At 43.3% G+C, this 72,089-nt stretch overlaps 1 protein-coding gene and 1 long non-coding RNA gene across 5 annotated transcripts; both read left to right on the plus strand.

Annotated features, from left to right (window-relative positions):
* Positions 1–18,857: 18,857 nt before the first annotated feature.
* Positions 18,858–23,044, plus strand: LOC139032638 (uncharacterized). Its single transcript, XR_011485222.1, has 3 exons — positions 18,858–19,106; positions 20,594–20,794; positions 22,196–23,044. It is a non-coding gene; the product is annotated as an uncharacterized lncRNA (long non-coding RNA).
* Positions 23,045–38,771: 15,727 nt separating this feature from the next.
* On the plus strand, positions 38,772–55,616 carry GOLGA7 (golgin A7). Of its 4 annotated transcripts, none has more exons than XM_020876274.2 (6): positions 38,772–38,841; positions 39,171–39,303; positions 44,233–44,385; positions 50,423–50,524; positions 51,749–51,811; positions 54,229–55,616. In XM_020876274.2, exons 2-5 carry the CDS (start codon positions 39,193–39,195, stop codon positions 51,794–51,796), a joined length of 414 nt encoding a protein of 137 aa, XP_020731933.1. In that variant the 5' UTR covers positions 38,772–38,841; positions 39,171–39,192; the 3' UTR covers positions 51,797–51,811; positions 54,229–55,616. The 4 variants fall into 4 exon arrangements, with proteins under 4 accessions (XP_020731933.1, XP_020731931.1, XP_070315825.1 ...); XM_020876272.2 differs by lacking the exon at positions 38,772–38,841 and adding an exon at positions 38,870–38,955; XM_070459723.1 differs by lacking the exon at positions 38,772–38,841 and having other exon boundaries at positions 39,036–39,303.
* The last annotated feature ends 16,473 nt before the right edge of the window (positions 55,617–72,089 follow it).

Raw genomic sequence — 72,089 nt, forward strand, 5'->3', positions numbered from 1 at the left:
GCCTAGTGGGTCTTGGCCAGGAGAGGGATTCTCTGTTTAATTCTGGAAAGTAGGAGGAAGCCTGAAAACACTCCCCTTCATTCTCCCATACTCAACTGCAATCCAAAACTACAGTTAGATTCTGTAAAAGGGGAAATTCTTAACAAATAATTTAGCATCCCTAACCTGAAGGAGTTCTCACTCTTAGAAACCAGACTTTCTCATCCTAAATCATCACCATAGAGGGTAGAAAAACCCCAGAGGTCCCATTCCCTTGTTTTGAAGATAAGAAACCTGAAGTCCAGAGAAGGGAAGAGACTTGCTAATGAACCCAAGTCCAACTTTCCTTATTCTAAAAAAACACACTTTTAATGTAAAACAAAAGAGACCCTAGCCCTGAATTGGTTGCCTCTATAGGGTGTACATATGTGTGTGTGTCTGTGTGTGTGTGTCTGTGTGTGTGTCTGTGTGTGTGTGTGTGTGTGCGTGCGCATGTGTGTGTCTTCGGCAGCACAGTGGAGTGCAACGTGATGATGTGTGGCCAAACTTCAAGCCATTTGTGTGTGGGGGGGTGTTTTTTTTTTACTCTAAGTCATGCGAGATTTTAGTTCCCTGACCAGGGATTGAACCCACGCCCCTTGCAGTGGAAGAGCAGAGGCCTAATCACCCGACCGCCAGGGAAGTCCCCTCCAGGCCACTTTGGATCAACACAGAGACATATTTTTGCAGCACTGGAAGGGGTGCAGAGCTGAGAGAGTGGTGAAATGCGGCCTGGAGCCAGGGACAGCCTACAGTTGAGTAAGAGTCTGCTGACCTGATCTTCCCAGAGCTTCATCTCATAAGTAATTGCAAAGGCACAATCGAGGCAGAAAACAGTCCTGTTCAAAGAGCACCGTGCTATCAGAGGCTGTCCAGAGGGATAAAACAATAAGTGAGAGTGCAATTTAATCCCTCCAAGAGGGCTACAAAAATTCTAGAATTCACACATGAGCCAAAGGCATGAAAAACTTACTGACGAGGGATGCAGAAGACAGGCTGAGACACTGGACTTGGTTCCAAAGGCCATGAGACCTGGCCAGAGAAGAGGTTGGGAGGGGAGACCCCAGCTAAGCTGTGGGGCCTCTCTGGCCTCTTCTCATCAGCTGCCCTCCCCCACCCAGCTCCCTGGCACACCCCCAGCTGTCATCTGCGCAGCCAGGTTCTTCTCCTTCATCTTCTGAACCTGCCCCTTCCAGCTGTCAATCAGGAAGAACTCACGTATGCATTTACACTAAGATGTTTATTAGACTGCTTACATTTCAAGTTTGCCATCTTAACAAAAAAAACCCCTGATCCTGACATGTAATAACAGAATTTCAGACCTAAGTGTTAGGCCTTCCCAAGCGCCCCTCAAATCATCACTTTGGAAGTCACTTTCTCTGTCCCAGGTGTGAATACACATCCCCAGCTCTAGAGCAGTTGTGATGTCTTGTGTTTTTGTAACCACCTCCCACCCTCCCTACATCATTCACGTAATTTGTGGCCTGAGTTTATGCCCTTAGTGTCTAAATTGGAACCATATTCCAAGATCTGGCTTGCTTTCTCCTCTTTTTTTTTTTAAAAAACAACAGCTTGGGGAGGGATAAATTAGGAATATGGGATTAACAGATACACACTACTATACATAAAATAGATAAGTAACAAAGATTTACTGTATAACAGGGAACAATATTCAATATTTTGTAATAGCCTATAATGGAAAAAAAAACTTAAAAAAGTTTTTAACTGAATCTTTTTGCTGTACCTGAAACTAATACAGCATTATAAATCAACTATACTTAATAAAAAAAGTTAAAATAATAGTTTTGTTGAGATGTAAATCACATACTATAAAGTTCACTTGTTTAAAGCACACAATTCAATAAATTTTAGTGTACTCACAGAGTTGTCCAACCATCACCACAATCAATTTTAGAACATTTTCATTACCCTGAAAAGAAATCCTATAACCATTAGCAGACCTTGCCCATTTCTCTCCAGCCTCCTCAGTTGTAGGCAACCCATGATCCGCTCACGATCCGCTCTCTGTCTCCATGAATTTGCCTATTCTGGACATTTCATATAATGAAATCATATGATACATGATCCTTTCTGACTGACATCTTGCACTTAGCCCAGTGTCGGCAAGGTTCATGCATGTTGTAATATTTGTCACTACTTCATTTCCTTATGGTCCAATAATGTTCCATTGTATCACTATGACATGATTCATTTGCTAACTCATCCATTAATGGGCATTTGGATTATTCCTACTTTTTGGCTATTATGAATAATTCTGCTATGAACATTCTCATACAAGGTTTTGTGTGGACATGTGTTTTCATTGGGCTTCCCAGGTAGCGCTGGTGGTAAGGAAGCTGCCTGCCAATGCAGGAAATTCTGCAAGAGATGCAGGTTCAATCCTTTGATTGGGAAGATCCCCTGGAGGAAGGCATGGCAACCCACTCCAGTGTTCTTGCCTGGAGAATCCCACTGACGGAGGAGCCTGATGGGCTCCAGTCCATGGAGTTGCAAAGAGTCAGACGTGACTGAAGCAACTTAGCACGGATGCACGTGTTTTCATTTCTCTTGGGTTTATACTTGGGAGTGGAATTGCTGGGTCTTGTGGTAACTCTATGTTTAACTTTTAAAGGAACTGCCAGATTGTTTTCCAAAGCAGCTGCAGGAGTTTATGCTCCTGCCAGCAGTGTATAAGAAGTCCAAGTTCACTACATCCCTTATCAGTCTTTTTGGTTCCCACCTGTGCTATTGGATGTGAGCTGGTATCTCACTGTGGATCTGATGGGCATTTCCCTGATGGCTAATGATGTTGAGCATCTTTCCATGTGCTTATTGGTCCTGTGTGTATCTCCTTGGATAAATGTCTTTTTAGATCTTTTGCATCTGTTTTTCTTTTTAAAGAACATTTAAAAGTAGCAGCAGATATGTTTCTGGCTTGAGTACATTTCACATGGCATAAGAATCAAGAGATTCCTCTGGAGATGGATAACACACTTACAGGCTTATTCAATTCCATTCCACAAACCCTGGTTGAACTCCCATAATGTATGGTCTTTTTGACCCTGTAAAGGAAAAGAAGAAACCATCACAGATTCTGCAAAGAAGCAGCCCAGACTTTTATAAGACAACCACCTGGTTTTCCTGGCTTGAATTTAAGTTGAACTACTTTGAATATCTACACAGCAGACTTTTTCACTTAGTTCAGATGCAACCACCTCTGAATTAATGCAGGTAGCAGGGTTTCTTTCTCCTGAATATTATATTAATTTCTTCAAAGCCCTTCTCTTTCCCCTACATTCAGTGTTGTCATTTTTCTTTCCTATATTATAATTTAGGTGGCTGATGACTCACGTAAAAAAATACATTTCTCATAAATACTTCTCTAATATGATAAAGACTATCCATTAATATATCAAGGCAAGACTGATGACATAACAGCAAAATGCTAGACGCATTCTAATTTAATTGGAATCAAACTGTGTCCTCTCCAGTATAGGTTGGACTTAGTGACTTGCTTCCCAATTAAAAGAGTGATGAGAAGGAATAAAAGTAACTCTGCAAGACAGAAATCCAGCAAACACGACCTTGGCCTGGGGCCATGTTTCTCTTTGCCAACGATGTCATGTTGATAACAAGTACTCATTGCTGACACGATGGAATGGGGAAGAAATGACCCCTCTGGAGTCTTCTTCCCTGAAACCAATCATCACAGTCTGATGTGAGGAACCATCAGACAAATCCAAACTGAGGAGGTTTTGAGACAGCATTCGACTAATACACCATCGGAAACAAGGAGAGATGAAGAAATTGTCACAGATCCGGTTGAGACTAATGAGACGGGACACCTAAATGGAACATGCTATTCTGAACAGCATGCTGAGATAGAAAAGGGAGCTAGTGGGAAAAGCAGTGCAATTCAAATAAAGTCTAGAACTTAGTTAATGTTCGTGTACCGATGTTGGTCTCTTGGTTTTAGTGGTTATGTGAGATGTTAACACCAGACAAAACTGGGTGTGTGATACACGGGCACACTATACTATCTTTGCAGCTTTTCTGTAAGTCCAACATGGTTCCACGCTAAAAAGTATTGTTTTTTTAAGAAAGTGCAGCTTTACGGAACAATCCAGTGTCTTTCATGTCCCCAACTAGGAAAAAAAGTAGAATCAAAACAAACATATCTATTTAAACATATTATTTCATATTTGTTCCAGAGCTTTAAACTTTGTAATAAAAAAAGGAAAAGAAATAATAAAACCATTGTTATTTTTGTGTAGAAGGTACACGGGTGTTTCTTATAACTTGTACTTTTCCATATAAAAATAATATCAATACAGCTATTGGAAAGAAAAATATAATTTCTACATATCATCTGATTTTATAAAACACAAGAGAACTAGCTAAAATTCTTATAATTACAAATAGAATTGAGTAATGTGGCTAATCATAAAATAAATACACAAAAAAGTAGTGGTTTACCCATTTGCCAAAGATAACTAGTTAGAAAATACAACAGGAAATAATAGCATTGTGAAATCTAATAAAAGACAAAATAAAGCCCCAAGGAATAAATTTAACAAAATTGTGAAAGCTCTATTTGAAAAGACTTATAAAATTTTACTGAGGTACATAAAATATAGTCACATAAATGGAAGGATGTGGTTTGTTCATGGATGGACAGATTAAAAAATAAACAGATGACAATCCTTCTATAAATTATTTTCTAAATTTAATGCAATTTTCATTTTTTAAATAGGAAAAAAGATGATCTAAAGTTCAGCAAGAAATAAAATGAGCAATTATCTGTACTAATAAAAAAAATTGAAAGTGACCTAAATGGCCTTCAATCAAGGACTAGCCAAACTAATTATATTCTATCCATGCAATGGATTGTCATAAAGCAGTTAAAATGAATGATTTAGAACTTTGTGCACTGGTATGGAAAGATGTTCAGATGTATTATTTATTTATTTTTAATTTATTTCTTTTTTAGTTGAAGCATAATTGCTTTACAGAATTTTGTTGGTTCCTGCCATACCAGATGTGTTTTTAAATGAAAAAACTAATCATAGAGAACTCTGCACAATGCGGTTCCAGGTATGTAAATATGGATACACAGGTGTAATTTTAATATGTGTGTTTTCTAAAGACACAGAAAGACAGAAAAAAAACCAGTTTTTGCCTTTTGGGGGCGGAACTGGAGAAAGGGAAAGAGGGGTTTTACTTTTCATTTATATAATTCATTATTGAAACTATTGGCCCCATGTATGTAGGACTTACTTTTTATTATGAAATATTTATATATTGGTTTTTGGAACAAAAACTATGTAAGATATACAATAATAATTAAGAAAAACTAAAACAATACTGGCATATTATTAAAATATATCTTGAAATTAAAATCATCAAAAGTTATAATAATTAGCACATTAATGTGATACACTATAAAAGGACAGACCACTGTTACAGATCAGAGAGACCCCAAACAAATCCAAACATATGTAAGTGTTGGTATAAGGTGAAGGTAGAATCTGGGAAAGTAATACTTGGCCAATAGTGCCAGGATGCATGCATAAAGCATGATGGGAAAAAAGTTAGACTTCTGCCCTATAACTTATCCAAAATTCCAACTTTATGAAAAAGTTAGGAACTTCCCTGGTGGTCCGGTTGCCATGATCTGTGCTCCCAATGCAGGGGGCCCAGGTTCTATCCCTGGTCAGGGAACTAGATCCCACGTGCAGCAACAAGAGTTCTCATGCCTCAACTAAAAACTCCTGCATGCCGAAATGGAGACCCGGAACAGCCAAAAAGTAACAGATAAGTGTTCTTAGAATTTTTAAAAGTCAAATGTAAAAGTGACTGAAAGAAAATAGATTTATATAATCTATTATAGGAAAATAGATTAATATTATAAAATAGATTTACATGAACTTTAGATAACAGGGGCTTTTCTATACTTAACACTAAAAGAAAAAGGCACAGAGAAGACCTGTAGATTTGACTAAGTAAAATGTTTACACTTCTGTTTCAAAAAACAAAAAGAAAATTGAAAAGTAAACAAATAAATGCAAATAAAATAATATCTGCAGTGTATTTAACAATAAAAAGCCCTTAGAAATCAACATCAAAATATTAACATTCCAGTACAAAAATGAGCAAAGGAGATAAGCTGTCAATTCACAAAACACTTTCAAGGGTCCACAAACATATGATTAAATTTTCAACTTCCTTAGTCACTAATAAAATACAAATTAGAACTACAGTAGAGTAGCATTTTATATCTATCCTATTATAGAAAAGAGTTTAAAGATAACAAACCCCCAGTGTTGGCAAGAGCATAAGAAAAGGGCGCTCATACATTTCAGGTGGTCAGTGTGAGAGTTTGTGTGAAAACCCTTTAAACGATGCTTAATCATTTACTTAGCAAGTAAATTCCTAGCAATTTATACTAAGAAAGAAAATAAGAATGTGCATAAATATTTATGTACGAACTATCACAGCATGATTCATAATAGTGAAATATGGAAGAAAATGTCCAAAAATGGAGATTAGCTTTATGAATCACGGGACAACATTATTCTATATTTTATACGAAAACAAAAGCACCTAGAATAGTCAAGACAATTTCAAAATAGAATAGTTGTAGTACCAGTATTTAGAACTTTTTCTCTTTTTAAAAGAGATTTCTAGAACAAATATAACAGAATATTAATATTTGGTAAATACTCATAGTAGGACATGGGTATCACATTATTTTCTGGATTTTTGTATGTTTGAAATATTCCACAGTTTTTGAATCTCTGAGCAAAATAGAATTGCTCTCAGTGTAACCAAAAATGGAACCATCAAGAGATGGACATCTAACCATGCAACTATCACCAGCTGGCTAATGCAGATGGAATAATGGGCCTGATAACCACCGAGGTCCCTTGCAATGCGAAAAGTCCTGGATTCCTAAGACTATAAAACTGGAATTCCTGAAACTGGAAAGAGATTTCAGGTAACAAATCTAAGGGACTCCCATCCAAGTCCTAACCAAGACCATCCCTGCTTAGCTCCCAAGGTCAGACAACATCAGGCATGTTCAGGGTGGTGTGACCATAGACAACAGTGAATCTGAGTTCATGCATCTTACAAATACTTCAAGTGATACCCAAGCTCCATCTCGATGGACAAGAAGGGTTGAGGAGGGGGAGAGCAAGGGGGAGAGCAGACCCAGAGAAACGTGAGCAAAGCTACCCTGGATCCTCAGGACTCAAACCAGATGGGGAAGAGAGGAGTGCTAACCAAGGAGAAGGAGTGGATCCCACTGTGAAGAGCAGCGTATTGTGAAGTATGCTGTTTCTCTCGTTGCTTTGCTTTGATCGAAATATTCTCAGCAACCAAAGTGGTACAGATCAATCAGCCTTGCTCAACTCAAGTGTTGTCCCCAAGACGATCTCACACGCTGCTGACGGGAAGTTACATCTGTTCAGTCCGTCCGGAAGGCGATATGTGTAGGAAATCTTTAAATTGTACACAGTCTTTGATCCCCCAGTCCCATCTATAAATTTTTTCCTAAAGAAGTGATCAAAAATATCTTCAGAAGTTTATGTATAAGGTTGTTTACTGCTGAGAACAATGACCATCAAGAACAATCAGTGAAAACAAATACCCAGTAACATAGGATCGACTGATTGGATTAGGATACATTCAAATAACAGTCACTTTAAAAAAAAAAGCTTCTTGAAGAATGTGTAAGAATGTGAATAAAATAGTGAGAGATTGTGTCACGTGAATATGACAGAATGTGAAATATTAGCACATCTACTCATACTCCATTTTATAAAAAAAGAAAGACAAGAAAAAGGAATTAAGAAAAGAAAGAAGGGAGGGAGAGGGGTTAAAAAAAGAATCCCCACTCACCCCACAACTCTGGACAAGTGGATTAGCTTCTCTGAATCTAAGCTACCTCATCTGTAAACAATGATTTAATCTTAAAGTTTATAAAACTTAAATGGAGACTATGTAGGTGAGGGTCTTTGCAAACTTCAGTGATGGGGTAAAGGTGGTGGCGGATGGCGAAGAAAGAAAAAGGTTACAATGAGGAGGCACAAGCCCTCCGCCTGGAGGAGTTTTCTTGGGAAAGGGTGAGCGTAAACATTTTGGAAGACTCGAGGCAATTACGTAAGGGCACGCTGAGTACCCCCACGTGGCCCCACCCCTTCCCGCTCCAACTGCTGCCTTCCACCTCCTGCATAGCATCCTCCCCACCTCCCCCTGCTCCTCAAATCCACGTGCCCCTCCCTTTTCCAGGCTTTGGCGCAGGTTCCTCCCTCCACCTGGAGCGTTCTCCCTTAGCAACTGTCTCCCCTGGGCAATTTCGACTTCCAGAACTCTGTTCAGATGTCAGTCCTTCAAGGATGCCCTCTTAGAGTGGGTTGATCTCTGTAAGAGGTAGCATCCTCACAGAAGTGATGTGAAGTCATGCAAGACAGGCAGGGTCAGCATCAGCTGGGAACTCCTTAGAAATGCAAAATTTCAGGCCCCCAGACCCCGAAGAATGGAATCTGCATTTTCATAGACTCCTCCCTTCACATCCCAAAATTCCACCCTGCCCCCGACTCCGTGATCCATATGCACATTTAAAGCTGAGAAGCTCCAGTCTCAAACTCACTGTGAACTGGAATCACTGAAGGGTTTGTGTGTCTGTTTGTTTAAGGAGATATAGATGATTTCCAATATTATATTAGTTTCAGGTGTACAACACAGTGGCACAAAATTTTTATAGATTATGCTCCTTGTTAAGTATTGTGAAATGTTGGCTATATTCCCTGTGCCTGCGCTTTCTTAATATGAATGAGTAAGCCCTGCCCCCAAGAGATTCTGGTTTCACTGATATGAGATGTGGCCTGGGCCATGAGATTTTTAAGTTCTAATGTGAACAAAAATGTGAAAATCTATGCATCAAGCATCTCCATTTCTGCTGAACACGCTGAGAATTAAATGACTCACCCGAGGCCTCAGAGTCAAGACTCAGACTGGGTGTGAGTTCACGGCGGCAAAAGAGCTTAGGTCCACTTGGAGACACAGGCATTAAATTGTGCAGTATTAATAAATAAATACATAAAAAATTTAAAAAAAATTGTGCAGTATTTTTTAGTGCCCCCCCCCCAACAAAAAATATGTCCGAGTCCTAACTACTGGTATGTGTAAGTGTGACCTTATTTGGAAATAAGGTCCTTTCAAATCCCAAAATGAAATGATCCTGGGTTGAATGGGGGCCCTAAATCCAGGGACAAGTGTCCTTATAAGATGAGAACACAGATGCAGGGAACAAACCTATGGACACCAAGGGGGATGTGGGGGACTGAAATGGAAGATTGGGATTAACATATACACACCACTGTAGCTCAGCTGGTAAAGAATCTGCCTGCAATGCAGGAGACCCCAGTTCGATTCCTGGGTCAGGAAGATCCCCTGGAGAAGGGATAGGCTACCCAACTCCAATGTTCTTGGGTTTCCTTTGTGGCTCAGCTGGCAAAGAATCCACCTACAATGTGGGAGACCTGGATTCAATCCCTGGGTTGGGAAGATCCCTTGGAGAAGGGAAAGGCTACCCACTCCAGCATTCTGGCCTGGAGAATCCCGTGTAGTCCATGGGATCACAAAGAATCAGACATGACTGAGCGACTTTCACTTTCACTCTCATGTTATATATAATACAGATAACTAATGGGGCTTCCCCGGTGGCTTAGCAGTAAAGAATCTGCCTGCAATGCAAGAGACCCAGCTTCTTTTCCAGGGTAGGGAAGATCCCCTGGAGAAGGGCATGGCAACCCACTCCAGTATTCTTGCCTGGAAAATCCCATGGACAGCGGAGCCTGGCGGGCTACAGTCAATAGGATGGAACAGAGTCTGACACGACTGAAGCGACTTAGCACAGCACATTACAATGAGAGCCTACTGTATAGCACAGGGAACTGTACTCATCGCTCTTTGGCGACCTAAATGGGGAGGAAATCCAAAAAAGAGGGGACATGTGTGTATGTATAGCCGATTCACTTTGCGGTAAAGCAGAACTGACGCAGCGTTGTAAAGCAGCTGCTGCTGCTGGGTTTAGTCGCTCAGTTTTGCCCAACTCTTTGCGACCTTAGGAACTGTAGCCCACCGGGCTCCTCTGTCCATGGGATTTCCCAGGCAAGAATGCTGGGGTGCGTTGCCATTTCCTTCTCCAGGGGATCTTCCCGACCCCGGGATCCAACCCAGGTCTCCTGCTTGGCAGGAGGATTCTTTACCACTGAGCCACCTGGGAAATCCTGTAAAGTGACTATACTCTGATAAAAATTAATTTGAAAAAACTTTTTTTAAAAAAAGCAGAAGAGGAGACAGAGAAGTAGGCCACGTGGGGATGGAGTCAGAGACTGAAGTAACAAGCCGAGGACCGCCCGGGGTCCCTGGCCCCCACCAGCAGCTGGGGGAGAGGCGTCGGAGGGTTTCTCCCCCAGCGCCTCTAGCAGCCCCAGCCCTGAGACACCTTGATTTCAGTCCCAGCCTCCTGAACCGTGAGAATGAAGTTCCATCATTTTAAAGCCCCTCCATTTGTGCTGTAGAGAAGGCAATGGCACCCCACTCCAGTACTCTTGCCTAGAAAATCCCATGGACGGAGGAGCCTGGTAGGCTGCAGTCCGTGGGGTCACGAAGAGTGGGACACGGCTGAGCGACTTCACTTTCACTTTGCACTTTCATGCATTGGAGGAGGAAATGGCAACCCACTCCAGTATTCTTGCCTGGAGAATCCCAGGGACGGCGGAGCCTGGTGGGCTGCCGTCTATGGGGTCACACAGAGTCAGACACGATTGAAGCGACTTAGCAGCAGCAGCAGCATTTGTGCTGACTTGTCTCAAGAGCCCCTTTTAAGCGTCCCAACTCATCTGACTCCAATCCGGGAGCTCCAAAAATTATGTCTGCCTCCAGCCCCAAACCAAACAGTTCTAGACAAGCATGGCATCCTGGGAACCCCCCTCCCCCCACTTCTGAAACATCCAAGGTACCCCCAGGCACGGCAAGGCTAATGAAGTCTCATCTTCTCTGCCCCCAGCAAGTTCGTTTTCATAATTTTGGATTTTTTTTCATCAATTAAGACCCCCCCTCAAAACAAATTATTTCATGTGCTTCAAAACACACAAAACTTGACTCTGCCTATGACTTTAGGGTAAGATGGAAAGCTCTTAGCTGGGTGGTCAAAGCGCTCTGTCCTCCCCACCCCACCCCCGCAACCTCAACCCCTCTCCCAAACTCATCTCCCACATGTCACCCACCACGCCCTCCGCTCCGCTCAGCCTCTGTGACGCTGGCCTTCCATCTGTCAGCCTGCAGTGTGGGCTCACCCTCTTGTCTGCTTCCCTAAATGTGTTTTTTCCACTAGACCTAGTGCAGCCTAGCTATGTTTCGCTAGTGTTTCCTGGGTCTCTAGCTGATAGAAACTGGCCTTGTCCTGCAAAACGCTCTGCTATGTATCTCTTACATATCATGTATCTTTTTCTTTTTCATCTCTCCCCAAATTGGCCAATTTGTTTCTCCAAGTGTCCACAGAAAAGGAAGGGCCAGAGAAACAGACCTCCTAGGCATGTCCCTCTCTGCACTTCCCTCCCTTTCCCTTTTCTGTCGCTCCCAGATCTGTGCAATTCCAAAGTTTCATGACAAACACCATCCACAGGGCCCCTCAGAAGTCAGGATGGTCACTTTCTTCTTGCCATCACTGCTCTTGGTGAACTTTGCCTTCTGGACAGCAGAGACATTTGTCCATCCATTTGCAAATCTCGGGATTACCTAGAACCTCCTCCAAACACGGGGTCTGGGCCTGCCCCTGCCTGCCGGGGTCTGGGAGTTTACCCAGAGTCTGTGTGTACCCCACCTATGAGGTTAGACATGGGGCTTCACCGGCGCCAGCTCTGTGACTCCAAATGGAGGGTGAAGGATGGGAGGATGAGGTTCAGCTGGAGGCTCTGCACCCTGAGATGGACACACCAGCTCTGCATACCTTCAAAAGGAAAGTCAGCCTGGAGAGCTTCCTTAAAGACACTTACTTCCTTAAGCAGCATGTTCGTTCTATAGGAACGTAAGAAGTTCTTGTTGACCTCATCATTTTATTTGGATAGCAAAGAAAAGAGGACCCAGGGATGATCTAGGCAGAGACTCGCCTGTGGTCACCTGGGAGCTAGACTAGAAAAGCAGAGAAGACAGGATGGAGGTGACTGGCTTACATCTTGGGTTTCTTGTGGTTCTTAATGATTTGGATTAGAATGCCTTCTTTAGCTGACATTTATCAAGATGGCAGCTTGCTCTTTCTCCCCATGTCCAACTCTTCACAGATACCCATGCAGGGTTTTTGTTTGTTATCATCTCTTGAAATGTTACAACTCTCCCTGGTGGGTACGTGTGAATGCTCCAGGAGGAATGAGTATAAGGAATGTTCATCCCTCATTTGTGCCCCAGACTGTAACAGCGGAAGGATGCCCTCTCTACTCTCAAGGCAGCCCAGAGGGGAAATCTCTCACTCTATTGTCACAAGTTTGTGTCCACACATTTGAGCACTGTACAAGACACGTACATCGTGAGTACAAAGCACAAGAGACAGCAGCCCACTTGTTCTCTGTGGATGAATCCACCACATCCTTTCCTAAACCAAACACTCCTAGAGGAAAGGGAAGTGGCAGAGATAGAAGAATTTCATGATTTAGAGACTGGAGTAGTAAACTTAGAGACTGACAGATGGAGTTACAGTTTATTTCAGAGTAGGACTTCAATGGTTCTAAGCTTGGTCTCAGTTAGCATAATGAATATTCTTGCTATCCAGGAGTGAGTGATTATATACTATCTACCTATATGTAAACAGAGGAATTTTAATTATCTAGAGGTCAGGGAGTAAGCACAGTATGACCCTGGGCTACATGGAGTTATTCGTATAGTAAAAATTCATACTCCATTCAGCAGAACTGTGCTCACATGAAGTCTAACCACTATGAGTTAAAATTTTAAAAAATAAAATAAAATTCCCTGCCTAAGATGTGATCTGAATTCTGAAACACAGCAATAGCAGACTCAAGCACTGGGAGAGAACACAGGCCAAAAAAGAGGATAATCTCTGTGTAATTCCTGCGTGTCGTCCAACCCCAAAGACAATGCTAATCATAAATACATACTACAAGGTCTACAAGTGATTGTGCTGGAGAGTGTGAGTTTTTGTGCAGAGTTAAAGGTTAAAATTCTTTGTTCAGTTTTGATGTTCACTAATAATTATCCAAAATTCTCTCTCATATTTCATACTATCTTTTGCTTTAATTTGGACAAAGTGTTTGAAGGGGAAACAAACAGATACTAGCCAAAGAGTGGCAAAAGGCTTGAAGGAGTTGGGGCTTGTGAAAATCTACCCTGAAGATCTAGCTCAACAAACATATATGACATGTGCACACACTCAGTCATTAAACTATCTGCAATGGCCAAAGACTCAAAAACTACAAACAACCATCAAGCAGAGACTGGTTAAATAAACTGTGCTACATCTACTCAATATAGTTCTATACAACCTTAAAGAAATGAAGGTCTCTAGTGAATGGATATGGAATTATTTCCAAGATCTTTATTAGGGGAAAGTCAAGAAAAACACAAATGGTGTACTTAGTACCTAAAGTATACTTTGATAATTTCTTTTTGAAAGAAAGAGGGAAAATATGCATTTTTGTAGTTATTGGTGCTTCAAAAAGAAACACAGGAAATATAAACCATACACAAATGAAAATGGCAGGTGGGTGCAGAATGGGAGGTAGATGGACCAAGGATTTTCCAAGTAGTATAATTTTTATATGATTCTGACCTTTAAACTTTATGAATATTTGTTGGCATTGTTCAGTTGCTCAGCTGTGTCCGACTCTTTGCGACCCCATGAACTGCAGCACACCAGGCTTCCCTGTCCTTCACCATCTCCCAGCGGTTGCTCAAACTCATGTCTATTGAGTCGATGATGCCATTGAAAGGTTGTTGCTGAACCATGATAGGCGCTGGGATTCTTGGCCTCTGGAGGAGAAGAATCAATCTGGGGCCAGAGCCGAGGCTTGATCACTCAGAGCTTTTGTTTAATAAAGTATTATTAAAGTATGAAAGAGATAGAGAAAGCTTTTGACATAGACATCAGAAGGGGGCAGAAAGAGTACCCGCTTGCTAGTGTTAGTAATGAAGTTTTATACCTTTTAATTAGTTACTACAATGAATCAAAAGAATGTCTCAAGTTGGTGAAAATTTTACCAAACCCACTCCCACAAATTACATTTTAGGATAACAAGATTAGAAGTTTAAAATAGAAAGATCCTCCAGACCCACTCCCATAACATACATTCTAAAATATCAGGATTAGTCAGAAGGTTTTTTTCAGGAAGGAGAAACACTCCTCAAGCAGGATACATTGTTGTTGTATAATCCCTAGTACAGAGTTTAAACTGAGTTGTGTAATTGACTAAGACTAAGGAATATAGAGGGAAAAAAAAGTTTGTCTTTTTCTCCTCCTTGAAAATTCCAGACTCCTCTCTCCTTGGGGACCCCTGGACTTCTTATCAACCTACCTAGGAATTGACTCTCTCACCATCCTACCATCTCATCTTCTGTCGTCCCCTTCTCTTCCTGCCTTCAATCTTTCTCAGCATCAGGATCTTTTCCAATGAGTCAGCTCTTTGCATCAGGTAGCCAAAGTATTGGAGCTTTAGCTTCAGCATATGTCCTTCCAATGCATATTCAGGGTTGATTTCCTTTAGGATTGACTGGTTTGATCTCCTTACAGCCCAAGTTACTCTCAAGAGTCTTCTCCAACACCACAGTTCAAAAGCATCAATTCTTCGGCACTCAGCCTTCTTTATGGTCCAGCTCTCACCATAAACTTTATAAATATTTAAAACCTAAAATTCAATCAAAAAGAGAAAAAAAACTTAAATAGATAGGAAACAAATAAATCAGCCTAACTGGATATCAAAATAACAACATATTTCAAGTAACTTTTGAATATCACACTCTCTGCATCACCATTGGTTTTGTTCTCTCTGTATGACTATATTCTAAGGACAAAAAAGTCCTGCAAAAAACAAAAATTAAACTTAATTTGGTAAGCTGTTAGTAGTGATATTGTGATGATAGACATGAAATTACATATATGACAAGGTAAAGAAAATAAGTTAAATAGGTTATTCTGTAAGTCAGGATTTTCAGAATGAGAGCAGATATTCCTGTACAAAAGAAGGGAGGAAAAAAGCCTAGAACATTAGATTACATTTGGAAATATTAACATAAACTCATTAAGTATTCTTTCCTTGTTCTGTCCACTGAAATGACATGGAAACTGACAGCAACAATGAACATGTCTTCCCAGCACCTGGATCTTGGTTGTTGCTTTTTTCTTTTAATTGTTGTAAAAGACACATAACATCCTAAACTTTTCAAGTGTACAGTCAGTATTGTTAAGTCAGATCTCAGTTTTTCATGGCCCTCCTGTGAAAGGAAATTAGGGTTTTCTGAGCAATGACTGATTTCAAGTCTGGGGACAGAGAACAAAAGGCAAGAATACATCAAGGGCCAGAAAGCCAGGACTTCACACGAAGGGCATTGGGCCAAACCAGAAGGACACAGGGGCCACTTGAAGGCACGAAGGCTGTCTAAGTTGCGGAAATTTAGCATCACAAGTACTGTACCCCTGGAGAAGGAAATGGCAACCCACGCCAGTATTCTTGCCTGGGAAATCCCATGGAAAGAAGAGCCTGGAGGGCCACAGTCCACGGGGTCGCAAAGAGCTGGACACGACTGAGCATACACACACACACACACACACACACACACACACACAAGTGACTCTAACTTACTGTAATACATTAAATATGTGAAATGCCTGAGTCCACAGTGATTCTCAAAGAAGGAAGGAGAAGGGGTTGCGGAGGCACAGAGGAAAATTCTTCTTTACAGAAGTTCAGGTAATATTAAAAAAAAAAAAGATACACTGAGAAAAACAGTTCTTTGCAACCCACAGAGGAGTCAGTGAGTCAGGTAATGATCATCCAAAGATGATAAAACCATTTGGTAAGATGTTATTGGGAGCAGGAGAGCCGGTGGGTGTCCAAGTGTCGCCCCTCTGCTGGCCAGGGTGCAAGTGTGCCTTACGGCGGACAGGTCCACCGGTCACCACTGTAACCAAGAGATGATGCACAGCATCGGCGTCTCCTGATGAGGGCCAAGACGAGGGCACAGCATCACCTGTCATTCACGCTTGCCAAAAAGTTTGACCTAAATCTAACCAAGCCTTGGTCCTGACTTTTATTTTCCAGGAAAGCGGGGGAGAGAGGAACAGGTCCAAAACACCATGAAAAGACTGACAAATCCAGAATGGAAGATATTCTGTAAAACACCTGATGTGGACCCTGAAAAGGTTAATGTTGTGGAAAAAAGAGTAAATGATGGGACTGTTCTAGGTGAACAGAGACTATAGGGACATTAAAAACCAAAAGCAAGGTGTCAGTCTCAACTCCTGGTTCAAAAATAATCAACAAAAGACTTTGTTGGCGAAAATAGGTGTTCGTATAAAATTTGTATTTATGTATGGTGTGTGTATCTATACACACATACACAGACATGAAAAAGAATAAAATAAACCAGAAAAACCATCTACTTCAACCCATCTCTCCAACTAATCTCAAGCCATGTAAGAGGTGATTAAGAGGTGACTACGGGACTTTCTGATATGTCAGGGAGTGATAAGTTTGTGTAGTCTGAGCTGAAATAATCAATTTTCTCGAATCTAGCCTCCCTACTAACAGGAATTTGGAGGAAGTCCCATCATTTCTCAGTTGCTCTTTTCATAAAATTGAAATTAGAATTGCCAGTCTCACATAGGGACTCTCTGGGGGTTTACTAGTTAACATCTGTAAACATTGTGAGGCTGAAAATCAGATGTGCAAATATCAACACATATGTAGAGAAACCAGATGGGTCTTCCACAAATCAGGGCGTGGGTAGTAAAGAGACTTGATAAAAGACAGCCACAGTGACTCTTGGGAGATTCTCTTCGGAACTTGCCCTTCCAAGGGTAAGACTGGGGAGTGAGACCCTTGCCAGGGGAATGACATCAGGAGCACCCCATCAGGGCATCAGCAGACCTGGATGTCCATGTATTCTGACTCTGCCATGTGTTTGGCCTGGAACCTTGGAACCAGTTAGTATCTGGTGTTGTAACCCATAGTCCTGGCTCAGCATTAACCAAAGCTGCACGGCTCAACTAGACATACATCAGAAAACGTTACAGCTACTCGGCTCATCTTTCCAGCTTTCCAAAGACCTCTGTTTGAACCCCGCCGCCCCTATCAGCACATCCTAATGATAGGAGCAGACACTAGTGAAAAGGATTCCTATTTTTCAAGGTAGTTTGATAACCATCATCTTAGTGGATCATCCCATGAGACAGGGAGAGCAGAAAACAAATGAATTTTGCAAGTAAGTAATGAAGCTCCGACTAAGTTGTCCAACTCCAGGTAACTAGAATGTTACAAAACTGGGAATGGAATTCAGTGCATCAATCTATGTGCCACCACGGCCCTGGGCCACCCGGAGTCTTCCTTCCAGCCTCATGCTTAGTCTCCGATCCCTTTAGCTAAACCCCAAACCAGCTCCAGGCTGTGCGCCATCAACAGCCTGCCACCAGGGAGCAGCCCACGTCCCATCAGCTGACCCAGGGTGTCTTGTGATGCCTCAGAACATCCCGAGAGGGGCAGGGGAATGTGCAGGCAATAAAACAGGGCCCTAATCAGTGTGTGTTGGAGACAAGACCCCACTGCCAATTTGCTTCCCGCTTCCAGCCCCTTTGTTGGAGGTCAGGAATCAAAGCCTTTTGCACAGAAGCACAGAACGCTGGCTCAGGCAGAAAGCTTACAAATGACCCAATCCAGCTGCTCCAAACCCTGCATTCCCACTGGAATCGGCTGGGACATTTGTTAAAAATAGAGATTTCTGTGCACCTCCTTGTGGGGGCGGAGACTGGGGGGTGGGAGTGGATCAGTAGATCTGCAGATGAGCCTGGGAATCTGTATTTTTACTGAGCTCCCTGGGGGCCCAGCTGGGGGCAGGGGGGCACTGAGCAGCAGTGTGAAGCTACCATCAGTGTCACAGGACCCCCAGGGCAGGAAGGAGGCTGATGAGCAGAATCAAAGGAGACTTAGCCCAGGTTGCACACCGCAGGGATTCCCACTGTCATCACACGGCAGCCTCTCAGCAGCCCCGAGGGCAAGTGAGGCGCCACCTTCCTGCTGTTTCTGGAAGAGAAACAAGGGCCTTTTGTGCCCTCCGAGAGCCCTCTCCCTGATAGTTTGCCAGGGCTGCCGTACCACGGACTGGGAGGCTTAGACAAAGAAGTCTATCATCCCATCCTGGAGGCTTGAAGTCTGAGACCAAGGTGTCGGCCCAGCTGTTTTCTCCTGAGTCCTCTCTCCCGGGCTTGCACATGGTCATCTCCTCCCCGTATCCTCACATGGTCCTTCCTCTATGTGTGACCGTGTCCTGTTCACTTCTTGTAAGAACACCAGTCACGTTGGATTAGGGCCCACTCATATGACCATTTTAACTCAATTACTTTTAAAGACACTGCAGACAGTCACATCTAAGATACTGAGGGTTGGGACTTCCAAGATAGGAATTTGGGATGGGACACAGTTCCACCCATGATGTAATCAGGAAGAACAAGTTTGACTCTGTATTCAACCTGTTTCTTTTACTTTAACCTTTGTGCCCTGTGGTCTGTGCTGAGTCACGCTGGCCATGCACCTTTTGTAAAAGCATGTTGCCTGTGGCCTGAAACACGCAGGAAGCCCATTCTCAGGGCTCTGACTTTTAAAGGTATAACACTTTTCCATTCATATCGAGATAAAAAGTTGTAGAACAAGGAGTAATATTTGTATTGTTGGAGGTTTACAGGAGCATGGTGACCAGGCCTGTGTGGACGGCTGCAAAAACCAAAGACTCCAACACCATGAAGTTTACAACAACGAGCTACACCCCCTTCCCTTTGAGAAGCCTAAATTCTGACTCGGGTAAGATGGTTCTTTGAGACAGTAGTCCACCATCTCCTCTGTCTCCTGAGTTTTCTCTGAATAAGTTGGCTATTCTTTGCCTTGACACCTCATCTCCCAATTTATTGACCTGTTGCAAAGTGAACAGAACAAGCTTGGACTTGGTAACAATAACACCCTCTCTGCTTCAAACTACTGAAATTGCCACTTGATTGAGAACAAAATGAAGATAATTGGGAAATAAAAATTAAGCTTTTAAGTTTAGCACTAATTAAACATTTTTTAATGCTTTTTAAAGTCCAAAATATCTTTTGGGTTTTTAATGTAGACAAGTTTCTAACAAATGCTACTTTAAGCCTATGGGCTTAAAATCTGTGTTCAGATTTATTATCAAGGAATGCTAAAATTCACAATTAATATTGCCTCTATAAAAGTCTGATGGGTTTTGATTTTAAAAAGGAAACCTCTGGAAATAGATATAAGAAGAGGAATAAAACATCACATTTTGGAGCAGCTGAGTTGGTGGAATAACAGCTATCCTAATGTTTCATTGCACAAAATAATCTTTGATCTTGCTTGTGTCTTGGGAAGGCAGGATTCTGTAGGTCAAAGGTTAATTGGTCTGGAAATGATAATATGTTTATCAGCAAAATAAACTGAGGGAAAATGTGTGAGTAAAGGTCAATCTGTTCTCACTCTCTCAAATTCCTAGGAAAACACAATGAAATTGATAATCCTTGTGGTTTTCTGCACCAGAAAAAAGGACATTCTTCCTTTTTTGTGGACTGATAGAGACTGTGCCAGTACAAACTTCTGCTTTTCATCTTCTGAGCAGCTCAGGGCAGCAGTGGTATCTCTGACCCAGGGACATTTTTTAGAAGTAGTGGATCCTCTTCACGTGAAATTAATTAGTGGTGCATTTTCAAATGCTTCCTAGTGGACCCCCTGGGTGATACAGCGCCACCAGCTGCTTACTAAATAAACTGGTTCTGCAGATCAGGGTGTAGTAAGAGGCTGAGGAGGGCACTTTCCACTAGAAGTCTGCAGAGTGGACTTCCGATCTCAGATGTACCTTTTCTCTGTGTTGGAGCTAGTGATTTCAAATAAATTCAACTCTCTGGGCTTCGGTTTTCTCATCTGTAAAATGACAGGGCTAGGTTCAATGACCTCTGAAGTTTTTGCAGTGATCTTTTTTTTTTAAAGTACAGTTGATTTACAATGTTTTATTAGCTTTAGGTGTACAGCGAAGTGATGTAGTTACACATTCTTTTTTATTTTATGTTATTACAAGATATTGAATACAGTTCCCTGTGCTATACAGTAGGTCCTTGTTCATCTGTTTTGTATTAATAGTATATATCTAGTAACCCAAATTCCTAATTTCTCCCTCTCCCCATCTTTTCCCCTTTGGTGACCATAATTTTGTACTCTATGTCTGTGAGTCTGTTTCTGTTTTGTAAGAAAGTTTATTTGTATCATGAATGATCTTTTCTGTTTGTTTTTTTAAGGAAAAGGTGTACTTGCGTGTATGCTAAGTCACTTGAGTCGTGTCCAACTCTGTGCAACCGTATGGACTGCAGCCCACCAGGCTCCTCTGTCCATGGGATTCTCCAGGCAAGAATACTGGAGTGGGTTGCTGTGCCCTCTTCCAGTGGATCTTCCCAAACCAGGGAGCGAACCTTCATCTCTTACATCTCCTGCATTGGCAGGTGGGTTCTTTACCACCAGCGGCAATTGGGAAGCCCCAGGAAAGGTGTGAGATCATGAAAAATATATATATTTGTTTTATCTGTCTGACAGAAGAAGGAAAAGGTGAAGGAGGAGGACAAGAGGAGACAGTCAACAGAAATGAATGAATTTTCCTCCACACAGTGGCTGGAACATTCTGCAAGGGGAACACTTGACCACAGGGACCCGGAAAACACACATTATTGGCAGGATCTAAGCTGATGGAAACCTAACTGAACTAGAGCTTGGGTCTTCCAACTCCAAGCACAGTGTTGTCACTCCCTAGCTGTGTGACCTTGGAAAACCAGTTTCTTCATCTACAAAACGAAGGAGTTACATGGTTTCTCTCTTCTCCAGGGTTGCACTAGTGAGACAGCTGGTATTGTTAATTGATAAGGAAGTAGTTCAAAGAGGATCCATCTGTTTTTAATTAAGTTCCTTTTGCGACATCTTTATAAATGCTCTGGGTCTAAGAGATAAGGTATTAGGAGATCCAGAAAGCAGACATATTGAAGCCACATGGCGATATACAAAGGACAGACTCAATTAAGTAGAATTAAACCAGTGACTGGTGAGAATGGAGAAGCTGGGCTTTGAGAGATTTGGGGAGCGAGTTAAAAGTTTATTGGGCATCAGAAAAGTAAGTTTTTTTCAATGTTAGCAGAAACATTAGTATAGGACATGACATTCCATGAACTCTGACAAAGTTAAAGGAAGGAAAGAAAACAGGAGCCAGAGGTGACATAGGAGAAATGGTTGGGAGTGTCATCCATGCGAAGGTGGAGTGGGAGAAAGAGGCACAAAAGCTGGAGTGATGACGATTCCTACCTGCAGCTCAAATTTACCCATGAGTTCTGGGTTTTGGTTTTTAAGTGCAATAAACTATTTTTTTTAGAGCAGTTTAGGGTCAGAGCAGCATTGAATGGAAAATACAGACTTCCATCTGCTTCTGCCCCCACACACATCCCCTCCCCACTACCACAGTCATGCATTTGTTTCTGTGGCTGAACCTACACTGACACATCACCCAGAGTCCATAGTTCCCGTTATAGCTCACTCTTGGTGTTGTACATTCTATGCATTTTCCACAAATGTATAGTGACATGTGCCCACCATTGTAGTGTCATACAGAATAGTTTCACTACCCTAAAAATCCTCTGTACTCTGCTCACCCCTCCCTGCGCCCTCCCCCCTGGCCACCAGTGGTCTTTTTATCATCACCTTATTTTTGTCTTTTCCAGAATGTTATATAGTCAGAATCATACAGTATAGAGCATTTACAGATTGGCTTCTTTCACTTAGCAACACACATTCCTTCCAAGTCTTTTCATGGCTCCATAGCTCATTTTTTTTAGTGCTAATATTCCATTGTTTCGTTGCAGCAGTTCATCATCCATTCATCTACTGAAGGACATCTTCGTTGCTTCCAAATTTTCACAAATCTGAATGAAGCTGCTATAAATACCTGTCGGCAGGCTTTTGTATGGACACAAGTTCTGAATTCTCTTGAATAAATATCAAGAAGTTGCTGGATCTTATGAGAAGAGTTATTCGGTTTTGTAAGAAACTTCCAAACTGTCTTCCAAAGTGGTTGATCCATTTTTGCATCCCCACCAGCAACAAATAAGGGGTTGTTGCTCCACAGCCTGGTATCAACATTTGGTGTTGTCAGTGTTCTGGGTTTTGTTCACTGTAAATCTTGTTGTTTTAATTTGCATGCCGCTGATGACACATGACATGCTTACTTTTAATATGCTTGCTTGCCATCTATATATCTCCTTTGGTGAAATGTCTGTTCACATCTTTTGCTCATTTCTAAATCAAGTTGTTCATTTTCTTATTATTGATTTTTAAGGGTGCTGACTATATTTTGGATGTCATTTCTTTATCAGATATGTCTTTTCACATATTTTCTCCCAGTCTGTAGCTTGCCTTCTCATTCTCCTTACCATGTTTTTAAAAATAGCCTTTAACTGGTTAAAATGACCAAGGTCAAGTTTGAAGGGAAAATGAAACCAGCATGCATAGCCCTGCAGGGAGCCTTATGGAGAGGTGGCCAGTAGGGGAGAAGGGGAGGGTGTGCCCTCACTAGAGCATTCGTTCCTTGAGGCAAGACCACCTGCTTTATTTCCAGCTCTATCCCAAGATCTAGCACAGGACCTGGGAATGATCAGCTCAGAAAATATGCACTGCATGAAAAAATGAAGTAAATCCTGGAAGATGAGACGGACTCTCATTGTATTATTTCGCTCAGTCTTCTCATCTTTTAAGGGGACCTGATAGTAGAACCGGGCCCATACTTCTACAAAGCAGGAGACGTTCATCTTCGTCTAGCTTCCGGTCCCAGGTCCTTCTCCCGCTTGCCCCTTAGAGATCATCACACAAGAGCCCACCGCGCTTCAGGCCTCTCTCTCCTAGCCTCCCTGGTCCAGGTTCACTCAGCCTTTGTCGTGTTCTCCACGGCTCCATCTGATGACTGACTTCTCTGACAGCTACTAAGGGGTACTGGGGAAGGGAAACTTCTCTGCAGAGAGGACACAGTATAGGGCTAGTGTCTTGTCCTGGACTAGCTCTTAAAACTGTGAGTGTCTGATGACATCGCAAGTTAGTACCCGCTACGACCTAGCCAGGCCTTTTCCCAGGCATCCTATGCCCTTAGGCAGCCCTTGGACCCGCAGGAAACCCTCTAGAAGCTCCCTTGGGCTACTCCATGTGCCCAAACTACGTCCACACTTCTCCAGGGAAAGAAAACGTCTTCACAGTCTTCAAGGCTCTTCAAGGCCTTTCAAGGCCCTAGGAAAAAAAGAAATCAGTCTAGGCTAACACATTCATGAATATCAACATGGCTCCAGTAGGAAATTGTCATTTTGGATAAAGAAGGTGTGGTATGTATATATGATGGAATATTGCTTAGCCATAGAAAAGAACAAAATAATGCCATTTGCAGCATCATGGATAAAACTAGAGATTAGCATACTAAGTAAAGGAGGCAGAAAGAGAAAGACCAGTACCATATGATGTCACGTACATGTGGAATCTAAAATATGACACAAATAAACCTACCTACAAAACAGAGAGAACAGACTGGTGGTTGCCAAGGGAGAGGGGTTTGAGGGAAAGACAGAGGGAGAGTTTGGGGTTAGCAGATGTAAGCTGTTATACATAGGATGGATAAACAACAAGGTCCTATGGTATAGCACAGGGAACTATATTCAACATCCTATGATAAGTCATAATAGAAAAGAGTATTTTAAAACAGAATATATATATATATACACATGCATAACTGAATCACTTTTCTGTGTAGCAGATATTAATATAACATTGTAAATCAACTATACTTCCATTTAAAAATATACTGAAAATTTGGCCAAAAAAAAAGGTGGGTGGGGGGGGATTGCTATTTTGTCAGTTGTGGTTTCCTGACTAAGAGGATGAGATGAGATCAGTAGAGATGAATTTTGGGTAGAAGGGCCTTGGACCATTTCTTTGATTACACAGTGATGTCTTTTTACCTCTGTTACTCAAAGGATCCTGCCTATCAGTGGCTAAAAGGACAAAGTAGAAACTCTGCTGGTTAAATGTAAGAGATTCACTACGTCAGGCAAGGCATGAATGAGACTGATTTTTCAAGGGCAAGATGGAGTTTAGTAGGGACATCATGCAAGTCTTATGCAAAAGAACTGAAAACAGCCAAACAATATGGAAACCACAGGGCTCAACATCACCCAGCAGGACAGGTGTGATGGGTTCACAGGTGCACGAACATGCTGTGTTTTATGCAGGACAAGGTTCAGTAACATATGTGAGCAGGTGGTTTAGAAAGTGGAGAGGATCCTAGAGCATGCTCAATCGATGGCCGGTAACGTAGCTGTCCCAAGGGCCAAAGCATCATCTCTTTCTCTTTGCGGGGTTGGGGTGGATTCCTCCTTCATTCATCCCTCTTGATTCATTTCTCGCCCTGAATCTCCCACTCCTCCCCTCTACAAAGGAGTCTCCATGGCCAAATGGGACATTGCAAACAGTCAGACACAACTGACAATTGAACAACAAATGGCCAAATGTCAAGGACAGAGTAATTTTACTCCCCAACCAAAGCAAAGATCTAAGTATGCATTCTTCTTCAGCAATGCTTGTTCTTGGGGGGGGGGTGGAAATCTTAAATTTTCTGATAGCCTCAATTCTCATTTGGCCAATGCCCTGGAATGTGTATACTGTATTACTATAAAGTAATTACTATGTGTATTACTATGAATGTGTATTGCTATGAAGATACTATAGGTACTAATCCTTCATGTCTGGCAAATATTTGTCCTTTATAAGAAAACCAAGCAGGGGACTTTCCTGGTGATCCAGTGGTTAAGACCTGGGTTGGGAAGATCCCCTGGATAAGGGAAGGGCAACCTCTGCTCCAGTATCCTGCCTGGAGAATCCCACAGACAGAGGAGCCTGGAGGGCTACAGTCCAGGGAGTCTCAGAGAGTCGGATACTTTCACTTTGATGTTCCACTACATGGATTTTTTTTTAACAAGAACTCCTTTGTATCTTGGCTCCTCCCTTTCCTCATGAGAATAATTGCTCATCGCTGAGAGGCTGTCTTCCAGGCTACAGTCCTTGTAAGTTCCTTGAGTAAAAGATAACTCACAACTCAGGTGATGCATTTTTCTTCAGTTGAGACATCTACCCAAGAAAGTGATGGTGTGATGCCATCACCATCACTGCCCTCTTATTCTTCTTGTCTTGAAAGTTGCTCAGTCGTGTCCGACTCTTTGCAACCCTGTGGACTATACAGTCCACGGAATTCTCCAGGCCAGAAAACTGGAGCAGGTAGCCTTTCCCTTCTCCAGGGGATCTTCCCAACCCAGGGATCAAACCCAGGTCTCCCACATTGCAGGCGGACTCTTTACCAGTTGAGCCACAAGGGAAGCCCTCCTTAGCCTTGAGTAGATGAAAATTTGGACCCCCATGTTCAAAAATGAAGAATTTCAAGATGCAGCAGCAGAACATTTAGGCAAGTGTGGGGTCCTTGTAAGCACCAAGCCATGTGCAACCACACAGGCTCCATGTCTACGAAGCCAGTCTTGCTTCCAGCTCTACAATTCTGTGTTGTGCTGGTGAAGAGCATCTGAAATCTCCAAACCTGCCACCACCAGCCACTTCAGATATGAGAGATCCGTGTGATAAACCCAAACAATAAAGGCAAAGCACTCCTGTTAATGACATTGTTGAATCAACTCTTCTCCTTCACAATGAAAGGCACAAAAGTGCAGTCGAGAACAGCTTTTTCATGACGACTGTTAGACATCTGTTCAGCCTGCTTTCTGAAACTGGGACACATGTGACTTCGGATGGTGGGGTTTAAATGGGAAGGAACAGACGCTGTCAACTCAGGGAGGTTAATAACACCATCTCAAAATCGAGTAAAGACAGGCAAGCTTCTGAAACAGGAGCTAGCTTGTATTCAAATGCATCAACACGAAGAGACAATGCTCCTTGGAATTCTGTTCATCTTATGAGTGCGCCCTGGAAACAAGAAACAAAAACTAACAAAGCTGGTCTAATCTTCCCTTCCAGCCTGCCTCAATGCTTTGGAGGAAAAAACCAAAAGCAGTGTTGGAGAAACCCGGGGCTTGGTTAGCAGCACGAGCTTGGCCGGGGAAGACAGTTTCAAATGTCTTTAGGATAAACACACCGTGCGGTTCAAATCTTGATGAAGGACCTTGGAGAAAGCAGTCGGGCATGAACAGAACAAAGCCCAGGAGGGATGGTAGCTAAAGAGGGAAATAAACTGCAGCACAGAAAGCTGTCTGTAAGCAGGGCTGAAAATGATCCCTAGGTCAAAAGTTGAACATGAGTCGGTGCTACAGAATAGGATCCCATATTGAAAAGCTTGCTTTGTTCTGATCAGGAAAAAAAAAAAATAGAGTTTATAAGAAAAGGACTAAAGGCCATTTTCTGATTATCTTCAGCACAGACAAATGCTCTTCCTGGAGTCCTATCTCTAGTTCTAAACGCCAGGAGGTTCTGAAAGTCATACAAAAAGGCTGAAGCTTTGGAAAAGAGATCCTACCATACAAGACAAAGGAGACTGGTTCACTTATTTTGAAGAAGAGCAGACAGTACAGGAGGGTGTAAAATGATGTACGGTTTTCACCACTATCTCTCCACTCTGTTAAAGATCTTTTATCCCTACTCCTACCTTGCCCTCACCTCCCTCACTAGGGAGATAGCAAGCTCTAGTTACTCCAGGTATATCAGTTATCAGAGCACTCCCAAAAAACAATATATACAGACATACATATATTGGGTTGGCCAAAGCATTCTTTCCAGTTTTTCCATAAGATTTTACAGAAAAACCCAAACAAACTTTTTGGCCAACCTAAAACATATGCATATATAGAGACAGAAAGACGAACAGAGAGACAGAGACAGAGAGAAACAGAAAGACAGACAGACCGAAACAGAAAGACGAGAGACAGACAGGCAGATTTATATATAAAGAGACTCTGACACATGAAGCGAAAATTCTGGAGGCTGAGTTCCACAGTCGGCTCTCTGCAAGCTCGAGACCCAGGAAAGCTTGTGATGCAGTTTGAAGACCCAAGAGCTGGGGAGCCGATGGTGCAGATTCCATTCTGGGTCTAAAGTCCTGAGAACCAGCCGTGTTGAGAGCAGGACAAGGTCAGTGCTGAAGCCCAATCAGTCAGGCGGTGAGTTTATTCAACCTCCCTCTGCCTTGTTCTATTCAGACCCTCAGTGGACTGAGTGATGCCCACCCACTGTGAGAAGGACCACCTGCTGGGTTCTGTTCACCAATTCATGCGCTGGTCTTTTCTGGAAACACCTTTGCACACACACCCAGCTATCTGGGCATCCCTTGGCTCAGGCAAGTTGACACGAAATTAGCCATCACACCACGCAAGCTCATCATTCCCCGACACAGGGCTAGAATATCTTATTAGCGCTCCATCTGTTGAACCCCGTCTCCTCCTTCAAGCCTATCTACCTGCTACCATCTCCCTTTTCCCACCCTCTGGTGCCCAGAAGCGTTGAGTTTTAATAGATCTTATTGCATGCTTTGTTCACCACTTCAGCTCTTGCGAGTAAGTGCTCAGTATATATTTGTTGGATGAATTCATTGTCAGATCATTCCTTGAGAATTTAGTATGGACAGAGTAGTAAGATAAACATGTAGGGGTCAAAGAAACTAGACATAGACAGTGTACTCAAGTTTCAGAAAGGAGAAACAAGTGAAGTTTCAAGACTAGAGACCAGTAGCTTGACTTTGGTCCCTTAAAATACTAAAGGTCTTTTGAAAAGATACAAAAGAATAAAGTAATCATTTAGAGCTAGCATAGGTCCATGGATCACAGATGGTATCTAATTCAGATGACAGTGGTCCCCTCTGATCTGTTGGGGAATACCTTCTAAGACCCCCAGTGGATGTCTAAAACCTCAGCTAGTACCAAACCCTATACATACTATATTTTTTTCCTGTATATACAAACCAGTGATAAAGCTTAATATATAAATTATGTGGGGTATAGTTCCGGTGAGGCAGAAAAGGAAAGATGACCTCAACAGAAGTAGGTTACCTTTATTCAGGCAAGGAGGGGCGACAGTCGGCCTGACGACCAGGCTGAGTGCTGAGAGGGATCAGGGAGGCTTCATACTTAGAGGGAGGTTTGTGGAAGCTATAAGGGACACGTTAATCAGGCGGGATATTTTGAATATTCTTTTGTTGAGATGACATTTGTAGCTGGGCAGGGGGTGATAAGTCTTCTGGGCAGGTGTAGGGGGTGGAAGGTTTCTGGACAGGGGTTGATAAGTCCCAGATAGATGCAACCAGCCTGGAGCATCAGGGTGGAACTAAAATTCTGTTTTGTTTTCTCCAAAGTTAGATGATTCAGCAAGGGGCCTTTGAGACTGTTGTTCTCTTTTCTAGACCCAAAAGACTCCTTCAAATTAGGTATAATAAGAGATTAAGTACAATAACTAAAAATAAAATAGTATGATTTTTGGTAAAGAAAGTCCTATGAATGTGGTCTCTCTTTCTCTCTCATCTCAAAATATGTTACTGGACAAATTTAGCACCTTTCCCATCTTAACTAAACAACACACACCATGGCCACTGTAGTTTGAAGTTCCACAGCAGAATTAGCATGACTTTGTTTTTCCTTTTCCACAATATCACAAGTAGATTTGTTTTTACTGTAGGTCTCAGCAACCTCAGCATATAACTTTTTTTCTTTCCTTACTAAGTGGAGAACTTTTGCCTTTTCACTTAAAAGAACTTTACAGCTTCTCTTTGGCAGATCTGAATTGCCAGCATCACTGCTGTTGGCCCCTTAATACTGGAGCCAATGTTAAGTACAATAAGGCTCACTTGAACACAAGCAGTTTGATACCAAGACAGTTGATTTGATAACTAAGAAGGTTACTAAGGGATTAATGGATGGCACACACCAAACAAATGTTGATTTATTTTAATGCATTTTATTTTAAAATAAATCAATAAAATAATATAACAACAACAAAAAAAAACCAAAAATGATCGTTTGTCATTTGCAGTGTTACCAAACTTTCACTCTTACCTTTGGGTGGTTCCAAGCCGTGCTCTGTGGCTCCTGGTAGGATGGTGCTGTAGATGTTCATCTTACTCCAGCCCGGCCCTCAGGAAGTGCACGGATCTACTGAAAACTTCACATTTAGATTCCAAGGCCCAGGCAATAACTGCAGCTGGGTCTTAAATTGCTTTACAGAATGAATTTTGAGTCGCTCTAAATTACCTGTGGCAGAGAACTGATGTCAGAAAAAATAGAGGAATAGGAGTTTTCTACCTTCTTTCTTACAAAAACCACTAATTTTGATAATTTCTCATGGAGAAGAGCGTTTTGGTGAAAGTTCAGGAGTTCAGCAGAGAAGTCCCCGCACACTGTGGGAGTAAGGAAAACCCAGTCCTGGGGACTTTCCTGGTAGTACAGTGGCTAAGAGTCTGCCTGCCAATTCAGGGGACACAGGTTGGATTCCTGCTCTGGGAAGATCCCACTTGGCGCTGAGCAACGAGGCCCGGGCATCACAACTACCCAGCCAAGAGCCCTGAGCCTGTGCCCCACCATAAGAGAGGCCACCGCAATGAGAAGCCTGTGCCGTGCGTTTGCTCGCCACGACTAGAGAAAGCCCATGCAGGCAATGAAAACCCAGCACAGCCAAAAATAAATAAGTGATTTTTAAAAATCCAATATTGTAATTGTATTTATATATATTTTTGTCTGGCTATTGATTGTGAAAACTGATAAACATCTTTTACCGTTGTGATTATGTAACCATTACTCACTTAATTCCATTGTATCATGATTGGCCAACAGAAAAATAATAGAACTCTATGTCACCAAAACTACGATTTAGTAGAAAAATCTGTAATCTTCTGTAAAATCCAGATGCATGTCAGAATTATTTTGGAATTTTTTGAAAAACACAAATGCCTAGCATTGTTTTTTTTAATGTCCAGAGCTCCAGATATGTTTCGAATGAGCAGCCATGTTTAAGAACAAGTGGACTTATTCCGTTTCATATTCAGTGCCCCCGTTTCATTTAGTTTATGTTTTCCAATTTCTCCATCTCTTTTGTTTGTTCTTTCTCTAACCTTTATCAAGCATAATAAAGCTTTTGTATACATATATAAACAATATGTGTAATAAATATATTTTAGAAAATTTATGAATTTTTGCTTTACTAAAAATTTATGACATTCTGATTCTGCTTGTTTGACCTACTATGACTAGAAGGCTAGATTTCTAATAAAAAAAATAATAACAGATATGCGACAAGCACCAAAGGTGTACTGTATAGCACAGGGAACTATAGTCAATATCTTACAATAATCTGCAATGGAAAATAATTTCAAAAATAATATATATATGTATAACTGAATCACTTTGCTGTGCCCCTGAAACATTGCAAGTCAACTATACGTCAATAAAATATACATATTGAGAAAAAAATCCTGTATGGGACATATTGAAGAGGATATGAGAACATCTTCCTTCATCCATGTTACCGTCCGCCCCCAAGGTGGCACAAAAAAGTGCCAGGAGAAAGCTCTTTGGCCTCTGATTTCTCCCACAGGGAAAACGTGAAGGTGAATGAGCACCTGGTTTCCCCAGCTGTGTGAAGCCCCACCCAGGAAACAGAAGCAGCCAGGGCCCTCGGAGGCCATCAGAGGGATGCGGACCCATTAGGAAGCTGGTTTATGAGCCGTGGGGAATGTCAGCCTGTGGGTTTCTGCAGCTGGGACCTGGGCATCCCTAGTCCTCCACACATGTCACCAACTCACGCCCCACCCACGGCGGGGACCCTGTGTGCACCTCCTAGGGCAGAGAGTGCAAGCCTTTGACTATGACCCCTGAGAATGCGCAGAAAGCCAGCTTGAATCGGAAGGGTTAGGTGTTAAAAGGTCACTGTGTGAAAGTTTGTGAACTCCTCCCTGAAGTCCTTAGAAGTTTACCATTGGTGTGTCTGCCACAAGGCAAGGGAATTGTTTAGATCATTTTCCTTCTTTTTTTTTTTTTTTTGCCATAGCATGCAGCCTGTGGATAGTGGTTTCGAAACCAGGAATTGAACCCAGGCCCACGGCTATGAAACAGCCGAGTCCTAATCACTAGACTGCCAAGGAAGTCTCTAGATAATTTTTCAAGGGCATTTCCGTGCCATGGTTATAGGTTTCTTTGATAGCTCAAACTGAATATGTATTAGCAGTGTTGCTGCTCTGCTCAGTCACTCAATCATGTCCGACTCTTTGCAACCCCTTGATCTGTGGCCTCGGAGGCTCCTCTGTGCATGAAATTCTCCAGGCAAAAATACTGGAGCAAGTTGCCATTCCCCACTCCAGGGATCCTCCCAACCCAGGCTACAGAATTCTAAAATATGCTGAACACAGAGACTAGGTTGGGTTCATTCTAAACCCCTCATTACCAACAGGGCTTTCCTGTGTGGCTCAGTAGTAAAGAATCTGCCTGCAGTGCAAGATATACGGTTTCGATCGCTGGGTCAGGAAGATCCCCTGGGGAAGGAAATGTCAACCCACTCCAGTATGCTTGCCTGAAGAATCCCACGGGCGAAGGTGCCTGGCAGGTTACAGTCTATGGGGTCGCAAGAGAGTCAGACACAGCTTAGCAACTAAACAACAACATTACCACCAGTAGTAAAACAACCAAAGAAGGAAGAAAGGGGGAGAAAAAAAGGAGGAGCAGAAGAAGGAGGAAGAATAGTAAAGAAGGAGGAAGAGAATGAAGACTGATAGAAATGGAAATTTTCCTCTGTACCACAGTCTTTGTCTGGGCATGTCTATGGAAGTGTTTCATCAGTGTGATTGTCACCCATCAGGTGCATCAAGGCAGAAAAACAGCTCAGGAGCCACTCGGTAAAAGTATATCAATTGAGCCTTAACCAGTCTCAGTGGGAGAAGAGCGATTCCATGGTCACACTTTTATCTGAGTAAATACAGTGGACCCTCCATATTCCCGGATTCTGCATCCTTGGATTCCACCAACCTGCGGTACCCGCAGACATGAAGGGCCAGCTGTACCACACCATTTTATGTAAGAGACTTGAGTATCCATGGATTTTGGTATCCAAGGGAGAGACAATTCCCTTGGAACAGCTGTATTTAGTTCCATAGAACTTCAACCCCAATGTTGTTGTTCAGTCACTAAGCTGTGTCCAACTCTTTGAGACCCCATGGACTGCAGCACACCAGGCTTCTCTGTCCTTCACCATCTCCCAGAGTTTGCTCAAACTCATGTCCATTGAGTCGGTGATGCCATCAAACCATCTCATCCTATGTTGTCCCCTTCTCCTCCTGCCTTCAATCTTTCCCAGCATCAGGGTCTTTTCCAATGAGTCAGTTCTTTGCATCAGGTGGCCAAAGTATTGGAGTTTCAGCTTCAACATCAGTCCTTCCAATGAATATTCAGGATTTATTTCCTTTAGGATGGACTGCTTTGATATCCTTGCAGTCCGAGGGATTCTCAAGAGTCTTCTCCAGCACCAAAATTGGAAAGCATCAATTTTTCAGTGCTCAGCCTTCTTTCATTGGTACCAAAACAAGGGGAGGAAAAAGCCCACCTCTCCAAGCTAACTCCTATTCACACGGACGATCAAATTTTACATCTTTGGGAATAACTTTACAGTGCTGGCTGTAAGAGGTGAAATTTAGAGCCTGTGATAGGTGGCTTAAAGAAATGAAAGTTTATTTTCTCTTTATTCTCTTTATTCCTACTTTGTAGCAAGAGCAGGGGGAAATCTTAAAGTTGTCTATTCATGAAAACTTCCCTTCCAAGTATGTTTTCCCACCTGGGTCGGGTTTTAAATGCAGTTAACTAGGAGTTCCTCCTTCTCCTGGAGGAAACCCAAGATCTAGAGGAGTTTGCATAATACTCCGCCTTGGGGGAAGGAGAGCTGGGTTCTTGCTCTGGCATCCTCTAGTTTGCCCTGCCCAGTTCCTGGGCATCTTGCACTGCTAATTGCTGAGATATGGCTGCTCACACACAATTCTTTGGAGCATCATGCTGGCGGGAATGTAGAAGACTGCCTGCCCAGCCAAAGGCCCTCATACTTTGCAGCCTCTTCATCCTCATCCCAGGCTTCTTCTGTGTGCCTGGATCTCTGGGCATTTACATAAAGGACTTTCCCCTGGTCACAGGCGCAGACCCAAAACAGGAGACTTGGAACACCAACTCTGGCCCACCAGCCTTGGTCATCTCTTATCCAGCGCTTGTAGCAGCTGTTTTGCTCTGGTGGCCAGTTCAATGCTGAGAGAGAAGACTTCCAGTCTAAACCTCGAGAAGCAGTGAGCAAGTTGCCCTGCCCTGCTATCCTGGACCTCTTCCCCACACCTCCTACCCTCCCCCAGCAGGCTCTTTCTGAAAGAATACAGATGCATGAGTGTGTGGACCGGGTAGACATTCAGTTTGACTTATTGTCCTTTAATCCCTCTCTAAACCAGATTCTTCTTTCCAAGCGTCAGGAGTTGAGTTGTGCCTTCCCTCAAGCAGGCTCACTGAGAAATAGTTCCAAAAATATTGCCCTTTTACATGATGTATGAAAACTGTTTTCTTTGCTTACTCGACTAAACTGAGGTTTGAAGGTGGAGACTGTTTTGCTGTTTTAGGGTGTTCCCAACTATAAATATTGAGTGTGTAGGAAAGCAACTCCCAAGAGATCTTACTGAGTCAGTAAGGAAGCATTAACTTCATAGACAAACACTGATAGCCAATTAATGTACGACAAGATCAGATGCTGGAAGAGAACACAAAATCTAGTACCAACGAGCACACACACAACTGATTTGGTTTTAACTGGAGGACAGTTGCTTTACAAAGCTGCATTGGCTTCTGCCATACAACCATGCAAACCAGCCATAAATATACACGTCTCTCCCTCTTGAACCGCTCCTCCACCCTCCACCCCATCCCACCCCTCTAGGTTGTCGAAGAGTACCAGGTTGGACTCCCTGTGTTATATGGAAACTTCCCACCAGCTATCTGCTTCACATGCGGCAGTGTGTATGTTTCAGCACTACTCTCAACTCATCCCACCCTCTCCTTCCCACGCTGTGTCCCCAGGTCTGTTCTCTACATCTGTGTCTCGATTCCTGCCCTGCATATAGGCTCATCGGTACCATTTTCTCATATATATGTTAATACACAATATTTGAAAAAACTGATTTTTAACACAAAGGCAATGCAGTGGAGGTAGGAGAGAAAGGAGAAAGAGTCTTTCCACAGACTGGTACTAGAACAATTAGATAACCATATGTAAGAAAAAAAAATGAACTTCATTCCATACCTGTGCTGGCAGAATAGTGCCCTCCTCAGGATGTCCACAGCCTAATCCCCCTAAACCCATGGATGTGTTAAGAGACTAGAAAGGCAAGCCACAGAATACAGGAAAAATGACTGCAAACTGTGTGTGTGATGTAAGAGTTTTCTCTAAAATATATAAATAACTCTCAAAACTCAATAATAGGAAAACAGCCACAAATAAAGAATGGCAAAAGATCTGAACGGATACATCATCAAAAAAGATGTATGGATGGCAAATAAATACATGAAAAGATGTTCAGAATCATTAGTCAGAGAAAAACTAAAGTTATAACCACAAGGAGATACCACAGCCCAAGTGTTGGCAAGGATGTGGAGAAACTGGAACCCTCATCCTCTGCTGGTAGGGATGTAAAATGATACAACCAACTTTGGATAACAGTTTGGCAGGTTCCTGAAAAGTTAAACATATACTTATCCACTATCCAGATGTTCTACTCCTAGGTATTTACCCAAGAGAAATGAAAACATACATCTATACAAAGACTTGCAGAAGAATGTCCAACAGCAGCTTCACATGTAATAGCCAAAAACAGGAAGTGACCCAAATGCCTATCAACAGAAGAATGAATAACAAGCTATCCATACAATGTATCCTTACAATGGAATGTGATCCAGCAACAAAGAGGAATTAATTCTTGCCAACACAACAGGTGAATTACAGAATAATTAGCGTAAGTACACACTGTAGGATTCATTTCCTATGAAATTCAAGAAAATGCAAACTCAGGCTTCAGCCCCCAACCTTTTTGGCACCAGGGGCCGGTTTCATGGAAGACAATTTTTCCATGGACTGGAGTGGGTGCAGATGATTCCGGCAGTAATGCCAGTGATGGGGAGCGGCAGATAAAGCTCACCTCCTGCTGTGCAGACTGGTTCTTAACAGGGGGTTGGGGACTCCTGAACTGAGGGACCAGATCACTGCCTGGGGAAAGAGACTGGGGAGGGACGGGAAGGAGGGATCACAAAGGAGCTCTGGGAACAGTTTGAAAGTGATGAATGTTCTCTATCTTGATTAAGGCAATGGTTTCACAGCTGTATACACAGTTGGTAAGTTAGAACTTTTCAATTTGTCTGCTTTAGATACCTCCAGTTTATTGTATGCTATTTATTCTTCCCTAACTTGGGAGAAAAGTTATGACCAACCTAGACAGCATATTAAAAAGCAGAGACATTACTTTGCCAACAAAGGTCTGTCTAGTCAAAGCTATGGTTTTTCCAGTAGTCATGTATGGATGTGAGAGTTGGACCGTAAAGAAAGCTGAGCACATAAGAATTGATGATTTTGAAGTGTGGTGTTGGAGAAGACTCTTGAGAGTCCCTTAGACTGCAAGGAGATCCAACCAGTCCATCCTAAAGGAAATCAGTCCTGAATATTCATTGGAAGGACTGATGCTGAAGCTGAAACTCCAATACTTTGGCCACCTGATGCAAAGAACTGACTCCTTGGAAAAGACCCTGATGCTGGGAAAGATTGAAGGCAAGGGGAGAAGGGAAGAAAGAGACGACAGAGGCTGAGATAGTTGACTGGCATCACCGACTGGATGGACATGAGTTTGAGTAAACTTTGGGAGTTGGTGATGGACAGGGAGGCCTGGCATGCTACAGTCCCTGGGATCTTAAAGAATCAGATACGACTGAGCTACTGAACTGAACTGAAAGCTGTTTTTAAAATACAATAGAAAAAAAAAAAGACAATGGAGAAATATTTAAATATATATTAGTGGTGCTAACAAGTTATACAGTGGCCCCCTTACCCAAGGGGATTCATTCCAAGACCCTCTGTGGATATTCGAAACTGAAGATAGTACCAGACCCCACATATACCGTTTTTTCCTACACACACATACCTATGATATAGTTTAGTTTTTAAATTAGGCTCAGTAAGAGATTAACAACAACATCTAATAATAATGAAAGTGAAAGTGTTCAATGCTTGGTCATGTTCGCATGTCTGGTCTCTGTGACCCCAGAGCCTGCTAGACTCCTCTGTCGGTGGGATTCTCCCGGCAAGAATACTGGAGTGGGTTGCCATTCCCTTCTCTAGGGGATCTTCCTGACCTAGGAATTGAACCTGGGTCTCCCGCACTACAGGCAGATTCTTTACCATCTGAGCCACCAAAGAAGCCCCAACTAATAATAATAGAATAATGATAGTATATTGTAATGAAAATTAAGTGAATGTGGTCTCTCAGAATATCTTATTGTACTGTATTCACCGTCCTCTTAAGATCATGCGAGATGATAAGGTGACTATGTGAGGAGAGGAAGTGAGATGAATGACGTAGGCATTGTGATATAGCCTTAGGCTGTATTAACTTCTGACACTAGGTCAGAGGATCGTCTGTTTCAGGTAAACCTGGATCATGATTGTGTGAGTGACTGGATGTCAGCGGTGAAGGTGGATGATTGGGAAATCCCAAAGAGAGCCAACAGCAAGAGATTTCATCACACTAAATCGGGAAAGGAGTACATCAAGGCTGTATATTGTCAGCCTGCTTATTTAACTTCTATGCAGTATATAAGGAGAAATGCCAGGCTGGACAAAGCACAAGCTGGAATCAAGACTGCCAGGAGAAATATCAATAGCCTCAGATATGCAGATGACACCACCCTTATGGCAGAAAGCAAAGAAGAACTAAAGAGCCTCTTGATGAAAGTGAAAGAGGAGAGTGAAAAAGTTGGCTTAAAACTCAACATTCAGAAAACTAGGATCACAGCATCTGGTCCCATCACTTCGTGGCAAATAGATGGAAACAATGGAAATAGTGACAGACCTTATTTTGGGGGGCTCCAAACTCACTGCAGATGGTGATTGCAGCCATGAAATTAAAAGACGCTTGCTCCTTGGAAGAAAAGTTAAGACCAACCTAGACAGCATATTAAAAAGCAGAGACATTACTTTGCTAACTAAGATCCGTCTAGTCAAAGCTATGGTTTTTCCAGTAGTCATGTACGGATGTGAGAGTTGGACTATAGAGAAAGCTGAGCACCAAAGAATTGATGCTTTTGAACTGTGGTGTTGGAGGGAGACTCTTGAAAGTCCCTTGGACTGCAAGGAGATCCAACCAGTCCATCCTAAAGGAAATCAGTCCTGAATATTCATTGGAAGGACTGAGGCTGAAGCTGAAACTCCAATACTTTGGCCACCTGATGTGAAGAACTGACTCACTGGAACAGACCCTGATGCTGGGAAAGATTGAGGGCAGGAGGAGAAGGGGATGACAGAGGATGAGATGGTTGGATGACATCTCCAACTTGATGGACATGAATGTGAACAACCTCTGAGAGCTGGTGATGGCCAGGGAAGCCAGGCATGCTACAGTCCATGGGGTCGCAAAGAGTCAGACAGGACTGATCGATTGAACTGAACTGACTCAGAATAGGCACACAATTTAAAACATGAATTGTTTATTTCTGGAAACTTCCATTTCATCTTTTCAGATTGAAGCTGACTGGAGGGAGAGGTGGTAACTGAAACCTGGGTAAGCAAAACAGAGGATAAGGTGGAATAGTGTATCAGCCAGACACACCAGGGCCTTCTGTGGCTGCCTTGCAAAGGTATGCTGAGCTTGGGGAGGGCGCCAAGGGCCCACACAACCCTCTCAGGTCACGTGAGGGGTGCAGGCTGGGGTGCTGGATGAAAATCTTGGGGTGGAAGGAAAAGACAACACCTCCAGGAAAGCTGGAGGAAGGGATGCGTGTGAGTGGTTTGTTTTGTACGTGTAAACTGAGAGTTCCAATCAAAAGCGAAAATAGAACCTTACAGTCAGTGATTAGAAACTCTGTCCGCACGACGAACGAGAAAATGACACAGCAGGGAAATGACACAGGGCAGAAATCCCCAGCCTACAGGCCAAGAACCCTCTGGAGAGTTCAGTCTGCACCGTTCTCCCCGCTGCCAGGCACAGCGGATCCTGCGGCCCCGCCCCCCGGGCCCGCAGTCCCACCCCCCGGGCCTGAGGCCCCGCCCCGGATCCCGCCCCGCAGCCCCGCCCGGCCTCTTCCTTCAAGCCGGACTCCTACGGGCAGGGCGGGGGGCGGAGTCCGCCAGGGCCCCGCCCACAGCGCGTCCCCGCACGGTAGCGCGCAGTCTCGACAGGATCGCTTTACGGCCGGAGGAGAGGGTGGATCCTAGACTTGAGGTAGATGTTCGAGCAGAGGGGCGGGGAAGGGTGGGGTGGAAAAGAGGCCTTTTGCGGCAGGACGTAAGTGGCGGCGTAGGCGTTGCGACAGCAGCTGGAGGGCAGAGGAGGCGGGTTCGTGTTTCCCGGGCCGAACCGGGTTGTGGGGGGGCGCGGGGCCTGGGTCGGGGAGGGAGCTGAAGGGCCGTAGTGCCAGCATGGGTGAAGGGGAGTGGGGCCGGGAGGCCCTGGGCCGCTCTGGGCGCTGGGTGGGTCTGCGGGGCTGGCGGGCCGTAGTCCTGGGTCCAGGCCGGGGGTATGACCGTGGTTGCTGTCCCCCGAACCCGCAGCGCGGCCCGTCCTGTCCTCGCCATGAGGCCGCAGCAGGCGCCGGTGTCCGGGAAGGTCTTCATTCAGCGAGACTACAGCAGTGGCACCCGCTGCCAGTTCCAGACCAAGTTCCCCGCGGAGCTGGAGAACCGGGTACGCAGCCGGGCTCCCCGCACCTGCTCTGGGGCCAGGGCGACGGTGGGGTGCGGGTCCGGGAGAGGCCGGGCACAGCAGGGGCCTGGGCCAGGGCTGTGCCAGGAGGGGGCTGGTAAGCAAGACCCGGTGTCGGGAGCAGGAGGAATGAGGCCAAGCCGCCGGGCCGGATGACCTGATGATGGCCAGGGCCGGAATCGGTACGCCGCCGTCCACCCCACCCCATCCCGGGTTACTGACCTCAGTGATGAGGCGCTTGATTCCTGACCCTCCCGGCCACCCACCTCCGCGTGTTGTGTAAGCTGCCTTTTCCAACCTCACCACGCAAAGATCACCATCATTCGAGTGTCGGGCATCCCGCCGCTTGTGCTGGTTTATTATTCCGTGCTGTGCTGGGCAGCGCAGACAGGCCTTCTCCGAACCTTGAAAAACAGCAGTGCATGGGTCTGGACAGGGAAATAAACTCAGAACGAGGCCTTCAGCTGGTTCCTCGTGCTGATTATCGCTGGGAGCCGACTTTTGTTGGCCTGTGGGTCAGAACTGTCATCAGAATGGGTCCTTTGGGCGGTCTTGCGCTCAGGAAGGGGCGTATCTCCTTTTTTCAGACTTAGTAAAAACAATAATAATGGTCGTTGGATCATACTGTAAAGGTGCAGTGAAGTGAGCCTATGTATGTGTTTTCTTGTGCCTAGGTGTGTTCACACACCCAAAGACAGACTGTTTGGTCTTGAGGTTTGTAACCTGAACCTGACTGTTGTTTCCTGCTCAGAGGTCCACTTCTGGTTAGATGGGAGCAGGTTTTGTGGTTCTTTCCTCTTTGACAAGAGGGTGAGGGAGTCAGGGGTGATTGGGCATGGGTGTGGAGCTGTGAAGTGCTGGCTGTGGAGTAGGCAGGTGTCGATGAGCATGTCCTGGAGCAATGTGCAGCAGTCACTTAAAATTAGCCTGTGGCGGGGTAGGTCGTTCTACCCGATTGCCAAGGTGGGAAGATCAACAAAGATCAATGACAGTGTGCTTTGGCTTGATTTAGAACCCTCAGCAGGTTAGTGGCCCAAGTATGTTTCTTTAAATGCAAATTAAGGACCTAGCACACCTTATAAAGATAATTTGTAGATTAGTTTGTGAAATGTCCTGTAATTGTTGCAGTTTGTTGTCGCCACGTTAGGAGATAACTCAGCCTGACACTAGCTAGACACCTCTGTGGTGGTTTGAGAAGATAGAAATTGAGCAAGTTGCCTGTTGGCTAGAGCTACTGAATGTGTTTTTTTTTTAATAATTTAGCATTACAGTTAACAGGCTTTTTTAGTACTTATATGAAATAGATCAAATGTTTCACTTTTAAGTCTCTTAGGGAAACTCTGACTTAATACTGTTTATGTGCTTTCAGATCAGAATGTAAACAACTCTTTTGCCCCACACTTGTTTGGATGTCACTTGATGCTTTGTTTAAAGGATTTAAAAGTCAAACTTCCAGCTCATAATTGAGCCAAGTCTATTTATGCAGAATCAGACTTGAGCCTTCAACTCTGTGTGTGGTGGAGCCTTTATTTTATGTTCTGAGTACTATGTGTGTGTGTGCGCTTAGTCGCTCAATCGTGTGAGACTCTGCAACCCCATGGAATATAGCCCGCCAGGCTCCTCTGTCCATGGAGATTCTCCAGGCAAGAATACTAGAGTGGGTTGCCATGTTCTTCTCCAGGGGATCTTCCCAACCCAAGAAGCAAACCCAGGTTTCCCACATTGCAGGCAGATTCTTTACCATCTGAGCCACCAGAGAACCCCAAGAATACTGGAGTGGGTAGCTTATCCCTTCTCTAGGGCATCTTCCCGACCCCAGAATTGAACCAAGATCTCCTGCTTTCCAGACAGATTCTTTATCAGCTGAGCTACCCTTGAAATTTTTTTTTTTCTTTTTAAATGTTTGGGTTAAAACACTAGCTTATACTTTAAACTGTTTGGGAAAGCTTTGATTTTTTTCTTAAAGTGTGTTGAGATTAAATTTAAATTACAGGTTTAAATTTTCCTTGCTTTGTTTGATGGAAAATTGAAAGGTTTCTTTCTTTGTTTCTCTACTGCTTAACCTAGAAATTGTACTGATTGTGCTGCCACTGAGGCTGCGTTTCCCTTTGTGAGAACGTCGTACTTGGCAATGTAATAGAGAGAGAAATAAACATACAGCTGTTTTGTATGACTTTAAAGCATTAAACACACACACATTTGTACCCTTTAATTTGGGAGTAAGAACAAGTTCTGTGTGTTAACAAGTTTACTTTCTCACTGCCTCTGAGAACGTAATACTTTGATGTGTAAGCACTTTGTCGCCACATTTCTTTAAAGGAAAGCTCGATTCTTAACTTTAGCCAGCATACAGACATCTTAGGAACCCTTGGTGTGGGCAGAAAGAGAAGTGAGCGAGCTATAATTGAGGCATTTGTTCCCTGCATCCCTTTAAAACTATGTCTCAACAAGCCGGTCAGTAGAAATTACCTCTGACTTGTTACCTTTGATAAGCTTCAGCCTGACGCTTTCGGCAGGTAGTTCAACACAAAACAAAAATTCTGGGGAGACGAGCCTGACTCCTCTTTCCATTCAGACTTCCACTGTTTATTGGTCCACATAGCTCCAACTTGACAAACCTCCAGATGCCAGTATAGCTGCTGTGTCGGTGTCCAGGTACCCAGAGGGGACCGCTGACGGCCGTGCTTCGAGAAGCCTGCAGGGTGTGCGAGCAAGGCTGGGTTGCCCTGCAGAGCCCTTCATGCTGTGTGTCCTTGCCTTTACTGCTGCCTCTCATGCTTTTTTTAAACCTTTCCAAGAAACTTTAACTTTTTTTTTTTAGCCTTTTTTGGGGGGCTACACTGCACAGCATACAGGATCTTAGTTCCCCAACCAGGGATTGAACCCGGGCCCTTGGCAGTGCAAGTGCCAAAACCTAACCACTGGACTGCCAGGGAACTCCCACCTTTTTTTTTGTTTGTTTGTTTTTAAATTAAACTTAAAAAAAATCTTCACCTTGGATTTTTAAATCTTTTAAAAAATGGTTTATGATTTGCCTCCATCCTGTAAAGCATTGCAGTCGTGGAATAACTTTTAAGAATTAGTGTTTCTGGTAGGATCTGTAATTCCAGATCAGAAAGAAATCAAATGTTTCTGGGTTGGGGACTTGCCTGGCCGTCTGGTGGTTAAGACTCAGCGCTTCCAAGGCAGGGGACGCAGGTTCAGTCCCTGGTCTGGAAACTGACAGACCACCTGGTGTGGCGGAAAAAAAAAAAGTTTCTGGGTTGGATCGCCTAGTTTTTAATCATTCTGTCCAAAGAAACATAAATAATTCAGAGAAGTTTCTTTCTCAGATCATAACATTGTAGATAAATCAAGTGTGAATGTTTGAAATTATTTGGACTTTCATGGTTTTACTGATGAGTAAACAGAAGACATTAACTTTGGGAGAACCAGGTGGAGATAACAATTTACCGTCAACACTTGTTCACTGAGCAGTTCTCCTCTAAGACTGTGTTCTGGGAATGGTGACAGGTTGCCCAGGTGACCATTAGTGACACAGCACATCTTCAAGTGGCGGCCCTGGCTCCCAGCTCTGTCCACGCCCACCCAGCCCTCGTCAGAAACAGTCCTGTTCTGGGAGATTTAAAGTAGCTCCTTTTAAAAGGCAGGTTGAGTCACCACCACTTTAAGATTTTCATGCCTTTGGCTCATTGAATCTTCACCATTTTCCACATGAAGGACAAGGCAGCTGCCTCTTACCTAAAGGTTTTTTAATAGCTTAAGGTTGATCATCTGTTAACAGAGAATTATGTTCTTGGAGCATAATTTTGGAAATGTTTTGGAAATTCAGAAATGTTCTGTCTCAAAGTGTATATTAAGGTTCTTGGAGTTTCTTTCTGAGTCTGCTTCTATGTAAAGCCTGCATAAAGGAAAGAATTACTATGTAAGTGGGTATTAGTTTTAGGAATAAGGGGGATACTGTGTGAGAGCAGGCTGAGGATAAGGACAGATAAGTTGGGCTTTGTTACCTACCGAGAATGATACAATTGGGTGAAATGCTCTACCATGGGCCCTGAAATTCCCATGGAGGTTTGAAATTGACAAAGTACTGTTAAAAGAAGGAAGGAAAGGGATACTGGAAGAAGAAAGTGAAAGTAGGTGATCAGAGAAAAGGAGATATGACAGTCGTGTTAGTACACATGTTAGGTGATGGTGTCATGGACTAGAGAAAGGTCACAGGCGTCCTTGGTGAGAAGAGCCCTGTGGTAGTGGGAGATTTTGCCTTTTCCAGTGTGAGCTCTTAGTAACCAAGTAGTTACTGTCGAAGAGATGGGAGATCATACCGAGTGTGCCCCTTCTGATCTGCTGAGAGTGTCCTTACTCCCCTTTTGGCCTAAATTGATGCCGGCATTTAGGGACCACGATTTAAGATCACCTGCCCCTCCTCAGGTGCCCCCACGTGCTTCACGCACGCCGCAGTCACAGCGTTCTGTTGGCTTCTTGTGTTTCCACTGTCCGTGCCTGTTACTCCCATGACTGTAAATGCCGTGAGGACAAGTCAGTGCCTTGCTCATCTTTCTCCAAGGCCTGTGGTGATACTCGGTGCTACGAGCTCTGTAAATGTGAACGTGGGAAAATGGAGGGCCGGAAGGACTGTGTTATTTAATTAAGTTACTTGTGATTCAGCACAGAGGATCGGGAGACACCCTTTTCAGCCTGGATATAACACAGCGTCCAAAAGAAAGATGAAACTAAACAAACACTAACCAGTTTCAGCAACTTAGATCCAGATTTAATCACCTAAAAGTTTGTTTGCCGACAGATAAGAATGTTGACAAAACAGTGACCTAATTAGGGATCGAAAGCAGGAATGAGGTGTTCATCTTTTTTTTTTTCAGAACTTATTTTAAAATTCTTTTCTCTGTACAGATTGATCGGCAGCAATTTGAAGAAACAGTTCGGACCCTAAATAACCTTTATGCCGAGGCCGAGAAGCTTGGGGGCCAGTCGTATCTGGAAGGCTGCCTGGCTTGTCTAACAGCGTACACCATCTTCTTGTGCATGGAAACTCACTATGAGAAGGTAAGCCTACCTGTGTTTTCCCAATCTCTTAAAATCATTTAAAAAAAAAAATGGGTTTGTTACAGGTTATGTTTACATGGTGACACTTGCTATAAAATGTAAAGGGCCTTTTACAGTAATAATAATTCAGATTTTATTGTTGCTTCTACGACCAGACACATAGAAGAGTACTGAGTTTTTATTTCCCCAATTTCTACCCTCTATCTTCTCCTCCCACCTGAGTCCTTGTCTTCCCGTTGAACTGTCTGCTGGACCCAGAGCTGCTGGCTTCTCAACTCAGGGTTCCAAAAGTCAAGCCTCTCACTCCCCACTTGGTTCAGTGGCACCCCCTCTTTTTTGCCCAGCATTTTCAGGTAGGGGTCGAGAAGAGGGAGATTGTATCAGTAGTCAGACCGAGCTGTCTTCCATTTTCCCATTCATTAACTTTGTGACACCTGGTTTGTGCCCTTGTGACGTCTCTCCCAGACCAACACCACAGCCCCAGGTCCTCTTTCCCCCCTTGCCTCCCCTTTTTCCTCCTCCTCTTTCCTCTTCCATTTCCAAACAGCTGCAGTGTCGGGAAACACAGCCGTGCCCCTCCTGCAGCGGGAGGGGCCTGCGAAGCCCCTCCCAGCCCTCTCTCGCCCCGTCCTCACTTTGTGTTTCAGCCAGGCGCACCCTCCGAGAAGTCTTCCTCCCCCAGAAATGCCCTTCCCGTTCCGGATTGCCTTAGTCCTCGTCCCCCTTTCAGCTGGCTTTTCACCCGCTCTCCTAGTTGGGTTCCTTCTCTCCTCTCTGTCCCCACAGCGCTTTACTGGAATCTGTTTTCTGGCACTTAAGTACTCTCTGCTGAGGAATGTAGCATTTATATTCCCGTCTTACTTGTCCGTCGAGTGTGTGTTTTCCTTGCGATCAAGGACAGTGTCTCCCTCTTGATGCCTAGCACGAGGCCTTGGGCGTCGGAGGCACTCGTGTGTGTGAAATGAATGGATGTACGTTCATCACAGTAGAGCCCTAGTAGATCATTCCGATCTGACCACGTTTAGAAAGGGAAGGCTCTGAGGAGCGTAGTGTCACCCCCACCCGGCCGACGTCTCCCTGTGACTGTCTTGCACTCCACCTGGTGGAGAGCGGACCCAGGTGGGGCTCCAATGTTTTGAGCCGTGGGCTGAACATGCTGCTGTGTTCTCCCTTGCCATCCTGATGTGAGCCCCCTGGTGAACATTTAAAGAGCTAAACAGGTAGTTTATTCCTTCTCCATGTCACACACGTTCTTTCCTGCTCAACATTCCACATCAGAAGTCACAAAGGATCCGTATCCGCTTTCAGTCTGTTTTGTCTTAGCAGCTTCTCTTTAATGATACTTTTGGTGAGTGAAGGGACGCGGGATCCATTCAATTAATATTTATTGAACACCTACTCTGTGCTAAGCGCTGTGCAGAGGATATAACCGAATGGGCACACATAGTTACTGATGTTGTGGAATTTATAAGTCTGGTAAAAACTGATCCTAAGGAAACAAAGCCCACAGAATTGTAAGTTGTGATAAATGCCTTGGAAAAAAACGAAGCTTCCCTAGGATAGAACATAACCGGAGAGACTAATTTAGATGGGGTGGTCAGAAAGGGTCTCTGGGGTGCTAACATTTAGCTGCCATGTGAAGGGTGGGGAGCCCGGGGCCTTTCAGGAGGACGGAGGAGGATGCGCAAGGCGTGGGTCCCCCATGCGGAGGAGGGGAGGGCGGAGGTGACGGGAGAGGTGGGGGGACTTGCGTCTTGGCCCGTGGAGTGTGTGCTCCATGGAGAGAGGCTTAGATTTTATTTCCAGGCCAGGAAGGATCGCTGCAACTTTTCAGGCAGTAGGGTGGTAGGATCTGATTTTCACTTGAAACAGATTTCTTGGCTCTGGGGAAGAAAGGTATAAAAGTGCGAGTAAGACACTTCGTAGAAGTCCAGCAGGAGAGGAGGAGGGCCTGGGCAGGGAGGGAGTGGCAGGGATGGCAGGAGGTGAGCGGATTCAGGGGACGAGGTGGTGGAGAAGGAGCTGGGCACGCTGAGGAGCCACTGACCACGGAAGGGGGTGGGCGGGGAGGGCTGGGCTCGTGCAGGTAAGACAGTCATGCCACGTGGCTGTCAAAGACGTGTGATATTGTCAACTTAAGGTAGAAATACATCCTCCAGAGGGTTTTATTCACGCCTCATGAAATATTACATGCTTGAATTGTTATTTCACTGTAGTTTTTAAATTTGTTGAAAAGATTTTAATTAACTTATTTTTGTGTGTGCCTTTGCTAAAATACATAACAGATACCTGCCTCTGGCATCAGTTTTAAAAAGAAACTGATAATTGGGTGCCAGCCAGGTCATTTCGTAGTTATGAGTCATGGACAGGTTCATCTCCCCAAATCTGAGTTCTCAGTTGTAAGTGGGTCTTAGGCTGGTGGTTGCCAAGGAGTGGGGGTGGGTGTTAGCAGAAGCAGACCAGGAGACATAGGAAAGAAGCCATCATGGACCCGAATATGAAAGAGACCGTGTGTACATGTGTAACTGAGTCATTCTGCTGTCTGGCAGTAATTAACACAACATTGTTTAAAAAAACAAAAAGGTAAATCCAAAAAAGAAATATAATGGATCTTTGCATTAATAAATTGCCTTACATATGGCAGGTGCTAAATAAAGTTTTCTTAAGATATCTTAGACTTAAAAATCAAGTTAGAGTGTGTGTATATATATGTTTTAATCAGATACGTGTGCGCTTACATGTACAGGTTTTTCTTTTACCTTGAATGTATAAGTGTATAAGTAATCTTTTTTTAGCAGCTGCTAGTTTCTTTATCTACTAAAACATTTAGCAACTCAATTAAAATCTTTTTTGATTATTATTTGATTATTTTGATTATTAATTTTGGAAGGCAGTTCTCAACATCAGAAAATAATGGACTTGAGTTCATAAGTAACATATAAGGTATTATTTTACAGGTCTAATTAAGGTGTCTTTTACAGAGTAAGTATTATAAAGCAAATAAAGACCCAATAAAATCAGTCAAGAAACCCAAATTTATGGCACATTTTATAAATATGTGATTTTATATTAGAAATTTGGACATGAATTAACTAGATCATGCAAAGTACATAACTGGAATGGTCATAATAAAGATATAATCTCCATGTACTTTTAAAAGAAAACATTGTAAATGTGTATTTGTATTTTTGATAAGATGATAAAAATGTTAGAGCACTCAGCCACTCCCTCTCTCCAGTTTGCCCCTTAGGAATTCCTGTGCTATTATTTTCTACTTTATGAAGGGACAAAATTGAGTCATTTAGTCTTTATTGTTTTAAACACTAAAACTTCCAGTCTACAAACAGTAAGCCAAGTATAATGACACTTACACTGTGTCACGTGGGTTAAATTTTTTGAGATTGTAAATAGGCCTTTTAAAACCCACTAGAACAATTATGCTTTTTTTTTCTTCCTATAATGTGCTATTTATTGATTTACAATGAAGATAAAGGCTTCAGTGTTATTCCTCTCCATTGCCGCCCATTATAATCAGGGAACAAACGGGCCTGTGGAACCTTCTTCTTTCAGGAGCAGTTGCTGCGTTTGTCCACCAGAGACATCCCTGCTGCCCGTGGGCTGTGATCTGAAAAGAGCACAGTCAGAGGAACTCAGAGCTTTCTGGAAACACTAAGCCTCTGGGCCTCTCACTCAACCCCACTTCGGTTATCTTTCCTTGAGGGCTTTGAGAGGCTTATTCTCAAAGAGGACTATTGCCTTGTCTGAGTGTTTAGCTTTGTAAATACTATACAAATCGCAGTTTTTATTGCAGGTTTGAAGGTAACAGAGATAATTTTGCTCAGTATTATAGTTTGTTTTAACAATGATTTACTAAAAATAGTGAAGTATGAATAAAACGTCAACACACACTTCCTTGAGGGTGAGAACGGTGCTCTGTCCTGTCCGGAGTGAGTGCGAGTTGACTCACGTCCGTGAGTTGTCTGTTGCTAACAACACATCTGGGTTAGCACGGCACTGTCTTCACTGCAGTGCTGTAGGAGCATTTGCAGCTGGTATCCAAGGAAAGCTGGTTGTCTTCTTTCTGAACTGAAACCCAAGTGTCCATGAGTGTTATCAAAGTTTAACAAAAGCCTTGCACGACAGAGTTATGCTGGGATCGAATAAAGGGTGGCTGTGTCTTTGCTAGCAACCTGTACTCGAGGAGGGAGGAGGGCTGTGTGAGGAATCCTTTCTTTGAAGCCAGCCATGCCGGCTGGTTTCTCACTGTCCCCCCAGTGCAAATGGACGGGGCGAGGGGAGCCCAGCTCTCCGGCTTCCAGCTCTGGCAGGTGAGCACAGAAGGAAATTGGAGAGAAGAGGGAGAATCCTGAGTTGGGCACCTTCATGGGTGACTTCCTTCCCCTCTTTTTAGCATGATTTTAGCATGATTGACAGATGCGGGTGGAAAGAGAGTGACTGAGATTTTTTTTTTTTTTGCTCATAAAGACCAGGCACTGCTCAAATTCTTTGAGAGTTGAAAATAGGAGAATGACATACGTACTTTAGGAAATCAGGTGAAAAAGTCTTTTCTTTAGGAATAGTATTCTTACATTACTTCATAATCCTGCAGATGGCTCTTTTAATAAAATCATGCTCTTTTTAAAAAAACGTAAAACATGAGATTGTATTATTCCCCAGAGATGTAACCTGAATAGACTGTTTATTGTCCTTCAATGAGAAAATCCATTATATAAACAGCATAGTTTTCAATTCTAAATCAGTTTATGCCAAAGCAGCTACATTTTATCATTCTAATATGTTGGTTTGGCCTGGTACATTATAGACCCACGGTTAAATCAGATTTCTTCATTTCCAGCTTTATTTTCATACAGTTCTTTTTTTCCCTTTAAGTTGTGATCACATTTATCTGCGACTTTATCATATTCTGGTAGTGTGAATTTAAGGAAACATACAGTAATTAAAGAATTGGATCAAAGCCTCTTTGAAGATTAGAGCCCGCAAAGGATTATAATGACCTTGAATGTGAAATAAAACATGTGACTCTTTGATTTTGTGTATCGCTATTAAGATTTATTTTCTTCTAGGTTATCTGTCTCAGAATTGCCCTTAATAAAGCTTAAGACTTGGCAATTTCCAGAAGTTCGTTTTTATCCTATCTGGTTTTTGTCTACATTTGCTTTGACATTTACAACCTTAATACTAAACTTATAAATTGAGGTTCCCATCTAGGACACAAGAGCAGGTTGCAGAGCAGCCTCCCATGCAGGCCAGGAGATGATGTGAAACCCTGACCCCCAGAACCTCCGTGGCAGCCAGCACAAGCGTGCTCGATGAAGGAAACAGATTTTTGAGTTTTAAATGCACTGGACTCCCTTTGTTATAGGCCCGCTTTGTATTGTGACTTTAAATTGATGGAAATGTACAGCAGAGAAAGCAGTTCTTTCTTTCTTTTTCTTTGGTCGTGGGGGGGGGTGGGGGGGTGTGTGTGCATGCCTTACAGTTTGTGGGATCTTAGTTCCCCGATCAGGCATTCAAATGGTCCCTCAGCAGTGAAAGCGCCCAGTCCTGACCACTGGACTGCAGAGAAGTCCCGAGAAGCATCTCTTAAGTGTCCAGGAGAAAGAGAAAGCCAGAAGCTGTCCCTGATATTAGAGGAGGTCACATGTCACATTTCCTGAGTAGGGAAGGGGAAGGCACATAACACGTGTGTCTGTGCTCACCTCCACATTTCTCTGTACCAGGACGGAGGGAAGGGGCAGGAGGAAGGGGCGTGGCTCCTGTGCCGCCACGTGGCTGCATCTCTGTTTGGACTTGGGTTATATGGACGTGCTCAGGACTGGAGGATGGGGGGTAGGGGGGACGGTGTTGGGGACCCAGGGCATGAGCCACAGAGTCAAGAGCTGTCCCTCCACGTGAACACCCACGTCTTGCTTTGAAAACTAATTCCACTGCCTGAATATTGTGAAGTTCAGCTGAATACTCACAAGGAAAATCTGATGAAGCTGATAAGAGAGCTGTGTTGTTTCTCTTTGGTCAGGTCCTGAAGAAAGTCTCCAAATACATCCAAGAGCAGAATGAGAAGATCTACGCCCCCCAAGGCCTCCTCCTGACAGATCCCATTGAGAGAGGACTGCGAGTTGTATCTTTTCAGTCCAGATCATAAGGTCTAAGCATCTGACGGCCCTGTTGGCCCTGGCTAGAGAGAATCTCTCCGTCCCCGCACCTGCCCCGGGCTCTGCTGCCGGAAGGCACAGTCTGCCTCCAGCAGGACTCCTTCCCGCGCGCCGTGCTGGTCTCGGAGAGTTTAGTGTCGGGGCTGCCTTAGTCCTGGTGGCTGTGCAGCATCTTGTAGTAATAACGGGAGTGGGGTGAGTCATGCGTCTCAGCTGCAGAGGCTGCACCAAAGGCCCCTTTGAAATGCATGAACTCGGTGCGCGGAGAGCTCGGCGTCCAAATAAATCGCAGCTCCGTGGGTTCATCTGACTCGTTGAAATCAGTTACAGCTGCCAGATGTATCATTTCATTACCTTTGACATAACTCTGCATATTTTAGAGGCAGTTGACTTTGAAAATTATGCAGTTTATTTTGGTAATTTGGTAAATAAAATTGCACAAAAAATAATAATAATTTAGCTTGATAACGAGTAAAATTAAAAACTGGGTAAAATAATTTTTTTTTTTTAAAAACCTAGGTCAAATAATCCCAGGCCTTCCGGCTGATAATAATTTTAACAGTTTTATTATACTTGTAGCAGTGTTTCTTAAACTTTTAGAGATCATGAGCTCTCTCCCAAGAAAAAGTTTGCATACAATTTCAGGGTGTTTTGAACCCCTGACATCATTGCTTCACTATGGATGCTCAGTTAAGAGCCCCCCCTCCCCTTAGTTCTGCAATAAAGTGTCCTTTTTCAGATTCTTTTTTTCTTTTAAAAAATAGTGTTTGGAGAGGAGCTCTGTGGTATACCACAAGCAATTACATTTCTTAAATTTTTCAGCAAGGTGTGGAAAACACCATGTTTAACTTAAGCGAGAGAAATTTTTAATAATTTGAAACAAGGCAAATAATAATTATTTTAATTACTTAAGTAATAATTTAAAATTATTTAAATGGTAATTTAAAATAAGTAAAGACAGGGGGACTTCCCTAGTGGTCCAACAGTTAGGACTCCGAGCTTCCAGTCGGTGGGTACAGGTTCATCCCCACATAGGGAACTAAGATCCCACATGCCGCAAGGTGCAGCCAAAAATAAAAAATTTTTTTAAGTAAAGACAAGTCCGCAGAGATCATACCCATCTTCTCGCCATAGTCCCTTTTTCTGTGTTCTGTTCTCTAGTGTGTTTTCTTAACAGCCATGCTGTTTAGATTGAAATTACCATTTATGAAGACAGAGGCATGAGCAGTGGAAGATAAACCATAGAATTAAAGGTAAATATGAAATTATATGATTTATGTGCCATTTTTGTAATTTTGTAGGATGCATAAATTTTCTCACCTGCATTATAAATACTGGCATACTCTTTGTACTGACTTGATACTTAAAATGTGCCATTAACCCAAATTCTGTTAACCCAAGTGATAGTTTAATCCTGATTTTTTTTCTTCCCCCTTTGTTGTTTTCAGACTGGTTTTGTTATTACTTTGTTTTGGGGGTTTGGGGAGAGGGTCTTATTTTAATATTTCAAAACTATCCTGGACATTTTAATAGATGGGTCTTACACATAAAAATCAGTTCGGAGATTTCCCTGACATTTTTTTCCCTGATAGATTTCCCTGTTATTACAGCCATGACAAATGGCTTTAATAACCAAAGAAACATTTCAGAGTAGGGAGATTCTAAATATTTCATGTATCTAAGTGGCTTCATAGCCCTTTAGAAGAAACCTTACCTCTAGTGGGTAGAACCATAAATGTTCATTCTCCTTAGAATGTTCATGTTCTTACATATCCATATACTGACGTTGAACAACTGAGCAACAAATTGATGAATGCTGGTGGGGATGTGTAGGAAGAATCACCTGGAAGCCACGTTACCTTCTAAGTGACCAAAAAATTTGTTGATTTCTGCCATTCCCGCCCTACGCCCCGCCTCCCAGTGGTGTTCTATTGGGTGCTGTCCTGCCCGCCTCCGCAGGAAGCTGTCCCCGCGGACTCACAGGGGGCCGATCAGAAACAGATTCAACCGGAGCAGACAGGCTCCTTCCCAGGGTAACGGTAATGACACTCGCCGCTGTTTTGAGGGCATGGCTGTGTGCTAGGTGTTACACAGACGGTGTTTCCAGTTCTCACAAGAATCCTGCCCAGTATTTCCCCCACCTTACAGATAAGCAAACCAAGACAGGAAGAGATTAAGTGGTAGTCTCCAGGTCACACAGCTAATGAGTCCCAGGTTAGGAACCCGAGTCTGATTGACCATAAAACCTTGTCTTTACACCATACTTCCTTTAAGTACATGCAGCAGCAGAGACCTGGAGAAAGAAGAGAGTCCATCACATTATTCTAGGTGCTTTTCCCCTTCGTTTCTTTTCCAGTACCTTTTAAAAATAACATCCTGTCTTCCCTGTACCATTTGTTGAATGCTATTAATCCACAGCTGCCTTCTCTGAGCTCTAGGGAATGTGTCCCCCGAGTTCTTACAAGCCACAGACCTAAATGATGACACCCTCTGCCATGTGTTTTATTCTTTACTGAGGCTTTGTTTGGGAGCCCTTAGTGTTACCTGTTCACACACTTTCTCACGTGTGGTTTGCAAACTGGCATTTCTCAGACGAGCAGCCAGGAGCCCTCCGCGTGGTTTCTGTGACGGGCTGCTGGGATGCGTCTGTTTGATCAGTTGCAGCTGTGCTGCCTTGGAACAACCCATTTGTCATGACTCACTTTGCAGCTCTTATTGCTTTAATACACTGTTTTTCTGAGGTGGCGCGGGATTTGGAGCAATTGCACACCAGAGACAAATCTATCAATATTCAACAACAGTGAAATTTTGAAATGAGATTTACATTAGGAACTTGTGGTAATTTCATGAATGCAAATATTTTCGTTCAGTGTAATTTAGTTTTCAGAGCTGTGTGTTCCTCAGACCTGGGATCCTGTGTGGGCTGAGGTCTTAGAGGAGAAGGGAAAACTCTTGAAGAATAATGAATTCAGTTCTGTCATTTTTCTTAAGTGTACGTGGTGTCTGCAGGTTGGAGCATTATATGGGAATTAAAATTAATGACTTACGAGCACACAAATCATGGAGGTGGCCTTTATTTAAAAAAAGAGAGAGAGAACGTTATATTTTGCTCCTTTTAAAAAAGTTTGAATTTTTTCAATACCTTAATTATTCAACACACTGATGGTTGTTTTCTCTCTTAGGATTAAGATCGTCTTTACTTAAAAAACAGAATGTAGCATTAATCTATTACGATAAATAAGTGATAATAAAAACACCCAGGGCTTGTGGGTGCCTGCTGTGTGCCTGCATCATTCACAACACCCTCTGAGGTCCGCGGCAGTGTCCCTGTTTTTCAGACAAGGGGACTGAGGCCCAGAGGACTTCAGTTACTTGTCCAGGGCCCCAAACCGGCGGGTAGACAGGAGGCAGCCAGGCCTGGATTGGCCACGCACCCCTGTGCTATGCTGCCTCTCGAGACATGGCTGGTCAGAGATGCAAACGTATAGGCTTGGATCTCTGGACCCTCGAGCCATGGACCCCCTTCGGCAGATGAGACAGAGCTGGGCATCTCAGTAGCCAGAGCCTGTGTTAATGGAGTTGCAGCCACATGTTGGCAGGTCACAGCAGCTGCTCTTGGGAGGTCAGTCGGTGTCCCTTTCTAATCCTTTGCTTCTCCCTGTAACTGCAGATCCCACCTCCAGCTGGGACCCTCACCTGTCCACCGGCCGACCGCAGAGTGTCCCCCCTACCTCCTCTCCAGAGCATCATTCCTTCGTATCTGCTGCCAGAGCCACGGTGCCATTCACTCCAAGGACTGACTTTCTAAAATTCCGCACCTGGAGTGACCTCTAGTCGCTCAGCATCCACTTTGTGTCTCCAAATCGTGTAGGACTCTGCAATCTTTTGATCCGTTTCTGAGAAAACGCGGTGAAGCATTTCACTTTTTTCATTCAAAGCCATTAAAAAATATGCAGTTGGTCAGCCCCACAGTTTATTTCTCACCTGCCACCAGTACCAGTCGTTCTCATCATTCCTTGGGCTTCAGCAAGTCGCTTCCTAGCCAGTGTTCAGTCTTACTCCCCCCAGATTCATGAAATGCTTTTCTCCAGGATTTTGGTGAAGGGTGGGCTGGGTCTGGTTTTGCTAACACATTGCCCAGATTTCAGAGAACTACCAGTTTTGCTGTGACTCAAAGCTTAAAGATCTAGTTCTGCTGTTTAATTTCCCAAACTGAAGCTCATTGGAAAAATGATGTATTATGTTACTTGTTTTATTACAGCAATTTCCTAATTAAAGCAGTATTTAATGCATTTTCCAGGTTTGGGTTTTTTTTTTTAGAATTCTATTATTACTGCATCACCTTGAACATTGGGAAGATGTGGTATGTGTAGCTTGTTCCTTATAAAAATAAGTAAGCACAATAAAGTGGATGCTAAACCATCAAACTCAAATGTCCCTGCTGTGTCCCTGAATGTGTAATGAGCAAGTGTAATAAATATTTTAATTATAGTTTTGTTATAAATGTAACTTAAGAGAAAAAAAATTTGATAGGAATGATACTGTATATTGCTAATTTTTAACTATCCCTACTGGCAGTCCTTATGATCCATAGACTTTATCATATACAGTATTCTGTGCACAGAAACATGTATGATTGGTTCAAGTTCAGTAAGATAAGTGATTTCCAGCTAAAACTGTCAAGTCCTGAGTCACTGTTTGGAGTTCTTTTTTTGGCTGTATGTTCTTAGTATTGGGACTTCCCATACCCTTCACCATTGGGGTTTGAGAGCACTGTTTTGGGGAGAAGGATAAGACATGTATTAGGAGAGAATGAAACAGTTAAAAGTTTTACTTTCAGAGATGTTGTAGGTGCTAATACTGGATTTAACCTTTCAGATTTAATTTCTTTTATGAGTCTGTTAGTTATTCAGTAAATCCCATAGTTCTATGTAATATTTTAATTGTATAACTTGTTACTTTATAATAGCCTATAATAGTGTGTCTGTCTGCCTTTTCAACCCGTTGCAATAACTTTGCTGAAATATTAACACATTAGTAAAACTTTTCTTAAACAAATTGTCTCTGTGTCATATTTGGTGTGATTTGGTAAAGTGTAAATGATACGGTATTAAATTTGGCAGATAGACAATACTACGAGAACCCCTGGTTCAGTGCAGCTTAGTATTTTTAAACAAACATCTGACACTTAGTTTGTCACACTCAGCAGTCTTTTACATGCTTTATCTCTTAAATGAAGATATGTTAGCTACAGGGCTCCAAACCAAGAAATAGTCCCCAATAGTCAAAATGTATTCAATTAAATAAGAGATTGGAATGTTTCATTAGGGGAAAAGTATCACAGTATCGTGACAATCTTAGATCATCTGATGTCTCTGTTGTGTGTTTTTTTTTTTTTTGTTTTTTAATGAAGTGCATTTGCAGAGAATAACAGCTTATAAAATAGAGTCTATATTCCAACTTAAATTCCTTCCATATTCCACTTGACCTTGGTTCCTAGATAAGTCAACACTTGTCAAGCGGCACAGGCTTTGTTGCTGTTTCAATCTCATAAAGGAAGTTGGAGTCTTCATGCCATGTTTGATCTTCATGCCTACCTCCCCTTCCCCTTGCCACCCCACCCAGCCCCTCAGTTCCCTGAGAGCAGGGCTGGTTTCTCTTTCCCCTTGCATCCATCCCTGACTCAGCATTCTACAACACTGCTACATATACTGTACTTAGCACTCGTATCCTTGTACATGAATGCACAAGATATAAGTGGACAGATCATTAACAGTTACTTTACTGCATCTCGATTAGTAAGGTGTTTGGCTTAATAATGGCTAGGAAATTCCCTGGGGCTTCCCTCGTAGATCAGCTGGTAAAGAATCCACCTTCCCGGGTCAGGAAGACCCCCCGAAGAAGGGGTAGGCTACCTACTCCAGTCTTCTCAGGCTTCCCTAGTGGTTCAGTAAAGAATCTACCTGCAATGAGGGAGACCGGGTTCGATCCCTGGGCTGGGAAGATCCCCTGGAGGAGGGCATGGCACCCACTCCAGTCTTCCTGCCTGGAGAATCCCATGGACAGGAGCCTGGGGGTCTACAGCCCATGGGGTCACAGAGGGTCAGACACGACTGAGTGACAGCACAGCAGAGCAAACTCCCGTTTATAGAAGTCTTGTTCTAAGAGAGTATCTGTGCTCAAATTCATTAGAGGTGGACTTCTGCCTCAGTTCAGTCACACAGTCGTGTCCGACTCTTTGCGACCCCACGGACTGCAGCACACCAGGCTTGCCTGTCCATCACCAACTACAGGAGCTTGCTCAAACTCACATCCATCGAGTCTAGTGATGTCATCCAACCATCTCATCCTCTGTTGTCCTCTTCTCCTCCTGCCTTCAATCTTTCCCAGCACCAGGGTGTTTTCCAAAGAATTGTTTTTTCCCATCAAATGGCAAAAATATTGGAGCTTCAGCTTAGCATCAGTCCTTCCAATGAATATTCAGGACTGATTTCCTTTAGGATTGACTGGTTTGATCTTGCAGTCCAAGGGACTCTAAAGAGGCTTCTCCAACACCACAGTTCAAAAGCATCAGTTTTTTGGTGCTCAGCTTTCTTTATAGTCCCTCTCACATCCATACATGACTACTGGAAAAACCACAGCTTTGACTATAGACGGACCTTTGTTGGCAAAGTAATGTCTCTACTTTTTAATATGCTGTCTAGGTTGATCATAGCTTTTCTTCCAAGGAGCAAGCATCTTTTAATTTCATGGCTACAGTCACCATCTTCAGTGATTTTGGAGCCCAAAAGGATAAAGTCTGTCACTGTTTCCATTGTTTCCCTATCTATTTGCCATGAAGTGATGGGACCAGATGCCATGATCTTAGTTTTCTGAATGTTGAGTTTTAAGCCACCTTTTTCTCTCTCCTCTTTCAATTTCATCAAGAGGCTCTTTAGTTCTTTGCTTTCTGCCATAAGGGTAGTGTCATCTGTGTATCTGAGGTTATTGATATTTCTCCCAGCAATCTTGATTCCAGCCTGTGCTTCATCCAGCCCAGCATTTCTCATGATGTACTCTGCATATAAGTTAGATAAGCAGGGTGACAATATACAACCTTGACATACTCCTTTTCTTATTTGGAACCAGTCTGTTGTTTCATGTCTAATTCTGTTAATTCTTGACCTGCATACAGATTTCTCAGAAGGCAGGTCAGATGGTCTGGTATTCCCATCTCTCAAAGAATTTTCCACAATTTGTTGTGATCCGCACAATCAAAGGCTTTGGCAGAGTCAAAAAGCAGTAGACATTTTTCTGGAACTCTGTTGCTTTTTCAGTGATCCAACAGATGTTGGCAATTTGACCTCTGGTTCCTCTGCCTTTTCTAAACCCAGCTTGAACGTCTGGGAATTCACGGTTCACGTACTGTTGAACCCTGGCTTGGAGAATTTTGAGCCTTACTTTGCTAGCATGTGAGATAAGTGCAATTGTGTGGTAGTTTGATCATTCTTTGGCATTGCCTTTCTTTGGGAGTGGAATGAAAATTGACCTTTTCCGGTCCTGTGGCCACTGCTGGGTTTTCCAAATTTGCTGTCGTATTGAGTGTAGCACTTCCACAGCATCATCTTTTAGGATTTGAAATAGCTCAACTGGAATTCCATCACCTCCACTAGCTTTGTTCACAGTGATGCTTCCAAGGCCCACTTGACTTCACCTTCCAGGATGTCTGGTTCTAGGACTTTTGCCTAAAGATAACTATTCTTGATTCCAGTGAGCTTTTCCCTCTGGATCAGGAATTCCCAGGGAAATGAAAGGAATTGCTTTCAAAACTTCTGACAAACATAATGAATGGGCCTCATACTTATACTTTGTTCTTCTGTTATTCTGTATGTCATTGGCATTGCCAGGGTGTTACGTTAAATCTATGTCTGTGTGTTAATTGCTCAGTTGTGTCCAACTCTGTGATGTCATGGACTGTAGCCTTCCAGGCTCCTCTCCTTGGGATTTCCCAGGCAAGAATACTGGAGTGAGTTTCCCTTTCATTCCCCAGGGGATCTTTCTGATACAGGGATTGAACCCAAGTCTCCTGCATTTCAAGCAGATTCTTTACCATCTGAACCACCTGAGAATGGTTAAAACCAGAAAACACTTTAAAGTGTTGTAATATTTTTTTCCTTAATTCTTTAAACTTCTTTAATCTGATAAACATTCACTTTTAGAAAGTTTACACTTTTCAAAGTTTTCTGGAACCTTGTAAAGCACAAATGATACTTTGTATTCATTTAAGATTTTACTGACTAGAATTCTCTGTACAAAGTTCCAAGAAACTGGATGAAGAATGTGCTTGTCGTTCATTTAGCAGTTAAAATGAACCCAACAGGCTTGCAAATCACTTCTTAATGGGATAAATGCTAATTGATACAGGTCAAAGTGATCCTCATCATTTGTCCTTGGCTGGAGGATAGGCATCAATAATAGAACCACTACACAATGACCAACTTTAATCTGCAGATGTGTGAAATGTGAAGACTTGATCCTTCCTCCCACAGAGTTTATGGTTTTATAGTAGTTCTCTGCACGCCACAAAACTTGGAAACCTATAGAGAATAGCAAATGTCTGCGCACCATCTTCTCTGCCATGAATTTTGAATGCCAAAATGTAGCTTAAGCCCTCCCAAGTTCTAGGATAGTTAGGAGTACAGTGGTACATATATGCTGTTCCAAAATGAGTGAACAGAATTATGTGATCAAATAAAGAATAGGGCTCTTCTGTGCTGTATCCTAAGCTCTTCCCATAAACCTTCAGTGGTGCAGATGTGAAGTTCTGAGAAATACTGCCTAAAACTAGGAAGCCCTATAGGAACTTAATGCCTACTTAAAAAAAAAATTAAGCCTCCATTTTGCAAAAAAGAAATAATGAAGTGGAGAAAGCCAAAGATCATTGGCTAGGGGTCACTGTCAAGTTAAAACAAATTTACACCAGTAAAATTTTCAGATTTTTTTCCCATAGAATCTAAGTAATAAGTACTTATGGACCTTGTCAAGCATTTAACTTTGTACTATCACTTTTTACCTTGGTAATGAAATCTCTAATCTTCAGATTAATTAAGTCACTTCGTCTTTGAAGAATCTCCTTTTGTTTTTCATACAAAGAGGTTTATTTTTTTTTTTAAAGGCAGGTGGGGGCATACGATTTGGGGATGGCAGTGAAAAATCAGTCCATTGGCTGCCAGACCTGTTGTTCTTAATGTTTCTGTTCATGTATATATTGTGTTACTTCATATTTTCACAGACCAATTTATTGCCAGGAAATGAACATCATAATTTTTATTCAATATGTTCTGGCAATTAGCCTTCTGGGAACAATCAAATAAATGCCAAGCAACACAACTGTAGAGCGCGGGTTCTGTGATATGCAAGGACTCAGAAACTTAGATGATTTATGACCTTTTCTTTCCAATTAAAGGATTAGTGTGCACAATTTTTGCACAGCTTTGTGCATCTCATACAATGTACAAATATTTTCTTTAGTCTAACTCATATTTTCTCGGATATTTGAAAGATTATGAAAAAGGAACATTGTTGCAGATGTTATTGTCTAATTTAAAAACAAGGAGTGCTTCAGTTAGTCAGGAAAGGAAAGGCCTGACGGCATGTTTGGGCATTTTTAATATTGCAGAGAAAAAAATCTTTGCTTAATATCTAATGATTTGGAAGCACTGCTTGAGGATAGGAAAAATCATCTATAAGTAACCAGAATTCCCAACAGCAATCATATTGACAATAGCCACTTTACCAACCCCTGCCAGCAAGGGCTATACATTAAAAATAATCAGACCCCTGATAGAAACAAAATTCCAAAGAAAAGTGGCTTGTGTACATCGTTTTCTGTCCGAAAGTTCTACACAGATTTTGAAGTGAACACAATATTTCTGTTTATTAAGGAAACTGTGTGGTGTCTGGATAAAATGCAGCTACATATTGCCCACATGTGACAGAGGCAGAAAGTGAAAATGCCTCTGAAACAGGGGCCATTTAGGCTCACAGGGTAAAACTAATCTAATCAGTTCACTTAACAGACCAGCTTATTAGAAACTGAAGAACGCACTGGCCTGATAAAGTCCCTGTAAGAGTTGTTTGTTTGTTTTTGATGGAACTTGACATGCTGATTCTAGCAGAAGTGAAGTCGTGCCTTATAGCTAGCATGGCGTGCAGAGCGTAGAGTTGAGGTGTGTGGCTTTGGAGCAAAGAGGGCCTCATGGAAGACGGGGCAGAACGGAGAGCTGGCCGTCGGCTCGTGTGCGGTGGGCGGGACAGTGTCTTCGCCCCTCCGATCCTTTCTCCTTCGGTGTCCTCTCTACATTCTGGAAACCTGGACCCGTGCACGGCATCACCCTGGTTCCCTGGTACCCGGGCTTCCGGGAGGTTCGGCCCGAGGGAGGGATGCTCAGAGCCTGATCTGGGCATGCGCACTGATTCGGGGCGTGGCCAGCTGGTCATCCACGCCGTGCGAGTGCCCATCGGAGAGTGTCCCCTGCAGAGCTTCTTACTGAGAAAGTGGAGAGTGCTTTGCTGTCGGCCAGTTCACCCCAGCCCCCTGGTGCTTGCTCTGTGGGGCCGCGTGAAATGGTTCTGGGACCGAGGGGGTGGGGCGGGCAGCATGTGGTTCAACCACGTGGACTTCACAGCCAGTCTGTCCACCGCCAGGGCTGAGTGCCTGCTCGGCTGTGGGACTCCGATTCAAAGCCCCAGTATGGCACCCCTCTCCAGGGGTTTCTGATGCTAACAAGACATCTTAATGAATGAATTGGGACTATGCTTTGTGACCTAAAGAGATCGTGGGACTCTTTGTAAAGAGATCGTGGGACTTTTTTTTTCAATCCAAGAGTGACAAGAGCAATCATGGACCTTTCTCAGTTTTCATCCAGGGACAGGGAAGATCTATTCCAACAAATGAAATGTCAAGGGACAAAATTAAAGTTGCTTTATGACTGCATTCTGTGAGTTATCTTGATACACATACACACAGAGTTTTTGTTGTTATCATATTTTCTTTGGTACAAACATATTTGGTAAAACATGTAAACATGCCTGGAGACGGGAATGCCAGGCTGTTACCTTTGGAGGGGGAGGGGGGTGGTGTCAGAAAGAGGAACACAGGGCCCGAGATTGAACTCCTGATGTTAAACGCCTTGTTTTCCATACTTCACCAAATGCCTAAAAAAATGTTTGTGACAAAAACAATTATATGTCGTAAATCAACTATACTTTAAAAAGAAAGGGTAATACTCAGTACTCTGTAAAACCAATGTGGGAAAAGAATCTGAAAAAGAATGTGTGTGTGTGTATATATATATGTGTGTGTGTGTGTGTATATATATATATATATATATATATATATATATACTGAGAACTGAATCACTTTGTTGTACACTTGAAATTAACACAGTATTGTAAATCAATGGTATTCCAAAGTAAAATGAAAATTAAATAATAAAAAGATTAAAAAACTACATGTATTTGCCAACATAAACTACTATATCCTAAATATTCTGCACACCAATTAACATCTTCAGGGTCAGAATGGGCTTTGATAATTTTACACACTCCCTCTCCCCCCCACCCCACCCCACCCCACCCCCGGATTTCACAATCACAGGTTTCTATTTGTGACTTGCATTCTGGCCAGTTGGTCTCTTCAGTTTCATTGTCATGAGACACTAGCCTCTAAGTCATGCTAGTTCTAATTATACCCCCTCCCCCAAAAAGTGAAAAATATGGACAAATACCTTTTTTCCACTTATATGAGTGAGAGTCTGGAAAAAAAAAAGTGAAAAATATGGACAAATACCTTTTTTCCACTTGTATGATTGAGAGTCTGGGAAAAAAAAAGTGAAAAATATGGACAAATACCTTGTTTCCACTTATATGAGTGAAAGTCTGAAAAAAAAAAAATGAACTGAACTTCCAACCTAGAAGCAGACTCTAGCTAAGGGTAAAGTTCAGGGTCAAGCTGAATTTCTCTCTTAAAGTAAACACGTCTAAGACGAAACAAAGAAGGTGACTGGGAAATGTATGATCTCACTTCACCACCAACAGGGAAAAGTCCAAAGTAATTTCAGCCTCCACAGAGCTCCTCGGGTCACATCCAGATTTTATTGATTCTCGTTGAATTAGCAGCTCAGAGGATGACAGCTGCTCATGGCAAGATCACCTCTGACAGACCAACCGACCCAAGGTTTCTGGTTCGTTTCCCAAGATACCAGCAATTAGAACTTCATGACCAAAATTTCAGCATTTTCAGCTGAAAATATTTTTATAACTGACAGAACACAGTGTAAACTGAAAAATCTAATTTTTTACATCCCTTTTGGATATTCCAAAGGTGGAATTACTACATTATCTATTCCGACTAATTCAATAGTAAAATACCCAGTGACATGGGATGTAATTAATCATGCTATTCTTTAGCTGTATGATAGAGGGTGAATATTGATCTCAATCAAAATATTCAGTTTCACCAGTGAGAAACTTGTAAGAAGTGTTTAAATGAAGAAATTTAGACAAAATACCAGAAGTTTTAAAGATGTCACAAATTTTTAAATTTCACATTTTTCTACTAACCCAAGCCTCTTATTCCTTATTATTTCAAGTACTGACATCTCAAGAGATGTATAATTTATAGATGCTTATATAGAAATGAAAACAACATGGTAACAGTTATGATACAATTCCATCTCTGTAACTCTAGTTAGAAAGTTTGGAACTGGAGAAAATTTTAAAATAAATCTTACTGTATATTGTCAGTTCAGGGAAACCATACCTATATATAGATAAACTTGACTGTATTCTAAGAGTTGTCTCTATGCAAAAAAAAAAAAAATTTAATAAACTTTAGTCTGAAGTGGAATGACCCATTTCATTCATTAGGTGAAGTTTTCAAAATGGTTTTGCCTACGATCCACTAACACAAAGGAAGGTGACTTTTTACTTTTCTTGGTCACACTGTGGGCCTGTAGTACGTTAGTTCCCCAACCAGGGATTGAAGCCACCCTCTAGGCAGTGAAAACACAGGTCCTAACCGCTGGACCACCAGGGAATTCCCTGGAAGATGGCATTAAAATGAAGAACAATGAATGAAAAATTTTTTTAATTTATTTCATTGAAATATAGTTGATATATACGATGTTAATTTCTGCTGTATAGCGAAGTGATTCAGTTATACATATACATGTGTGTATATTCATATACACACATTCTTTTTCAAATTATTTTCCATGATGGTTTATCACAGGATATTGAATATAGTTCCCTGTGCTGTACAGAAGGACCTTGCTGTTTATCCATTCTCTATATAATAGTTTACATCTGCTAGTCCCAAGCTCCCAATCCATCCCACCATAAATCTCCTCTATGTCTGTGAGTCTGTTTCTGTTTTGTAAACAAGTTCATTATATCATATTTCAGGTTCCACATGTAAGTGATATTGTATATTTGTCTTTCTCTGTCTGACTTCACTTAATATGATAATCTCTAGCTGTATCCACATTGTTGCAAATGGCATTATTTCATTATTTTTTATGGCTGAGTAGTATTCTATTGTGTATGTGTGAGTGTATACATATATATATATATATATATACACACACATACACACACACACATCTTATCCAGTCATCTGTAGATGGGCATTCAGGTTGTTTCATGTTTTGGCTTTTGTGAATAGTGCTGCTGTGAACATAGGGGTGCATGTATCTTTTTGAATATAGATTTTATGTACATATGCCCAGGAGTAGAATTGCTAGATCATATGGCAATTCTATTTTAAGATGCTGAGGAACTTCCCCACTGTTTTCCACAGTGGCTGTACCAATTCACATTCCCACCGACAGTGGGGGAGGGTTCCCTTTTCTCCACACTCTCCCCAGCATTTGCTATTTGTAGATGTTTTAATGATGATCATTCTGACCTGTGTGAAGTGATACTTCTTTGTGCTGTTGATTTGCACTTCTCTAATAATTAGTGATGTTAAGCATATTTTCATGTACCAGTACAGGGTACATTCTTGAGCAAGGCTGCCCTTTAGGTTTTTCCTATGACTGTGGTCAAAACTTTTCCTATAGCTATATACATATATTTTAAAAAGAGCATTGCCCTAAGACATAAGCACGTAGAAATACTGTTTGGCCTGGTTTTCATTTTGACCTAGACACATTTCCCTAGAGTAAATTATGTGGATCTAATAAACAAGAGGGCCTGCCCAGCACTTAGACACAGAAGCTTTTCATCGGAGGTTCATGACACAAAGGCACACATATTTCTTGATGGAAAGGTCACATTTCTCTTTGCTTGACTCTCATCCAGAAAATCATTAAGAAAATCATCTTACTTGGTCTGATAGATGCTATTTGGCCATAGTTTTTCAGAAGATATGTTTAAAATGTTTTTTTTAAAGGAAAAGTCATGGTCATCGTGTATTGTGCAGTGAGCAAGTAACTGCACAGCCTTTGGCTCTGCTCACAGTTCTGCACACCCATCTCCTTGAAGCTGACTCATTCTTCCTGTAAGCACTGCTCACATGTCAGCTCTTCAGGGAGTCTGCTATAAGCTGAATGTTTGTGTCTCTTCAAAATTCACATGTTGAGACCCTAACCTCCACCCAAGGGGATGGTGTTGGGAGGTGGGACCCCTGGGAAGCAATTAAGTCATGAGGGTGGAGCACTTGTGAACGAGATTAGCGCCCTTACAAAAGCAGCCCAGAAAGCTCCCCCTTCCTCCCACCATGTAAGGTCACAGTGAAAAAGACAGCCATGTGGAAGCACCCGACACTGACTCTCTCAGCACCATGACCTTGGACACCCCAGCCTCCAGACCATGAGAAATAAATGTCGGCGCTTTATGAAACACTTAATCTATGGAAAAGGGCATGGCAACCCACTCCAGTATTCTTACCTGGAGAATCCCATGGACAGAGGAACCTGGAGGGCTACAGTCCATTGGGTCGCAAAGAGTCGGACACGACTGAAGCGACTTAGCACAACACATGGTTACAGCAGCGGAATGGAGGGGGGTGTCTACCCCAACCAGACTCACTGACCTTACTCTTAAAGTTCTCTGTGTGGTTCCAGCTTTATTCTATCACCACCTGACAATCAGTTGATATTAGTTTGTTTTCTGTCTCCCATCACAAGGGTCTGTGTTTCCTTTTCACTGCTTTATCTTCATCACCTACACAGGGCCTGGCAGTAGAACCTCAAGTGTCACTAGATGCTCAGAAATGTTTGTGGAATGAAGCAACGAAGGCATGCAGAAATGATGGGTGCTGTACTAGATTTGGAGATACCCTCCGGGAATTCACAACTTAACAGGGGAAATGGACATGCCCACACTGCCATATGTGCTACAGGCTTAGTCACTGGGTCGTGTCCAACACTTTGTGACCGCCAGGCTCCTCTGTCCGTGGGGATTCTCCAGGCAAGAATACTGGAGTGGGTTGCCATGCCTCGCTCCAGGGGATCTTCCCAACCCAGGGATCGAACCCAGGTCTCCCACGTTGCACGTGGATTCTTTGCCAAGTGAGCCACCAGGGCAGTCCCTGCACTGCCCTATAGTGTGATAAATGCTCTATCAGAATAGTGTTAGACATGTGTGTGTCGGTCACTCAGTCATGTGCAACTCTTGCGACCCCATGAAATACAGCCCACCAGGCGCCTCTGTTCATGGGATTCTCCAGGCAAGAATACTGCAGTGGGTTGCCATTTCCTTCTCCAGGGGATCTTCCTGACCCAGGAAGCGATCCCAGGTCTCCTGCATCGCAGGCAGGTTCTTTACCATCTGAGCCACCAGGGGAGCCCTGCAAGGTATACCGGTGCCCTAAACGCCCAGGATGACCTCCCAGATGGAGGGTCCTTCGGCTGAGTTCTGAAGCTCTCTTTTCAGGTGGTTGAAGGCAGAGAGAGGCTCCTAGAAAGAGAGCACGGCAGGGGTAAGGAAAGGAGACAAAAAATCCCACGGATTCCCTGAGCAGTTCCACATGAATGGAGCGAAGAGCGTTCAAGGGGAGAGACCCAAATGACATGAAAATTAACATAGCTGCTTTCAGAGCGAGACTCAAATCACAGAGTGCCCGATCACCTCCCTCCTCCTCTCCGGGAATTCCCTCTAACTCCAACAGTGGTCTGGTGCTGCTGAAAGCAGTGGTCTCGGCCCGAGCACCGTGAGGAGCTGGCCGGGAGGTGTCCTGTCCACTCCCCTCCAAGGACAGCTCCAAGGTCGTGAACCAGCAACAGTGGGACACAAGAGCATCCTCTTCCTCTCCGCCAGCTTTGGCGGGCATCTGCCTCTGCTTCCTCCCTGACCACGTCGACGGCAAGCGGGGCGACGGCACCCACCGCTCTGCCCGGGGTGGGGAAGCCTTCTTAGAGCTGAAGTCAGAGCTAGCCGCTCTATTTCCTGGGTCAGCTTTCTCTTCTGGAGATGGCTACCCCAACACAGCAAACTGACTCTTTCTGGTATTCCTGAGGCTTGTCCTGGACTCGAGAGGAAAAAGGCATCTTCCGTCAAAGAAGTGAAAATGAAAGTCGCGCAGTCGTGTTTGACTCGGCGATACCATGGACTGTAGCCCACCAGGCTCCCCTCTTGGTGGGATTCTCCAGGCAGGAATACCAGAGACAGTTGCCATTTCCTTCTCCAGGGGATCCTCCCGACCCAGGGATCAAAACCACATCTCCTGCTTTGGCAGGTGGGTTCTTTACTGTCTGAGCCTCCAGGGACGCCCACTGTCCCATCATCTATGAGGCAATAAGACGGAGAGCTGGAGGGTGTGTCTGTGCAGTAAACCAGAGACACCTTAAGACCAAACTAAAGAAAGAAAGGCCTCACCCGTGCTCCTCCAAGGGAGCAGGTAGGAGAACAGAGCTTTAAACATTCGTGCTCACTTTTTTTTTTTTTGGTTTAGTTAAACAATATTACAAAGTCACATCATTCTTGAAACCATGATCTCAAAACTTAGAAGAGATTAGAAAAAATTATATCTTTATTGGAAACATACATGGGTTAATATTTTTTTAATATCTATTTCTGTTTATTTATTTGGCCGAGCCAGGTCTTCCTTGTGGCATGTGGGTTCTAGTTCCCTGACCAGGGAATGAAATCCAGGGCCTCCTGCATTGGGAGCACAGATTCTTAGGCGCCAGACCACCAGGGAAGCCCCTATATGGGTTAATTTAATGTGCTTAAAGGCGGGGTTTGGAGAAGGGACAAGGAGCTAAAGTCTGAGGGTAAAAAAAGAAATAGAAATATCAAGCACTGCCCAGATTTTACATTTCTCAGGGCTCTGGCCTCCTGAGTTTTCCACCCTCTCAGTCACACAAGTGGGTGTGGGGTTTTACCATTGATCAGAAAAATAGTTACGAATTCACCGGTCAACAGCTTTCTTTGTGAGGCTAAAAGGATGCTGCACTTAAAAATGCAAGTTTCCTAATCTTTTCCTAATCTTCATTTCCTAATCTTGGTCCAAGTTTTCATTCATTCAGACAATCGGGGGTTACACTCTACTTAAGGAATACACTCCCCAAGACTTCAGGCTTTGCTTCTTACATTACCGAGAACAAGAATTCAGAGGAAGGAAACATTGAGAAACAGCTGTTGACCAAATGAGCAAGGGCAGTGATGATATGTGAACAATAATGGTGGTATCACCTTGTATTTAGAAAGTGTCTTTCTCCAGAAAGGATCACGGTACTGTACAGACATGTATATTTTGTCTTTTATCCTTAGTGATTGAAAAAATTAGGTCCATTCTTATCAATGGGTATTTCCATTCTTATTAACATGTATTAATGTATGGATATTTCTTATATCTATTTTGGTTGTTTCCATTTGCCACATTTTAACTGCAATGAATTCCTTCATTGAGCAGTATCTAGAAATTGCATTGACTTTCTTCAACTGTCTAGAGTCGTATTTTCTATATCCTTTTCACCTTTGGGCAGTAACTTCTTTCTGCTTTTGCTATGTTGGTAGCTTCATGCTTTACCAGTCTGAATTCATGTCGGCATGGTCATCTTCATCTTTTTCTTCCTTCCTTCCTTTCTTTATTTTTGGCTGCATCAGGACCAGTTAGAGCACACAAGGTCTTTTGTTGAGGATCAAGGGCTCCTCTTCAATTGTACTGCATGGGTTCTAGAGCATAGACTCAGCAGATGCCACACGCAGCCTTAGTTGCAACGCCAAACCCCACACTTGGGATCTTAGTTCTCAGACCAGGTGTCCAACTAGCATCCCTTGTGTGGAAGGCAGATTCTTAACCACTAGACCACCAGGGAACTCCCTCATCTTGCCTTTTGAATCATCAGAACTTGCCTATAAATTCTGTCCTACAATTCCATGTGTCACCACCGAACTTCACCCTCCTGCTATTGTAACTTATGCAATTCCCTTTTTTACATGATCGTTTTCCTGAAAGACGTTCCATCTGCACAGCTATGTAATTATTTTTTAAAACCCCTTGACACTGGGGATACATGCACCAGATGTTCCTGACTTTTCTCTTCCTTCTACATAATGTAACTTAAGATGTGTCTTTTTCTCCCACCTTCCTGAACTTTACAGGCCAACCATCCCAACATAAGTTTGTGCCACTCCTTTAGATTCTCTTTGGATGGCTCCTTAAATGCTCTTTCTTTACACATCAGTAGAAGAAATCTTTCTCTGGGAACGCATTTTACTCTAAAGTCATATTATCTGATGAATATTAGTTGGAATCAAAGATTACAGACGCAAAAGGGGGCCCCGATTTTGTATCTTTCCCTCTGCCTTCTTGTTCTCACTTAGGCAGTGCAACTGACCGAAGCCCAAAGAAGTGATGTGTCCCAGGTCATGGCTCTAAGAAAAGGAAGCAGGAGCTAGATGCCAGCTCCCTAGAGGAGGTGCCGTGGGACTGGGGAGGCAGCTGGCACCAGAGAAGAGAAGTCTCTGAGTGCGTAAACTGAGCAATTGGTACTTGCATGGAGAAGTTATCGGCGCACTTGGACTCCAATCTGTAATAGTTAAGGAATTGAAGGGAATTCCCTGGTGGTCCACTGGTTAGAACTCCACTCTTCCACTGCAGAGGTTGAGGGTTCGATCCCTAGTAGGGGAGCTGAGATTCTGAAATCTGCACTACTTGGCCAATTTTTTAAAAATTACTATTAAAAAGCTATATAGGAATGAGAATTATGGAAGAATGGGATTGTGCTCAGAGACTATTGTTCCAGTCATCCGAGGCTGATTAAAAACCACCCAAGGGGACTTCCTTGGAGGCACAATGAATGAGTTCGCTTGCCAATGCAGGGGACATGGCAGGTTCGATCCCTGGTCTGGGAAGATCCTACATGCCTTGGGCAGCTAAGCCCATGGGCCACAACTACTGAGCCTGTGCTCCAGAGCCCAGGAGCCATAACCACTGAGTCCGTGTACATAGAGCCCGTTCTCTGCAAGAGAACTCACTGCAGTGAGAAGCCTGCACATTGCAATGAGAGAAAGCCCGCACGCAGGAATGAAACCAGAAAGAAAAAAATAAACTAAAGAAAAAAACCCCAAAACTTAGAGCCTTGAAACATCCATACTTTGCTCACAAGCCTGCAATCTGAGCAGAGTCCTGCAGGGATGTCTTGTCCCTGCTCTCTTGGGGTCAGCTGGGGTCACTCAAAGTCTAGAGCTAGAACAACGGTCTGAAGGCTCACCCCATTTGGAGTTCCGGAGGACCAAACAGCTGGGGCTTCTCAGACACAGCTCTCCATAGCTATGTGATCTCTGTACGTGGACCTTCCATGAAAGCAGCAGGAAAGCCAGACATCCTACCCGTCCCTGTCCCTTCCCAGGGCACACAGCTCAAGAAAGCTGCTAGAAGCTGCACCTACGTTCATGTTCACCTCCAGAAGCCAGGCAGCATCACTTCTGCCATGTTCTCTTGGTCCAGCAGTTACAAAGGTCTTCCCAGACTGAAGAAGAGAGATCACACCCACTCCTGGGCATATATCTGGACAAAATGATATTGAAAAAGATATCACATACCCTTATGTTCATCGAAGCACTATTTACAAGAGCCAAGACAAGGAACAACCTAAACATCCATTGACAGACGACTGGATAAAGAAGATGTGGTACATAGATACAGTGGAATACTACTCAGCCATAAAAAAGAATGAAATAATGCAATTTGCAACAACATGAATGAACCTAGAGATTATCATACTAAGCAAGTCAGACACAGAAAAACAAACACCATGTGATATCACTTACATGTGGAGTCTAAAATGAGACACAAACGCATTTATCTCCAAAACAGATACAGACTCACACACATAAAGAACAGATTTGTGGTTGCCAAGGGAAAGGAAGGGTGTGGGAGTCATGGAGTGGGACTTTGGGGTTAGCAGATGCAAACTGTTATACATAGGATGGATAGACAACAAGGTCCTACTCTATAGCACAGGGAACCCTATTTAATATCCTGTGATAAACCACAATAGAAAAGAATATGAGAAAGAATGTATACATAGGCATAACTGAATCACTTTGTTGTACAGCAGAAAGTAATACATTGTAAATCAACTATACTTCAATAAGATAGTATTTTTTTATTTTTTATTTTTTTAAGGAGGAGAGATTACAAACTCCATCTCTGGATGGAGAGGTGTCAGCGGTCATGCTGCTGTAAAAAGAGTTCAGGATGAGATGGATATCAGAGCAGCTCTCTTGGAAAAACACAACCTGCTACAACTGAAAACCACTGAATCACCAACCAGGAAACACAGAGCTGAAACGGACCTGGGAAAGGTCATCATATGTCATTAACCAAACTCATTCTGTAAGACACAGCTCAAAGGGCCCTTCCCTTGGAATCGGTCTTACGTATCTGTGTATGTGTGTGTGTGTGCGCGCGTGTGTGTGCGGGCTTTTGTCCTACAGTCAAGGCAGAAGGCCTAAACTGCAAATGTCAACCTAGAGAGCAGCTGGGATTGTCTAAAGCAATGGCTCTCCAAGTTCACCTGCATCAGAATCATCTGATGAGCCAGATCTGTTGAACTGCCCCCACCCACACACCCGTTTCTGATTTCACAGGTCTGGGTTGGCCCTGAGAACTTGCATTTCTCAGTGGCCCCAGCCCGATTTGTTGCTGGTGGTCTTGAACGGCGTTTTAAGAACCACTCGCCTAAAGGCTTATCAGAGCCGGGGGTAGTGGCCATAGCCGCAGCCCCGGCAGAGACGCGGGAGCCAGAAGGTTGGAGAAGACGACCCTAGAGGTGGAAGCGGCCTGATCTAACTAACACAGCGCACGTCCCTGCCGCCCGGGCTCGGCCAGAGCACACGCGGGCGCCGGTGCCGGGTGGCGCGAAGGCTCACGCCGCCCGCCCGAGTCCTCAGCCGCGGGGGTCGGGCGACCCCTGCTGGCGGCCCCTGGGCTGTGCGAGCCGGGGCCGCACGCCGGACCCTGGCAGAGGCGGGCGGGGCTCAACCGGACTCGCCCCCCGCCGCCTTCCTTCGGGAAGGGGCGGGGAGCGCGGTCCG

Source organism: Odocoileus virginianus, chromosome 32 (genome assembly GCF_023699985.2).
Source record: "Odocoileus virginianus isolate 20LAN1187 ecotype Illinois chromosome 32, Ovbor_1.2, whole genome shotgun sequence".
NCBI lineage: Eukaryota > Metazoa > Chordata > Mammalia > Artiodactyla > Cervidae > Odocoileus > Odocoileus virginianus.

What these genes read in the sequence shown, in the direction of transcription:
- GOLGA7 (XM_070459723.1), top strand. Translation starts at nt 39,139, where the DNA reads ATGACCGTGGTTGCTGTCCCCCGAACCCGCAGCGCGGCCCGTCCTGTC. An exon ending in TGGAAACTCACTATGAGAAG is followed by an intron (nt 44,386 to 50,422) that starts GTAAGCCTACCT and finishes CTCTTTGGTCAG; the next exon opens with GTCCTGAAGAAAGTCTCCAA. An exon ending in TTGAGAGAGGACTGCGAGTT is followed by an intron (nt 50,525 to 51,748) that starts GTATCTTTTCAG and finishes CATGCTGTTTAG; the next exon opens with ATTGAAATTACCATTTATGA.